Source organism: Juglans microcarpa x Juglans regia, chromosome 1D, assembly GCF_004785595.1.
Source record: "Juglans microcarpa x Juglans regia isolate MS1-56 chromosome 1D, Jm3101_v1.0, whole genome shotgun sequence".
Classification (NCBI taxonomy): Eukaryota; Viridiplantae; Streptophyta; class Magnoliopsida; order Fagales; family Juglandaceae; genus Juglans; species Juglans microcarpa x Juglans regia.
Window position 1 is genome coordinate 37,153,584 of NC_054594.1, and position 72,089 is coordinate 37,225,672.

At 34.6% G+C, this 72,089-nt stretch overlaps 4 protein-coding genes and 1 long non-coding RNA gene across 6 annotated transcripts; 1 reads left to right on the forward strand and 4 right to left on the reverse strand.

The window, feature by feature from the left end:
• Positions 1 to 9,143: 9,143 nt before the first annotated feature.
• On the reverse strand, positions 9,144 to 10,833 carry LOC121252363 (protein LIGHT-DEPENDENT SHORT HYPOCOTYLS 4-like). Its single transcript, XM_041151961.1, has one exon. The coding sequence runs from the start codon at positions 9,957 to 9,959 to the stop codon at positions 9,378 to 9,380; it is 582 nt and encodes a 193-aa protein (XP_041007895.1). The 5' UTR covers positions 9,960 to 10,833; the 3' UTR covers positions 9,144 to 9,377.
• A 9,635-nt stretch (positions 10,834 to 20,468) lies between these two features.
• Positions 20,469 to 27,589, reverse strand: LOC121252332 (putative E3 ubiquitin-protein ligase XBAT35). Of its 2 annotated transcripts, XM_041151944.1 has the most exons (11): positions 27,126 to 27,589; positions 26,851 to 26,965; positions 26,504 to 26,584; positions 26,283 to 26,371; positions 26,106 to 26,197; positions 25,804 to 25,885; positions 24,681 to 24,783; positions 24,508 to 24,582; positions 24,119 to 24,204; positions 21,106 to 21,810; positions 20,469 to 20,777 (listed from the first exon to the last, which is right to left on the reverse strand). In XM_041151944.1, exons 1-10 carry the CDS (start codon positions 27,225 to 27,227, stop codon positions 21,139 to 21,141), a joined length of 1,497 nt encoding a protein of 498 aa, XP_041007878.1. In that variant the 5' UTR covers positions 27,228 to 27,589; the 3' UTR covers positions 20,469 to 20,777; positions 21,106 to 21,138. The 2 variants fall into 2 exon arrangements, with proteins under 2 accessions (XP_041007878.1, XP_041007885.1); XM_041151951.1 differs by lacking the exon at positions 24,508 to 24,582.
• A 1,502-nt stretch (positions 27,590 to 29,091) lies between these two features.
• LOC121252396 lies at positions 29,092 to 40,388 on the forward strand. Its single transcript, XR_005938213.1, has 3 exons — positions 29,092 to 29,260; positions 35,229 to 35,239; positions 40,377 to 40,388. It is a non-coding gene; the product is annotated as an uncharacterized LOC121252396 (long non-coding RNA).
• Positions 29,273 to 35,583, reverse strand: LOC121252289 (PH, RCC1 and FYVE domains-containing protein 1-like). The gene is made up of 7 exons (XM_041151876.1): positions 35,447 to 35,583; positions 35,226 to 35,312; positions 35,032 to 35,136; positions 31,998 to 34,067; positions 31,720 to 31,866; positions 30,116 to 30,576; positions 29,273 to 29,671 (listed from the first exon to the last, which is right to left on the reverse strand). The coding sequence occupies exons 4-7, from the start codon at positions 33,906 to 33,908 to the stop codon at positions 29,464 to 29,466; spliced, it is 2,727 nt and encodes a 908-aa protein (XP_041007810.1). The 5' UTR covers positions 33,909 to 34,067; positions 35,032 to 35,136; positions 35,226 to 35,312; positions 35,447 to 35,583; the 3' UTR covers positions 29,273 to 29,463.
• An 18,187-nt stretch (positions 40,389 to 58,575) lies between the features above and the next one.
• Positions 58,576 to 62,832, reverse strand: LOC121239561 (protein tas-like). Its single transcript, XM_041136829.1, has 8 exons — positions 62,450 to 62,832; positions 62,247 to 62,342; positions 62,084 to 62,167; positions 61,685 to 61,845; positions 61,146 to 61,263; positions 60,639 to 60,774; positions 59,515 to 59,693; positions 58,576 to 58,910 (listed from the first exon to the last, which is right to left on the reverse strand). Exons 1-8 carry the CDS (start codon positions 62,678 to 62,680, stop codon positions 58,671 to 58,673), a joined length of 1,245 nt encoding a protein of 414 aa, XP_040992763.1. The 5' UTR covers positions 62,681 to 62,832; the 3' UTR covers positions 58,576 to 58,670.
• Between the last annotated feature and the right edge of the window lie 9,257 nt (positions 62,833 to 72,089).

Genomic DNA, 72,089 nt, shown 5'->3' on the forward strand with positions numbered 1-72,089 from the left:
CGAGCTAAGAACTAGGAACAGTGAGGGTATTATTTTCCTTTGATCAAATAATTTTATTTTTATTTTTCTCTGAAATAAATATATAAGTATCCACTGCTTGCAAAAGGGAGAGCTGAATTTTATTTTTTATTTTTTTTAAAAAAAGGCAAACGTGCTCCGAATACTTGAAAAGGTAAAAGTTAAAACTATTGTTTTTAGACCTCAAAAATTAAATCAATCGCTCTCTCTCTCTATCTATATATATATATGTACATAAGTATATATATTTATTAGGATATATAAACTCTATGTTCAGTGTAAATAAGGGAAAAACAAAAGAACAAGTGTGAACGTGCGATGCAGTTTTCTAGAAATAGGTGAGGATTGATCATATATCCATGGTATTTGTGGAAGAGTAATGTTCAATGGACAATGGATTGAGATGCATGGATGCCAATTCTCTTTCTTGTAGGACCGGCATGATAAGCCTATCCGATCGAGATAGTGTGGTAATTTGATCATGTACTTGGTAGGGCTATCAACTCACTCTATAGTATATCGATGTGAAGGTTTTTTTCCTTTCTTATTTTTAGCTTTTTCCATCCCTCTGAGCAGCTAGCATGACATAGGAACAGTATATATATATATATATATATATATGCATTAGGAGGCCATGATAGCCTCAATAAACAGTGTCATATTATAATTTACTTAATAAATGCAATAAAAAAAAATTCTACTTAACAACTTTATAATACATACTTGCTGAGAGAAAAAAAAAAAATAAAAGAATTCTTATATTCGGTAGATGTGTGATTTAGGAATACTGAGTAAAATAACTCAATGATAAAATAATATTCAAGACTAATGTATTAATCCGACCCCATATTATCACAAAATTTAAAGTTTCTTTTAAGGTATAACTATCCTCTTACATAAATAGGGAATAATTTATCATCCTTTTTATTTCGAACTTTTTAAACATGACTAATTCTCTCATAACTTAATTACCAAGAATTAATGTTGTAAACCAAACCAAGATTTTAACCCTACACTAGATTATGTATTGCCCTACCATGCACATTTTCTTAGAAAAAAATGAAATCTAATTTTCTTTGGAGTTTAATAATTTGAAGCTCATAAATTAATCAAAAGCTTGGATTACATGATATTCCGTGATGATCATCTTCAATATTGCGATATATGATTCCATTGTTAGGATGATTGATTTTTAAACTGATCAATATCCATGGTTAATTCACAGAAGCCCAATGGGTTTTATCTCTATCTATCTAGCTAGCTAGCTAGGCGCAAACGCTGGTGTGCATGATGCTAGATTATGCATGCATGCATGACCTAAAATGGGGAAGCTCAAGGTAATCTTTTTAATGTAACACTATAAACTAATCACTATTTCATTGGAGGAAGTTAACATGCAATTTCAATATGCTAAATTACTTGGAAAATTAGATAATATTATAAGAAAATGATAACTTGCATTCCAATTGAGTAAACCTGCAAGGAGATCCCCAACAATATTAATATTTGTCACTTCCAATTTTTCTAAACAAGCTAATGTCTAGGGTAACATGCGATTATTACTGTGGGATTAGTGCTAAAAACTTAATTGGAATTATATGGTACGTACGCATGCGCCATCGATCGAGCTTATATATTTCTGTGTACGTACGTAGTACATGAAATTCATTGTTTATTGAAGATGATTAAATTCAGGTTTGGCACTCAAGAGTATCTCAACTATTCTCAAATACTCTTAATATTATTTTTTATTTTATTATTACTTTTCATCTATTTTTTACTACCATTCAATATGCTATTATTACTTTTTTATTATTTTTTCACTATTATTTACAAACATTCTCAAACACTTTTTAAATATTCTCATGACTACCCAAATGTAGCAAATCGACATTGGAACATAAAATGATCTATTCATTCCGGACATTGATCATATATAAACAACAAAACAAATTAAGTAACACAAATAGTTATAATCAGTACTACTCTTGTTGCTAAGAAGTATATGTTCAATGGGTGGCTCTACAGCCACTGCTGGGAGCTCCCATTAGTGTATTTTGAATTTTCTTTTTTGTTTTTTTTTTTATATATATTTTTTTAACACTTTTAAATATTTTTTTAAAAAAATAAATAATTTACAATATTGTTAAAAAAAATTTACTTAATCACTAAGTAAAAAAAAATAAAAAAAAAATAAAAAATCTCAACAGTAGCCCCAAGGAAAGAGCAGCATTTTCCATGTTCAATATCTTGTTTAGAATATGGAGTACTGGAAGCAAACTGCATGCTCCAAATTTTTAGAACACTGGAAAATGGCATGCATGATGTCGAAAGAAATTTCCAAAGCATTTATTCTATAATTAGCTAGCGTCATTATATAAACTCTTCCGAATTATCAAAAGGAACTAATATCTTTATTTTATGGTTTTCTTTTGGCAGGAAGAATTAGCAGCTAGCTAGCTTGCCTGAGATGGTACTTCAAACCAAAATCATGTGAACTTTGTCTAATTAATGCATGGGAATCATGATAGTACTTAAAATCATTATTGATCACGACCCAGAAAAACATTACTGAAAGCTTTATATAATATGGTTTATAATAAAAGGAAACCATAAATTCAATCGTCTCTGGTACTGGACGCACTTGATCATGATCTCAATTCCCCGAAAACTCTTCAACAAACTTAAGAAATCTCCCTAATTAATTATAAACTAACTCGTTGTGTTTGAAAGCATGCATTTTAAATATACTAGCATAAGTACAATATTATTATGTATTAATTCATGATGCATTTGTTTGTTTTGATTCTATGGCTAGAGGGTCGTTGCTGCGTCAAGATCATAAAAATGAAAGTTGACACAGGTGGTCATGTAAGCGGAGCGACATTGGCACCGGCAAAACGCCTGGTAGTGGGAGGTGGTTGGAATCAGTTGGATTGCACTGTAGGGCTCAACAATCTTGATTGTTAGATAAGCTAGCTGCGATGAAAGCTGGGGGAAGAGTGCGATCTAGAAAATGCATCGATCGATCTAAGGATTTATTTTTTTGTTGATCAGTCAAAACATTTTTCATTGACTCCGTTTTTTCATCGGTCCTTACCAAACAAATCATGAAAGCCAGAAATTATGATTTTCCCACCAAAACAAACACAGCCTAAGCACATGTCGACCGTTTTAATTTACACTTGAATGCAGAACCCTAACGCCGACGCGGCCGAGCTGAATAAATCTATTTATAATTCGTTCGTCTCCTTTGGACCGTCGGTTAATCCCTTGTTATAATATCATTGCCCCAAACTGGCACTGAAAGGGACGTAGGAAAGTTGATTGGGGGAGCCAAAGCTATTGATATTCTTGATATTATTTTAATGGGAAATTAATGTAAAACAAATTAAGGGTCCGGAGTGATGGATCGATGGATCGAAATTTTTAGTCTATCATTTTTTTCAGATATAATAAACATCCATAGGAACTGGACCAGATCGGTAGCTATCAGTTCGGTTTAATCCACTAGGTCCGACCCAATTATTATTTTTATTTATTTTTCTTTTTTTTTAAATAAATTAATAAAAAAATTATTTAAATTACTAAATTAAGTGAATTATTTATGTAGATTATGTAACTATCTCATTAAAAAATAATTAATTATAAATATATTAATGATGTTAATTGCTAATTTGTTACTAACTTAGAGTATGTCAATGTATTATGATAGTTAATGCATAATGAGCTATATTAAATTTTTTACATTTTGTATATGAAATATAAATAATTGAATTATCCATAGGTCTCCGTCCATACATGTTTTATATTTACTTGTAGCTTAGGTATTTTACAAAAAAATTATCTAATAACTTTAATTAGATCATAGATGTAGATGTTAGTAATTAGTTAATAGTGAATTGGTGATAGGTTAGTTAATTGATATTACATTAGTTAATTACAATTTACAATAATATTTGTAATTACTTTATATTTACTTATAACTTAGGTATTTTACAAAAAATTATCTAATAACTTTAATTAGATCATAGATGTAGATTTTAGTAATTAGTTAATATCGAATTGGAGATAGGTTAATTGATAATATACATTAGTTAATTAATAGAATATTAATTTGCAATTACATATTTAAAATTTTATATTGTTAATAGTGATAGGTTAGATGAAAATTACATAATTAATTATACAACTATTATATAAAATAATATATATAATATATTTAAAAATTAAAAATATATATTTTCCTATTCGGTCGGTCTGGGAAAATGCCACCTCGAGACTAGACCAAAAATCAAAAAAATAGAATTTCTTGGATCGAGATTGACTTGACCCAACTTTGGTCCAGTCCCGTCCGGACTGAACTTGTCGGTTTCTCTGGTCCGGACCAACCGGTTTACAATCCTAGTAATGAAATAAAATGAAAATTATGTGAATAATAATAAAATAATTTGTGCATAGTAATGCAATGGCTTGAGTGAATATGTTTTATTAGATTTTGAAAAATGAGAGGAAAAAAATTGAACTAAAAATATTATAAAATAAAATATTGTTAGAATATATTTTTTTTTTAAATTTGAAAAAATTGTATTATATTTTGTGTTTTATTTGGAAGTTCAAGAAAGTTGTAATAATTAGATAAAAAAATTGGAGATTTGATATTAAAAAATATTTTTATTTGAATGATGTTTAAAAATGAAATTATGAGAAATTTTATAATAAGACGGGATCATCTCACTTTAAAAACCAGAGACCCTTGCCCTTCAGTATTCGCGGTCCGGATGATTTTGCAAACATACCAAGGTATAATAAGTTTAGGTTCTATGATTTACAAAAGCGCTAGAAATAAATAAAGAAATCCATGTCTTTCACAGGTGGTCAGAAGTTGCTGGACTTTGGTATGATGGAAATATTCATAAAAGTAAGCTTACAAAATAATGTGCCTTACTATATATGAAATATCATAACTTAAAAAACACCTTTTACTGTATCACATTTGAATCTAATCACATTAATTTATAAATTTTACTTTTGTGATAAGCTCTCTTTGTGAATCTAACACTTATCTTAGTCCAAGTATACAGTAATTTAAAACAAACAGGGACAATCAGAGAGTTATGTAACCTAGATGGAATTGAAGAAGATCCATTAATTGAAAGGATGCAGACAATAAGCTGGCACCATATCCTCAGAGATATACCAACAAATTAATATCTCGACTGGCCTCATGCTTGGTGATTACCTGAGTAAGGTTGTATGGATCAGCCTACATGAGTTTCTTCCACCTAGTACTAGATAATTAATCACTGCTGATCTTACTGGCCAAACATTCATTGTCAACCGCTTGCTTGGATTCGCATGAAATCATGGTTTTTTTTTTACTAATTAATATATAAAAATATATAGCCAAAAGATTATACAAGCATTGCATAGTAACCTGATGGTTCCAGCCAACTACAAGAAGCACCAAGACCACCTAAAACCAGCATCAAAACAACAGCATTGGTACTAGACGATATTATCTCGAAGGACAGCAACATGGCAAACCCCAAAAAAACGAGGTTTAACAATTATCAACATATACATATCCCCATTAAAGCCGCGACATATCAATTCATCTTATATTTTGCCTGTTTAATATTATAAAACATCATAATATTGCCTTCTGATTGACGACCCTCTAAACACTATGCGGCATTAGGAAACAAAATTACCAAGTATAGCCTATAGGATCTGATCAAGACATGACTTGTTATACAAGTTGAACTCCCTTTACATACATAGAATATTCCTCATTGTGTCGCATTGATATAGCATAAGTTCAAACATCAAGCAACATTATTATTAGCGGGGATCGAATTACACTTTCTGTGGTATATATGCGCGCTACTGCTTACACAGTAGACTTCATTTATACTTATTATCATGTTTTCGGCACTCCCTAAATATATGCAGGTTTAAACATAATCAATGAGATCTCAATATGTAGGAAATTCAGGTAATATAGGCTGAAGTGCCTTCGGAGATTCAAGCTGGGGGAAAAACCACATTGACAACTGCAGGAATATCTACTCAAACATCCTAGCTTACAACCAAAGATCATTCAAAAGAGGAGGGGTGGAGAAGGATAATAGAAAGAAAGGCTCTAAAATCCCAACAAGAAGGACATGCAGAATAACTTAATTCCTCTCTGATGATACTACAGAAGTACTTTGGAAGGAAAGATAGAAGAGATTTGAGTTATTATGGAAAATAAAGGTGAAGGTTAAAACAACTGCATGCTTCGGCATGACATGATTTGCCTCTAGTGGCTAATCACTTGCATATGTATAAATCATGATATGAGACTGTCAAATTCCTTAAAAAACAAATCAAATATTAGGGCACATTAGGCAACACAACTATTCTCAAGTATTTTAAGATATTTCCTTGATCCCAAACATCACTCAAACACAAATATTTTTTAATTTCAAATTTTCAAATTTTTCATCTTATCTAATTTAATTTAATCAAATTATTACAACTTTTCCAAACTTCCAAATAAAACACAAAAAATAATACAACTTTTTCAAATCTCAAAATAAAAATAATATTCAAATCATTTTTTAACTGTATAATATTTTTATTCAACTTTTTCTCTCTTATTTTTCAAAATCCAATAAAATATCTTAACTCAAACCATTTCACTACTATTTATAGAAACACTGAGATATTCTAAATATCCAAACGGTCTCCATGGAATAACTGGAAATGCAAGTTTATCTAAATAAACCAACTCTATGGAGTAGTTGACTAGGAGTGAAGTCAAAATTAGAATTAGGCCAGCCTCATCAAGTTATCATATTTCAATCATATAATATAAGAAAGTGGAACACTCTTCTTAAAGAAAGCTAATGCATGCGCTCAAGCAAGTCAATTTTGATATTTAGCTTGTATGATCTATTTGGCCCCTATATATATATATAGTTAGCTACCTTAGTGTTCTATAATTCCACCACCGCATACAATAGTCAAGATAATAGATCCGTTGTAATCAGAAAATTAGCAACATGATCAATTTCAAACAAGAAAGAAATTAAGCATATTAATACCCATTTCAACATGAATAAATTATTCTTGTTCTAACTAAAAGTCGAGGTACGACATGCAATGAATTCATGATGGCAAGAAAAGATGAAACCTAAAACAAAAGATGATGAAGTAGCATGTTCACAATCCAGCAGGATCACCATCAGCACGCGATTCTTGTTAAATCAAACGACTTAATTAGCTCATTATAAATAAGATCAATCTCCAAAACGTACGAATTAAACAATGCATTTACACACGTCATGTTTTCTAAATCACAAGGCAATTTAATTGATAAGCATTTATAACATTCAATATTAAACATGAGAACCCACTAGCTATACCATTCATAGTTTCTTAAAATCCAAGAATCTTTAATAATTTAGTACTCATAATAATGGTTGTATGTTGACCTAATTATACAACAAAAAAGGACAAGAAAAGGTAATTCCATCAACACATTTCAAATATATCCGGACGTTTAATGAAAACCATATTTCAAAGATTATGGCGCGCGCTGCCCGCTGAGATAAAGATTAACATATTAGAGATGGCAAAGAAAAGTAAGTCCTGTATGCAAAGAAACAAAAACTCCTAGTATTATAAAGGGAAAAATCTGATTGTAAGCGATTTTGTGCACTAATACGCGCACCAATTCAATATAATTGGTCAAAAAGTAGATTTTATTGAAAACAATGCTAATTTGAATTTAAGGCAACAACATTAGTATGCAGATTGGTACGTAAACTTGCTTGTACATATCAAAACTCATTATAAAGACACTGCTTTCATAATTCTTTTTCTTTTCAGATATGTTAATTTCTTATAGATGGGTCCCTTGATTCGACTGAAAGAAGATCTTGACGTAATCCGATATAATATAAGATCACCTGTATGAATGGTGGGAAAGTAGTACTGCTGGTTACTATAGCAATATCTAAAAGTATTCATATCACCATGAACTCAAAGTACATGCACAATTATTTAACTCATTTAGAAGAGTAGGGTTTCTTATTGATGGAGCTAATTGATCGAAATTCATGAAGACATCAGATCATCAGTTAATCGTGGCAAACAAAAATAACATTCAGCATCATGATCAGCTAACCATAGAGCCAATATATGGTTCATGTTCAACTATGTAGTAAATTGTGCCCCCAAGTCACCAAGAGAAATATATTTTTATTTTCAAAAATTAAAAAAAAAAAAAAAAAACTGAAAAGGGCACCTAGCTAGCTGTTGAATTACAGAATACAGATACCAATTTCGGACTTCGGACTTACCCCATGAATATTAGCCCCGGACTTGCCACCTATGGACGCGCTTGTTGGTTTAATTGTTGGTGGAATTCGCCTTCTGTGCGAGATCTAGAAGACCTCCAACGGCAAATCACTATATATTGGGGTCCATATATTTACTTGAAAAAAAAAAATCTCCTCTTCATTTAAAACTGACATGACACAATGCAGAAATGGGTATTGATTTGCATGATAAATTATCAGACAAAGACTATTTTATGACAAAGACCCATTCTTTAGTGTTAATGAGACGTACGTGAAGACTAGGAGCTGATCTAACTCTCTACTATAAGCAGTCTAGCTCTTTGCAGTTAAAGTAGCTTCTGAAAATCCATCCCATTAACATAAGACAGTACCTGTTACACGACTCATGTTTGAGCTGTTAAGAGCTTTGTTCTATTTTTTTACTCAAAATCCATAGAAAAGTGCGGGTTATAGGAGAGGCAAAAGGAGAAAGCAAACTGCCCCACATATATATGAAATCAAAAAAGAAAAAAAACCTAGTGCTAGACAAATCTGACACATGATCTTTGCAAAGTTATATCCACCTTTTTCAATAGCTGAATGAATGAATTTCCAATACCTATTAAAATACTAAAAATGCATAACAAAAAGAACTTAAAAGAAACACTCGAAAAAAAAAGCATAAACAATATCTGCAAATCTATTATTACTTGTCATAGACGACACATTTATGACAAATTGGATATTAAACTACACCTATTACATGCTTGACTTCTACTGCTACCGCGATTACTGCTGTTGCTGCTGTTTGAATTACGGAACCAAAGAAGACCCAACAGTTCAATACCCACCATTAAGCATAGTTTCTGAAACGACATAAAGAAACTCGAACTACATAGAGACGATCATGTAATGAAAGATTAGAAATACTTATTGAAGGCTAGAGCAAAGTAAGAGCTAGCGCTCGAACTCTACCATGAGATCATGCGATTTCCCACCCAATATGGTCCCATGCAGAATGATTTGATCTTACTGACTCGTATTCGGAGGCGGTGGCAATGCAGCTGGCGGCTGCGGCGGGCGCTTGCGCTTCTTCTTCTCGTAGCTAACCCCCCTTGCCTTGGATTGCGAATCACGAACCTCACGTAGATAGAGCCTCACCGCTCGAGCTCCGAATGGGTTCGCCTCGGGCTTTCCCCCGTGCTCTTCAAAGGCCGCCCGGAGGCGACCGATGAGGGCGTCAAGGGACCCCCAGGCTTGGCGTAGTGGGCAAGGGCACGGCGCAGGTGGGTTTGGGTGCCCAAAGAAGGGACAGAGCTGAGTGTGGACCTTGGTCTTGCCGAACTGGTCCAAGTACCTGAGGAATTCAAGCACATGAGCACCGCTGCAGCGAGAGAGAGATAGCGGAGGGCGGTGGTTCCGGAGGTACTGGCCGAAGGTATTCCAGTCCCGGCGCTTCTGGTTCTCATAGCGGCTTAGAGTGGAGGATGACGAAGATGGTGGTACGGGGTTAGCTAAGGTAGTTGGGTTTGTGATGATGGTATTTGTGCTGAAGTCGATACTCGGGCCGTCATCTGTGTTTGATGTGTCAAATTCGTGAAGTGAATCCATGTCGAAGTTTTTCTATTTTCTTTGATCTTGAAGTGAAGTGCGATTCGGTTTTGTTTTTTCTAATTAAAGTTCTGGTTCAAGGGTTTTTGTGGCTTGTGAGAGTAGGTTTCTAGGCCCAAACAGGTACTAATTGGGAAAGAACTAAAAATGGAAAGAGTAAGATAAAGCATAAGGAGACGATGGAGTTTTTTTTTTTTTTATAAGGAGATGATGGAGTTGATGAGATGATGTGCGTTAATGAGTGCTCAAGATCTAAGATCTGGGATAATATTGAAACTAAACAAGTTTTGGGGATCACCGTTGTCGAAGAAACGGAACATCGAAAACAACTTTGATCACTAGTAAATTTCAGCTGGAGTACTAGATTTCAATCCTGTTGTGGGAGAGGGAAAGAGAGACAGGAGGCCAGCACAGAGAGAGAGAGAGAGAGAGAGAGATTTCGGTGTAGGGGAAGATCATGATGACGGGATTGATATATAGGGAGGAGAAAATAAAAGTAGGGCTACATGACCCTGGTTTTTTAATGTTTTAATTTCCTTTTATGTATTTTTTAATCTTTGTTTGCCTTGAGGTTCTTTGAATCTTTTCTTTGATCAATCCTAGAAACCTTGAAAGGCTTATGATCGTTGGTTGGGTGCCTTTTCTTTAACTTGGTTTCTGAAAAATTGTTTAGAAGAAACTGGCAGAGGATTTTCTCCCTTTCTATTTGATATTATTTTATTTCCGAGAAAAGGGTAGCGAATTCCTCCTTGGCCTACCAAGTGAAAGAAGGTGGATAGGGGATTAGTGGTAATTCATAATTGGGTATTGGAAGGAAGTTCTTTAGGGTTTTTTTCTGGGAATTGAAAGAGTCTGACAGTGAGGTGGAGAGAGAGAGAGTTGATAGATGGGGACAAGACAAAGTTATTGGTTTACAATATAGGAGGGAATAACATGATTCTGTTTCTTCACTCTTTTGTTGATTGACAACACCTTTTTGCCAAAGACCACTTTACCCTCCACTGATTTTCATTCTGGACCAACTTTCATTTAATATTTTCCTACCTTAAAGGCTTAAACCATGGCCGTCTCATGCTCGAAACAGTATATTCACTGGACATTACCACCACAGAGACACGGTGGCTCTGATGTTAAAAAGGAGAGAAGAAGCCAGTGTCAATTATTAGCATCTCTAGTTACTGAAGAATCACTTGTACGTAACAGTTCTCAAAGAAAAATAAATTGCAATATGAGGAGGTAGCGACACTACTCCATATAAAAGAATTGCTACTCATGTTTTGTATCAATTTGTTATAACTAGGTTTGCTCATGATGGTACTAATGTTGATTTGTGAAGATCCTGGCTATGTATATCGCAAGATAAAGAGTATTGCTAGTAGATATAATATCAGAATAATCAAATTTTGCATATTTCATTTGAAAAAAATAAGATTTATTATTAAAAAAATAATTTTAAAAAATGATATTTACAGTTATAGAGTGTGCTTCCTGTGCACTCATTTTGAAAAAATAGATAAATATAGAATCTAAAAAAAATATTTATAAATATAGAATTCAAAAAAATTATTTTTTTAAATAATAAACCTTGCCTTTTTTTTTAAGTATGTAAAATTTGCACGTTTTAAAATTGTATCTAATATTAATAGCAGATTTTATTTCTCTAAAATATATTAATTACTTGTGTGGCATCACATGCATGTACATGCATGACTCATATATATATATATATATATATATATATATATATATATATATTCTGATTATGAAAGACTCGTTAATTTGCTTTTTTTGGAAACCTTTTTGTTGGAATATGGGACGTGTGACCAGTAGTACCATATCATCTATGTGAAGATTAGCCAGCGATAGTGTAACGTAATTAAGTTTTTACTGCTAAAAAACAGTCTTTTGGCGTAATTAGTCGAGATTTTCCATAATATATCAATTATGCTTTCGAATATTGAGTTGAGATAAGAAATCTCTAGTAGTATTGAAATAATTTATGAATAATAGTAAAATAGTTTAAGTTATAATATTTTATAAAATTTGGAAAAAGAATGAGAAAAAATTGGATAAAAATATTATGAAATTAAAATAATTGTCAGAATATTATTTTTTAATATTATTTTTATTTTTAAATTTAAAAATATTGAAATTTTTTTTATATTTTACTTAAAAATTTGAAAAAATTATAATAATTAAGTAAGGATTAGATACAAAAGTTGAAAAGTTAAAAATTTGAAATTGAAACGTATTTGTATTTAATCTGTATTTAGATGTTGAAATGAAATGAGATGAAATGAGATAAGATAAGATGAATAGAGATCATCTCAACAACCAAACAGGACCTAATTCTTACCGGCCGTCATCGATGGGAAACGGTTGCTAGAGGCAGGAACTGGCTGGAACCAGTGAAGAACTGGTCGACCGATAGTAGAAATTTGGTAAAACCGACGTCGGCTGATTCGGTCTCGATTTGAACCAATGTCAAACCGCTAAATCGACCGATAGCATATATATATATATATATATATATATATTCAGGGGCGGAACTAGAAAACCTGTTTTGAGGGGGCCAAGTTAAAAAATAATAATTTTAGGGAGGACTAATTTTTATATAGTCTACTTTATAAAAACACATTTTAAAACTTAATTTTCATCAAATTTTAAAAATCTTGGGGGGCTTCTTAATAGTTCCGTCTCTATATATATTATATATACATATATATATATATATATATATATCTCAACGCCGTTTAACTTAAGTGAGTTAAATGGCGTCGTTTTACACTTTAGATTTAGATAAAAAAAAAAAATGAAACGGTGCTGTTTGGTTTAATACATCAAACAACGTTGTTTGGATTTAGAGTTTATGACCCCCTCCCCTTCTCATCCTTCTCCCAATTCTCTCTTTCTCAGTTTCTCTTTCGGACTCACTCTCTCCTCTCTTAGAAGCTGGCCGCCGCACATCCTCTCTCCTCTTTCATGCCACCGTTGAGATCCACCTCGCTCCGATGTTATCTCTGTAGCTCGCGTCCGATCTCTCTCTCTCTCTCTTGGCGAATCTCTATGTCTGTGACTCCGAAGTCCGTATATCTATGTCGATATTATTTTTATTTTTAGAGTTTTTTATTATGAAATTTTGATAATTTAAATCAATGAATATGTAGTATATTTTTAAAAATTTTCATATTTGTTGCTTCCGATACCAATCGAGGATCATGATTGAGTTTTGGACTTCTAGACTTATAATTTTACATTTGTATTTGGGAAATCGGTGAACCGATCAAAATCATGCCAAAACTGACTCCCCCGATTTTCTCTCCCTGGTCAGTTTCGGTCGGCACTACCCCTTCAAAAACCAAAACCAAATCAATAGTGTCGGTTTTCAGTCCTATGCCCTAGCACTAATAAAACGCATAACACGGAGAACGAGTTGGCCCACCCTTTTTTCCACTTCTCTATTTTGGATTTTATTTTAAGGGAAGATGTGGACATGACACTTAGGATATATAAGTGGTACGTAACAAAATAAAGGAGACATTATATATGACTTTAGTCTACAAAGTGATAGTTTTGCAAATTTTGAGCAAGGTAACATAATAATAATTTGAAGCTTTACTGTTCATAATCTCTACATTACTATACACACAACATTTTATTTATTTATTTATTTAATTTTTTAATTTTATTTTTCTTAAACTAATTAAACTCTTCTACTCATCATCTATATAATAGACACTTAGTCAAAAAAAAAAAAAAATATATAATATGTAGTGTATGGAGTATGGAAATGATAAATATAATTTTCATTAATTTGATACCTCCTCAATCAACCTAGAACACAGGTGACATGGTGGTAATTCTCAAGAAACTTATCATGTATGCATTCTCATTGAGATTCTCACAATCGGCATCCTATTAAGGTCATGTCTGTCTGGTACTATATTTGTTTTCGAAGAATTTTAAATATTTTATTTTCAAACATCACTTAAATATAAAAAATATAAATTTTTAATCTAATCATCATAAATTTTTTTAACTTTTAAATAAAATATAAAAAATAATACTTTTAAATTTCAAAATAAATATAATATTAAAATAGAATAATCAAACAATTTTTTAAGTTTATAAAATTTGTATTTAATTTTGTTCTCTCGTGTCTCAAAATCCAATAAAATTTGTTAAGTCAAACAATTTTATTATTATTTACAAATAAATTGATATATTCTAAATATTTAAACGGACTTGAGCGTACACATATACGTACGTAGTAACGTCTTGAGCGTCCAACGACTCATAAAAAAGTTTAATCAAGATGACATTCTCTTCTGATCGTTGGAAGAGAATGGCATTATTCTCAAGTGTTTGCGAGCGTGGTTAATAGATTAGAAGGCCAATTAAATTTTCAAGATCAAACATTTGTAAAAGCAAATTGATAAAATTAGATACAAGGAATTATTTTCCCAAAACAAAAAATCATATAGGAATGAAGTAAGAGGGGAATTAATTAGTGGATCAATGAATACATAAGAGGTAGACCAAAAAAAAAAAAAAAAAAAAGGTAGACAAACAAGGTGTAGACGATGCATAAAGTATAAATAGAAAGTCTCAGACGTCAATCAAATGATATACACACGATTTATGTCAGGTAGGATCCACGATATATATGGAGTATAAAAATCGATGTAAAATAATTAAAGAAAAATGATATAGCCACCGATGAATCCTACAGACAAAAATTACCGAAATGTGTGTGTTTTTTTCCTTTTTCAATATTTGTGTATGTATATTTTTTAATATTGTGTTTGTTTATTTTTTTATTTAAAAAATACACAAAAAATACTGTAAAAAATTAAAAAAGAAAAGAAAAGAAAAGAAAAATAATTTAACACTATCGGTACAAAAGCTTATAAGTAGTTTTTGTCGGTTGACGTAGCAGACTCCATAATTAAAACACGACTTGTTTTGCGTTGGAAAATAATGCTTCTGGCAGCACTCCATTTTAATTTCTTGTTCCACTACGTACAAGAACTTATTCGTATGACAAAAGTTGAAAGTGATTTCTGTGAGAAACTGCGTCAGTATACAGTCAACTTCTTCGTATGTTACCAAATAACAAATAAAATTATGGAGAAAAAAAAAATTGAAAAAAGCTTCTTTAATTCCACCGGCATTAAAACTATCACGTTTCGACAGTGAAAATATTTGGAAAATGTATATTTGAATATTTGATTTCACGATATAATTTGTGTTAAAATATTTTATTTAATTTTAAAAAATAAGAGAAAAAAATTTAAATAAAAATATTATAAAGTTAAATATAATTTTTTATATTTAAATGTTCATAAAAGTTATATTGATTTTAGTGTTTTTTTATGAGATTTATAAAAGTTATATTGATTTTAGTGTTTAAGTAATTATTATTAGGTAACAATTAAATGAAAAAGTTAAAAATTTAAAATTAAAATAAAATTTTAAAAATTTTGAGAATTCTCATAATGTCTGAACATGCCCTTAGAGAAACTATTAGATAGTCTCAACATATGAACGACGCGATGCTTATTACATCATATTATGATATGCATGTAATTAAATTTGCGTATATAAATATCAATTTTAATGTCCAATTTGAAGGTGTAAGTACTACATTATTAGAAAAAATGATAGACTATATTTTGTTGAGTCTAGTAGATGTGAGTACTAATATGATTGGGTTTAGATGCTGATGTGATCTCAGATAATCACTTAAGTTGATCTATGAATAATATTTTGTGAGTCCTATTGAGATGTATTTGAATGTAAATAGATTGAGATATGTATTTAAATATATGAAGTATATTTAGATGGGTTTAACATTTTTATGAAAAGTTAAAAAAATAGTAGATACTATCAATTATTAGTTTGAAATGAGTTGAAATCACTTTAACCACCAAACATAACTATATGATCAGCGATTAATTCTTTAATTTGGGACGTTTCTGTACTACATAAAAGGGAGATATACCTCTTATATTCTTAACTTCTTTAAAAATGTTCCTAACAAAAACAGAGTTTTCAAATAATGCATATTAAAATAATTTCATGATTATTAATAGGAAAAAGGCAATATGTATAGTACTAGATTCGTGATTATTTATGTGACTTTTTTGTTTTGGTGCTATATTATATATATACTACAAGCTAACAAAATGCAATTCCATGTAAAGTACTTCCCAACAGACACAAACTCAACGATTAATTTGTTCTAAAACTAGTCTACCTGATTCAATATGCCTAAAGCGTGATTATTGTTTGTAAATATCGATCCGAACCCTGTAATTATCCCATTCTTTATTTGAAAGTAAATAATAATTTATATATTCGTAAATTATTTAAGTCTTATACATTCATTTTAAAAAAAGTTGATAAATTTAGAATTTATATAAAAAAAATTAATCTTTTAATAATAGACTCTATTCTTTTAAAGACAGTGAAGGATCTTATTGTATATCTTGTGATTGTATATAGTATTAAACTCTCAATTTTAAAGAAATATTAAACTCATTGATAATGAATAGTTTTTTTTTTATTTTGAAGTTTACCAACCCCTAAGGCGCTAAACCAACGAAAAATAGCCCGATTTCACAATTGCTTTTAATAAAGAAAATTACAAAAGAAGAAGAAAAAGACACGGATTACACATTCACATTAATCAAATTGCGAGGCCAATATTCTCTCCTCTTTGAGACCCAAAAAGAACATACATAATTAAAATATGGAATTTCTTTGATTACACGCTACCTATTAGCCCTAATCATTGGTAGTGTTCGATTATGGTACGAAAATGGTCCTTTAACCAAAGGGATTAACATCGATTTTACTGCAAGATATGAAGAAGACAAGATACGGGTAGCGGATAAAGAGGCAAACCCTACCCGCATATCTTTTGTTTCTTTTAACCTTTTCTTTTACTCTTTGATGGAAAAAGCATTGTATGGGCATATCATAGATGTCGCAAATCTATTCAGTTTGATATTTTTAGAATGTGTAAATCACGCATAATTTCTTTAAAAAAAAGTTGTTAAATATATATAAAATTCACATAAATAAATTATTTTTTAATTAATAATAGATCTCTTTTTTTTCTTAAAAAAAAGTATGTAAGATTTATACACTCTAAGAATATATCTAGCACTACTCGAAATTTGATTATTTTGGTCTGTGGGCATATGTATATAAAGCGGTGAACTAAAAGTGACATTAATTAAGCACGTAACAGGAGTGGCGCAAGCTGTTGTTTTGCTCGCTGAATGGAACCAGTCTCTGATCAGTAAAAACACTCAACTAGCTAGCAGAATTCGATAATATCATAAAATTAGTTGCCAGTTATCATTGACCTGATCCGTAAAATGCTGATCTGATATCTCAACTTCATGCTGCTCCTAACTGTGAGGACAATTCTTATAAAAAAGCTGTGGGTACAATATATATTTAGTAGATTAATGTACCTTCCTTGCTGTAAAACTGCAAAAAAGTTAAAAGACAACAGTACTTACAGTCTAATTTGCTTGCACCCAAAAAGCTTTTCCTTTCTTTTTGGGCTTGCATTGATCAACAAGCTGCTTGCATGGTAAAATGCAAGTACTGCATCAATAATCTCGTTAATTCTAAAGAATAGTACCGAAGCATAAATGGATATGCAAGAAGGTCTTACACTAGTAATTCATTTATGCCGGACATAATATTTTATTCTGCAGGTTAGTTTATAGGAAAGGAAGATAAGAAAATCATTTAAAATATAGAGAAAATGACTCTAATGTTCAATTTAAAATTATCAAAATTCAAGAATGTCATAATCAACCCACAAACCGGATTGTAATAACTATAAATCAACAATATCAGAATTTTATCAAAAATAACAAAATTCCAATAACCACACCAAAAATAAATACGTAATTAAAAAAGTAATATGCTAAAAATCTGGCTCAAATCTAGTTCAGAATTATTTCCTAAACGATAAATAAAATATTATCATAAAATGCAAAAAATAACTGAAAAATAGGGATTCGGAGGGGAAAACAGTAGATTTTGGACTAAAAAAAGATGCACTTCGAGCGTAGCTCGGGGGTGGCCTAGACGTGTGCGTCAAAAAGAGCTTTTCGAATTAGGGTCATATGCACGATTCTTATACCTGTAGCTAAAGTTATGACCAAAATATCGAAATGTGTCCAAAATTGCCCCAATCAAGAAAGATCATGGTTTCCTACCATCTTTGTACTGATTTGGCATCTTAAGGTATTTCAACGCCATTAACATGTAATCTGAAAACTCAATATCATCTGACTCGGATTTTTTATCATTCATTTGAGTCGTCGTCATCGTTGTTGTTGTTTTTTTTTTTTCCCCAACTCCAGTCCAAAATTTGGATAATCAGATTCCGATTACGGTTTCTAGCCCAGGTCAAACTATCAATTAATTTTTTCTTTGAAATGAAATTTCCATTTTTAATCAGTCAAATTTCACGAATAAAATTGATATTTAACGATAAAAAAGATCATTTAGGAACTTTATATTATATTGTGTGTGAACAAGGATGGGCTTGCCTCATTACTACAAATATTTTATGCCAATTAGTTTTTCCTGTGAAACAAACGGAAACCAACTCCGTAAATTAATCTTAAGAAGCAATATTGAACATCCATAAATTATTTGGTACTGAGGAAGAGAGAAAGAAGAGGAAGACATGATAACACGCTGGCATGCAGCAGCTAGGCGCCAACAACACGTACAGTGTATTGGCAACACATAGTTAAGTGTAAAAGCCGGTAAATGTACGTAGGGCAAAAAGAAAAGGGCAATGTTTCCATTGGTTGAATCTCTTCAGGAGTCAGACCAAATTCATTTTTGGACAACTCCAACATTCGAAATCATGAGTAATGACTATCTTCCTGCCTAATTTGTGGTTGACAAAGAAAAAAGGCCAGCCAGGTAATAGCTCCTCCCTCCCTATGAGGGCTATGTCGTTCCTGTGAACTCAAAAAGTTTGGCACCAATAAATAGTGCATGCATGGGGTCCTCCTGCAATGGCCAATGGCCACCCTTCCTAGCCAGCCTGCCCTCTCTACTGCAATATTCTTTCTAAACGCTTTAATCATATTAGTGGCTGCTAACTAGTTCGTGCAGCTGGCTTCACCACTCAATATTAATAATAAAAAACATATTAATCTAATCTACGTACATACCTTTTCAGTCAATAATGGATCGCACTTCCCTTTGAGTAACGTACCTATCCGCCACACCCATTTGCCCGATAGTACGAGGATGACATTCAAAAGAGCAGCAGCTAACTCTTGCTGAAAGATTTTCATGGAAAGTGAAAGTTTGTGGTTTTAAGATTTAGGGTACCCTACCCTACAACTTACTGGCATGAACTTGGAAGTTTTGTTTTCAATTCTCTGTATCATTTTACTGTGTTGCCTTAAAGATGCACCTGCAGTTTATCTAAGTTTCCTATGAGTCAAATCAAAGTTGTATTCAGTTTTCTTTCTTTTATCCCCCCACTTACCCCCTCCCCCCCTCGTTTCCATATCTATCTTCTATTTCCATGATCTTTTTTAACTCCATGGGAATAGATCTAATATCCTCTCTGTTCAAAGTTCAAACGCCCCTGAAAAGTACGGTTTATCTATCATGGTTTGTTTTGGTCCTGAGCTATGAGCTAAAGTTTTTTTTGTACATGGCCATTTATTGTGCTCATTATAATTTACCAATGAAGGCAATAAAGGCAAATCAGGTGAGCGCGCTCAGACTATTTAATGTCTGAGATCTGTATAGCTCTATGATGTGAAACAATTTCGATTTTCAAATTATCCTCATAAAGCCCTCCCTAAGTTTAGATATGACTTGAAAGAAATCCTTGGCAAAAGAAGAATATCTCTTTTCACCTGGCTCCCCGTTTCAAAATTTTTTATAGATTCAACACTGCTTATCACTATCTCACGTTGTCCTCTAATCAAATGGTGTTTTTTTTTTCTTTGCAAAAAATAAAAATGCGGTGAAGGATCATGGATGCACAGCAAGCTCAAAACCGGAGTCATGATCATATTCAGAGCTGATGCACATGCATTGTGTTGTTGAGTCAAAGGGACTTGCGAAGATATGTAACGGTTTGGTGGGTTAAGCTTAACAGAAAAGTAGAACGATTTGGTGGGGATGCTGAAACAGTGAAACAACATTAATCGGCATTGATGTAGCATTCACGAATTAATTGCTTATTAAAAGGGGAATTTGGGTTACGGTTGGTTCATTTTACAAGGTCTGCAAATGTGCTTTGAAATATGTGTTTAATTAAAAGTGCTAACAACTTGTAAAGTGGGCGTGGCCATGGAGAAAGCAACTCAGGGACCCCCCTAACTAGGACATAGACCCGTCGTGTTCGTGCTTATCCTGGTAGCTGTCATTGTCTTTGTTGTTATTGTTAATGCAGCAACGGGCAAAAAAGATTGATACTGGACGGTAACGCAAATAATATATGCAACAGTTTTTTTTACACCAATCTCAATCTTCCTGGTTTCAATTGGCCCATACACAAGTATATTGTATAGAACTATTGACTTATAACTTAAAACGGCTTGCTTTTAGGTACCCCAATCATGCTCTGATCTCTCCTGGCTCCAATAATAACTGTAAATTGTCCACACACATACTACAAAGTACTAGAAGTAGAGTGTTTCGTAGGCAGCCTCGCTCTTGTGCTTCTCATTCAGGAGGCATAACATCCAGATAGACAGTGCCGATTTCTCCCGACAACTTTCTCTAATTGCAAACTTCTTTTCACATCTGCATAGTTAAACAGTTGATAAATTACTTTTCCCGTTAGGTTCAGGATACCACCTAGAAGTTCACTGACTACCTACTACCTTATCCCTGAGGTTATGAGATATCACTGGCCTCGCAGACCTAGAGGTCATAGCACCTTCCTTCATTGGCGATTTAGATCAAAGTTCATGTAGCTTACCATAACTGCAACAGAGGCAAGTGATATTTCAGAGACCACGGTGCAAGGCAATAATATAGTCAGAAACCCTCAGGTGAGGTCCCCAAATATTTAGGAACTGTTCCTCATAGAAACACACAAAATTCGTTGTAGTGTCCAAAACCCACTGACCATTTAGAGCTTCTCCAGATTCTGCCTCAACGGTCAAACAGCATACAGCCTTACAACCTGGTCAATCTTGGCACGACAAACAGGGCAACCCCACTTCTTGGTTTTTACCTCGTTCAAACAAGACATGCATCCAACCATGTGGCCACATGGAATGCATGCCCCCTCAACTGGAGCATCCAAACATATCACACATGATGATGCACCTCCATCATCTTTCTTTTCACCTGTTGTCGCAGGTACATCCTCGGCTATTTGGGACGACAAGTCAACACGAGTGGAATCAATTGATGGGTATTGAATAGGACCGTCTTCCACAATCTCATCAGCCATTGATGGAGCTGATGGGACCAAACCTGGGTCAGGATTTTTTTGAGTTGAAGTAATGTAGTTGTTCTGGGTTTGCTGACTTGAATTGTCATCTGGGCCATTTTCATCCACTGGCCACTCGGAACTAGTATTTGGAGCAGGTGCTATTGCTACATCCAAACCACTCTGACTGCTCATGTTCATAGAGTTATTCCAACTAGTGGATGAGCTTGCTTCAGAGCTTGGATGGGCGTCGAGAAAAGATGGTCTCTCAGCAGACTGAATTGAGGCACTGATAGCCATTGCCATTGCCATTTCCAAATCTTCAGCAGCTGGTGGTGCAGTGGCTGGAACAACTGGGGCCTGATTATTATGCAAAAATGCAGGAGGATGCATTGCCTGCAATGTCCCACACAATTATTCATTATTAAAGGTGAAAAAAATGTCCAAAGCATTCAAGCATCCTTATAAATATCTACTAAACAAAAGTCTCCATACAATTATTTTTATCAGTAAAAGTCTCCATACAATTTTCAACACGTTCCACATATCTTAGCAGAAATATTCCGAGTAAAATGCTGAAGTTCCTAACCACATGAAAATTATTAAAATAGTCAGATATAATACTAATTCAATCAGGGAACACACTGTAGTATTTTGAGAGGCTCGGCCAACTGAGGATATATATTAGCAAGCAACCAATCTACATGCACGTGCACAAAATGCACACACATAAATGTCACATGCTAAAATATTTTGGCCAAATTCTGTCTGCAGGGTAAACAAGTCCAGCCAAGCTGAACTTTGAGCTGTTTGACCAAGTAATGTCATACTAATTATTTATATTCTGCATGTGCCAGAGAACCAAATAATGGAAGCAAGGTCAACATGTCAGCTCTTAACAGTGTATGAAAGTTCCAAGCAAAGCAAATTATACTAGGGAATTGGTAAGGCTTCATATACATGAGGTGCCACGAAAGGCTAGTTAAAAAAGAAGTAAGCCACTTCTGAGCTGAAATTGAATTAAAGCAGGAGAAAAAGTAGCTGAAGGCAGATGATAGGGAATTAATGCCCTTTTATTCCCATTGAATGGCTTCTCTTTTAAAACAACAAGATTAAAGTCCTTTGATATCTTACGCAAGGAAAGCTAAATAATAGTGAGAAAGTTGGTTTTCTCCTCCAAAGATTCAATATGCAACTTCGAACAGTCAAACCTCTTATTCTTTATACGCGCATGTATCTTACGTTGTGAAACATTTTCACAATTGTCGTACCATTATGCCACCATCATTGTGTATGATCTTTACTGGCCAACAACTCACTTTTAGGTATAAACCAAATCATTGTGTTGAACCCAATAGCAAAGCCAACTTAAAGCACAGAAAGGGTAAGTCTATTTCCTATTAGGTTATTATCTTAAGGCTTGGTTTGGATAATGAGTTGAGATGAGATGAATTAAATTTGTTTGTGAATAGTAGTGAGATATTTGAGTTGAGATGAAATGAGTTAGAAATGGTTCAAGTTAAAATGTTTTATGGGGTTTTGGGAATGGAGAGAGAAAAAGTTGAATAAAAATATTATAAAGTTAAAACATTTTTAGAATATAATATTTTAATATAATTCTTGTTTTGGGATTTGAAAAAGTTGAATTGTTTTTTGTGTTTTGTTTGGAGGTTTGGGAAAGTTGTTATAATTAAGTAATGATTAGATGAAAAAGTTGAAAATTTGAAATTGATAAGTGCTTGTGTTTGTGGTGTTTGAATATTAAGATGAGATATGATGAGATAAGACGAGACGAGATGATATGAAAGCATCTCTCTATCCAAACCAGACCTTATGTCTTATGTCATTTAGGCTAACTGCATGTAATGGTAGTCATGCAGAACAGCACACACACATAAAAATATGTAATATATGGCCTCAGTAAGGAATATTTCAATCATTTATCACAACCTCCGCGCCCTTACCCCTGCTTATGATCATTAATGTCTCAAGTAACATATAGAATTATGATCTAGTGCAACTTATCTGGAGGAAAAGCATCAATCTTACAGGCTCTGGAAAAGGTGCTTCCACATTTATGCTTAAGGTAAGCAAATCATTTAAGCTATTCCAATACGATTACAAGAAGTTGTAATACTTGTTTAAAAAATATTCAAGATTGCCTCATACACTCGTGAAAGGCTACGTTTGGATGCTGAGGTAATCTCAGATGATCTGAGTTGATCTATGAATAGTAGTGTTTTGTGGGTCTCATTGAGGTGTTTGAGGCCTCGTTTATTTTTATAACTCCTATCATCTTATCTCATCTCATCATTACAACTTTTTCAAATTTCCATACAAAATAAAATAAATAATTCAACTTTTTCAAATTTCAAAACAAAAATTATATTAAACAAATATATTCTAACGATATTTTATTCAACTTTTAACTTTTATCTCAACTCATCTCATCTTACTTGCGAAAACAAACGAGGCCTGAATGTAAATAGGTTGAGATATGTGTTTGAGTGTATGAAGTTGGTTGAGATGAATTTAACTTTTTAACGAGAAATTGAAAAAGTAGTGGGTCCCATTAATAATTGGTTTGAGATGAATTGAGTTGATTTCAACAACCAAACGCATCCTAAGTCTCACGTAAGAGTTCTGCTCTTGCCTTACACATCAGATGGAAGAATAACATTCATAAGAGAAGGGTGCATGGTACCTGTGGAATTCCCTTGCATGCATCAACAAACCATCGAAGTTGTTGTTTGTCACTTTCACTAGCAGGTGCAAGCTTAATGCGTGTTTCTGCAATGGAAGCATCCTAATATCAACATAGATATTGGCAAAGCAAACTCACAAGCATAACATAAATAAATAAATAAGATTTGATTTTTACCAAGATTGTATCAGGCAAGACTACTATGGATTTGAGGCTGGAGAACGGAATTGGAATAATAATTTCCCAACTTCTACTAAACTATAGAGGATAAATAGTCTTATGTTATGTGCTTCTTGAATTCTCTAATTGTTAATATTCTTATCGCAACTATTTATTCAATTTTATTATTTCAGTATAGGTTTGAACAATTTAACATTCACTATACTTACGCCTAAGTTTTCGAGGGCTACACCTCGCCTCTCGGGAGGTGTAAACACATCGTCTCCGCCTCCTGCCTCTCGACACTATGCATGAACATAAAATTAAATTATGATAAAGATACTATTATATGAGACATAAAATCAAAGCTCCCCAAAGGCAACTTTCAGAAATGAGAAATTACTGGTGGAGGTATCATGTACTATCACTGAAGGATCAGACTGGAGTAGATTTGATTCTTCCAAATTGGCTTTCCATAATGAGATAACTGCACGTGGCTGGGCAACCTGTTCATTCATCAAATGCACTATATAAGGCTATCGAAAAAAGGGACCCATTAATTAAAGACAGAAGCAAAACATAATAACGAGAGACACATTATTGTATCAATCAGTGCAAACAGGCACTAGATATATCGCTTCACAATAGGCTAAATCCAAAGATTGTACAATAAGATAGTGAAGATATTAGCAAGACTCAAATTGGGTATCTTTTTCATAACCCAAAATTGCTTCAAAGTACCCACAATAAAAACTGAAAAAAAGGAACAGGGAAAATGGTGCTTCACAAACTTCTGAGAACACATAGCTTCAAGTGGCTATTGATACAAAACCAGACTAATTGCAACTATAGAGAGATATTGAAATAGCAAAACAGAGGAAGTGAACCAGAGTTGGATGCATGTGAGACACTGGAGGGATAGCTACTGCGCAAAACTAAAAGACAAGCGAAGATATGATCTGCTCAGGAGAAACCCATAAAATGGAGAAATTTTGCAATATAAATTTAATTGCACTAGTGGAAGAACGAGAGGTAATAGCATATTTGACAGCAAGGTTTGCTTGCTCCAAGGATCATCTTACAAGAATAAGTTATCTGGTTTCATTTTTTCAAAATTCTAATCCCAGGAAATTGGGGTGAAATAAAAATAATAATAATTTGATCATGAAAACCTTTGTATCGAGCTTGACAATTAATTTGTAGTCTTGAAACAAAGACTGAGCCCAACAGGTAACATTAACTGTGATGAGAAAATAGAGGACCAACTCAACTTACAAGAGAAAAGTATGATCTAAAAGTGACAATTGTTTTTTTTTTTTTTTTTTATTGGCACGGGGTGTCCAAGAACGGCATCCCGACTAATCCCAGGGGTAAAAAAGAGACAATTATATTTTAGGAGTTTTGAAGCATTAAGTTGAGTTAATTTAGCTTAAGAAATTATTTAGAAGCATCCGTCATAATTGTGCCTAAATTAATCATATGTCAATCAAATTCTTGGGCAGAATGGTTTACAAAATTTATTATACCTGTAAACTCGGGTATATTGCAAGCTCCAACTTAAAAGGCTTCATAGGATTACGTGAACCACAGGGTAAAACGACAACCCAACTGCAAGAAATACAATAATAACAGGCATGAGGGACTAACAGTTGTGAGAACACTATCCTATAAATAGTCCAGAAAACAAGGGGTAAAGAAAAAACTGCATCAATGCAAGCCTATGGCAAGTCCAACCATAAAATTAAAGAGGGTTTGGGGGGCGGGGCATAAAAAATGAATGGGTAAAAATAAAAAAGAATAAATGTACAAGAAATCCCATGAAACCCACACTTTTCTTGAGACTAATTGAGGTGCCAATACTTCAAGAAAACCTGGCCCATAAAGCTCCCGCAGCCAACCAGAGAATAAGCAAATATGACCCTACAGAGAAATGGAAAAATATATGCTTTGGGATTAAAAGAAGGAAAGGAAAATTCTTTCCAACACTAAATTTCTTATAATATACCTCAATGGCACGAACTACGTTACTGTGCCCCTTGGCCCTAGCAACATCAAGAGGAGTTTGGCAATCATCATTCATTAACAGCGCATTTGCTGAAAGTTTTGCAGAAATGATCTATTAGTGTACCAAAAATGGGAGGAAGCACCATATTTGCTGGTCTACCCTAAGATTTAAATACAATTTCAATAGCAAATCTTTGCTGATATGATGAAAGTACAGCCCACCTCCATGCAAAAGTAGTAACTTCACAGTATTTTCAAGGCCTCTTTTAGCTGCATGGTGTAAAGGAGTTCCAGCATGGCGACCTACAACACGTTAAAAAATTGATGGATGAAGTGAACCCAAGATGACTCAGCACACACTCACATGCATGGATCTGCAATTATATGATATCTATAATTAATAAAAGCACGCATGGGCTATTAAGCACTAAAGATGAGTTTTTCTATGATACCTTAAGCACGAATTTCTTCATTCAACGAATGTAGCAAGCGTAAGTAATAAAATTGTATCAATTTGTTAGGAAAGACAGCACAGATCATAAAATATTAAAAAGTAAAAATCTCAATACCAGGTCGATAAGCATTGATATTGGCGCCGAGCTCTATCAAAGTTTTTGCAACGTTATAAAGGTCCGGATTCAAGCATGCTACAATCAAAGGGGTTTTCCCCTCTCTGTCAATCCACTGCACCATAAAACACCAGAATCAACACCAATCCCAACAATCACTCTCACCAATTAGACATATTTTCAAAAACCACCATCCGCTGAACTACCAAAGAAAAAGGGTAAACCAAGGTAACTATGAGAACTATGATCAAATTGTTTTGTTTTCACGGAATTACCTCGAGGCCTGCACCTTCTCTGCAAAGGGCTTTGATGCCCTCCGCGTTCCCATAATTGACTTGCTGGTAGAGCAGCTCTTCCTTGGATTGCTGTTGTCCCATTTTGAAACCAAGAGCGTGAGATCCCACGGGTTTTGAAGGAAAAAGTAAATATATTTTCCAGGAAAGTCGTGAACTTCTTCCTGGAAAATAACTTCCTGGAAAATACACGGATCCAGAAGTATAGAGGAAAACTCGAGCCTTATGGATAATCAAGAGAGAAACCTCCAGGATCACAAAGGCGTTTCGACAATCGAAGGCTAATAATGGAATAGAGATGGATAATAATAATTAAATATATTTATTTTGATAATTAATAATCGGGTTCGCATTTCTTAGCAAAGAAGGATCTTTGGGAAGTCAAGAAGGAAATTTCCAAGTTCTTTCCCTGAGAAAATTACGTTAGCCATTGTGGTTGTGAATATAACTTATAATTTTGCGGCTTGTAAAGTTGGAGAAATATTTTAGTCATGAAATATTTTTTTATTAAAAAATTATTTATTATTCGGTAATTATATGTGTTTGTATAGATATTTTTCTCTATTGATAATTTTTTTTTTTTAAATTTAAATTATGTTCTGCACTGTCAGAGAAAGTACCTTCGATGCGTTTCGAAGAAAATGCATTAAACGTACTTTTTAATGTGAATCACTCAAATAATCTTTTTTTTTTTATTAAATTTTTTTTAGATTATTTAAGTATTTTTTAAAACACTTAATGCAATCCAAAATAAGTCTATATTATTTTGACATTAAATAACGCAGTGACACGTCAGATCTTGGTTGGCAGATCTACTGTATGTTATTGATCGGGACCACGCATGATATTATTAAAAAGTACTTAATCATTAAGCAAAAAAAAAATAATAAAATAAAAAATAAAAAAATCACAGCAGTAATAACAAGCGGCAGAAACCATTGGTAATAGTAATATTACTCTCCTCTTAATTCATTTAGATGCAATTTGGATAACAAGTTAAGATAAGATGAATTAAGATGAAAGTTAAAAATTAAATAAAATATTATTATAATATTATTTTTTAATATTATTATTATTTTAAAATTTGAAAAAGTTGAATTGTTTATAATATTTTATGTAAAAATTTAATAAAATTATAATAATAAAATGAAATAAAATAAGATGAGATGAAACGTTTTGACGGACATATTCTTTTAATTTTCTTCTTCAGTTTTTTCCCCTTTCTTCCTTTTTCAATAATGTCAATACTTGCATGAATTCTTTTTCTCATTCTTCCTTTTTCAATAATGTCAATACTTGCATGAATTCTTTTTCTCATTTTTTTTTTTCGCCATCCCTACGTTGGTGACAAAAATATGGGACTAGTAGTACTTTAGCATTGGCATACATAGTATTATCTACGGATACAAACAATTGATACCGATGAACATGAAAATGGCATGCAAAGCAAAATAGCTTGATGCTTAAACACCCTGAGAAATCCATCACCCCATCTTTAGCAGTCAAAATTCAAGATGTTCGTGATAATTAAATGATGATATTTTAATAAGAAGCCTCTATGGAAAGCCTGAAAGATCAGATTTTAAAATCTGAAAGATGGCTTAGCTGCATTGAACACTCAGGGAATGTTTTAGCAGTCAAAATTCAAGATGTTCGTGATAATTAAATGATGATATTTTAATAAGAAGCCTCTATGGAAAGCCTGAAAGATCAGATTTTAAAATCTGAAAGATGGCTTAGCTGCATTGAACACTCAGGGAATGTACAACTATTTTGGCAATGAGAGCTACTACTGATTTTGTAACGTTATCATCTGGCAAAATTATCAGCATAGTACACTTTCCAACACCAGAGAATGAAACATCACAAACAAGGCTTTGCAATGGCTTTGTGAAAAACCTGGAACGTTCATTTTCTGTACAACCGTGAAGGTTTAAGTGAAGAGTAATGCTAGAGAGAAGCCATTGTAACAGTGCACATTTTGCACTCACTGCATGGCTGCTTCTAGTTGATTATTCCCAACACTCACTTGAGGAGATATGTGGTCTAGATGATGTCACATCATATTTGCAAAATGGATGCTTTCAATAGTGGCTTCTATCTATATTTATTCTTAAGTGAAAGGTGCCAAAAATGGAATATTGGAAGAAAAATTAAGAACAAAACGAATGAAAGAATTACAAGTAAGCTGTACCATTCTTCTCAAATTAAGTCCTCCCTAAGTTGTTCAGAACACGAATATGTTTACACCTAATGGATACTTAATGCTGCTATTCTAAGGCAGTTCACCACATATATCACAGAAGATTTAGTTATAAATCTAATTAGTTTGGGAAGATTCTGATGCCTTATTATTTTCCTGATCAGCAGGTGCTGGAGTGCTAGATGATCCTTCATCATCAGCAGGTGCTGGAGTGCTAGATGATCCCGTTAAAGTAGGGCTTGCTGTTGGACTGTATCTCCTAACTACTCTATCTTTGTTTTTACTCCACCATTCCTCTGCCTGGTGCTCGTCAAACCTTCGTTTACTGAAAAAGGTTTGGATGCAGATGCATGAGCCATGAAGATTGAATTCATTAGATACATTATATTATCATCAACAATTTCTTCAGAGGATGGAAACACACAGACAAATATGACAATAGGTAACTCAAAGGAGATATATCTGCTTTGGACATATGTCAAACACCATCACTTTATACAAGTTTAGACAGAAGCATAATACATGCCAAACACGTCCATATGCAGTAAAAAAAATGTTGAAGATAATTTGTAGTTTTGGGTAATTTCTAGCTTACATGGTGGAGGCACACCTACATACATACTGTGATGGGCTTAAATGCAAGTAATGAAACACTTGAGAACCAAAATGCATAGATATATGTGAAAATGAGCTAGGCATGTGGGAGATCACACTGTACAAAAAGTGAATTATTTGATATTTTTGTTGGGTCAAGTATTTACTTGAGTACCTGAATCTCACTCGCTTAAAAATTTTAGTACCATCTCGAAGTAGAATGACTGTAACATAAACACCGGGTTCAAATTGTTCAATGATTTCTTTTTCTTCATTCCTCATTGTTGAAGATCCAGGCAATCTTGAGCCAGTTTCAGAGCTTGGCAGAGATAGAGCACCTCTTGAGTTAGAAACAGATGGTCTATTACTCCCCTGAAGAATATTTCTCCCATCCTCCATTACTCTTGCTATATCTGCATGGCCATGGGTCATTTTATCTCGCATCTTAGAAGACCCATTGAGGGAGGATGTTATATGAGATGCGTATTGTTGGTCAGACTCTAAGTCTTCAGGCAGAGACGAAGATATATCAGATGTTTCAGTTGTGTTTAGAAAAGCTTCAGCTTGAGAATGCATGGCTTTAAAGGTTTCACTGTCAGAAACCTCTGGAGGCACCTTTTCTATCACTTCCTTCAACTGAAATAAAAAAGTTCAGCACGAACAGTCTAATTAGCAATGATTAACTAATGATTAAACCAATATAATAAAAGGGGGAAATACAATTATCATTTCATTCATAGTTTTGTTTCCCCCAACAATGATTCAATTGCATGCTACTCAGATTTTGCAATATGAATGGAATGATCTAATCTAATCCTATTATTTATAAAGAAAAAAAAAATTTTTTTAGAAGTAACAAATACAATTTTATTAAAATGAATGAAATAGATGAAACCCATGTACATAGGACATATATAAAAGAAAACACCTAAATACATTCTATCTAAGAAGAGGAAAACGACAACAAAAAGTCATGAGCTGAAGCAGAGAACCAATGCAATAAAGAGTGCACAAAAAAATTCCGAATTTCCTCCAAAGTACACTCTTTATCATTAAAACACCACTTGTTCATTTTCAACTAAATACACCACATAAGACACACAAAGTAACCATCCACCAAGTGTATGGCCCAAGCTCAAGCACTATCTTTTTTTTTTTTTGATAAAAGCTCAAGCTCTATCAAATACTACATATGGGCTAGGTTATTGGGCATGATTTATTTGCACGATCAGTCTCTGTAGTTTCTCTGTAGCCTTTGGCATACATCCTGTCAACTAGTCTTGCGCCCCCTTTTGGTGCCTTCAATTAATTCTTACTCATTGATAGCTAGTGGGCAAAAAAGACGAGTGGCAAAGAAAAACACTGAACCTTTAATTTTATTAATCATATTTGTCATTAAACAAAAAGATTTTCCATTCACAGGTGTCAGAATATTTGAACCCTTTGAGTGATTCTGTCAATACTTTCTGCTGGAACATAATCATATTTGTTGCATGCTAAGATAATTTAGTTTTTCAGTCGAGAAATACAGCAGCCACTGCTGGCTGCCTGCATCAACCAGCTGTTCTTAAATATGAAATAGAAAAAAGCAGACAGGTCCCAAAAGCATGATTATTTGTTTCACTAAATTTTCCAATAGTATGCAATTTCCCATCATATAGGAAATCTATTCCTAATAACTTTGGTTCGCATTACATCTGGGCTACAACCTGGAGCATCCTTCGTATTTGAAAGACCCATCAGTTTGAATGAGGAATTTGTATTCAGCAATTAAAATACCTGTTCTGCAACAGACTTGACAAGTTCCCTTGCTACTCTATACTTGGAAGATTCCTCTTTAGCTAATGAAGCAGCTTGTCTAGCATTTCTATGTAAATTCTTGAGCTCCACATCTTGTGCATCGCACTTTTGCTTCAAATATCTAACCTGAAGTGAAGTAGAGGAGAAAAGGAATGAAATTATACCTGAGGGACAGCCTCACAATTTAAATCCCAAACCAATAAAGTAATAGGATGAAGAGAAGAATGTTATATTTACAAAAGGTACATAAATCTTACATCGTTTTGCAACTTCGAGACTTCTTGATTCAGTAGTTCATTTGTCTTCCTGAGACCATCAATAAGACTCCTAGAGAATGGGGGAGTGCCAGAGCGTGGAGGGCTTGGTTTCCTCGAGTATGGTGAAGCAGGTCTTGAGTTCATGTGGAGATGAGGTGGTGATGGCCTAACAGGCTTCAAAGCATTTTGAAGAGCACTGAACGAACTTGGAAATGCAATATCTTTCAGTTGTAACAGTGATGGAACCTGAGAAGCCCGCACAATAGAAGGAGAATCAGATCTAGTTCCAGGACTTCTGGACTTGATCTCATGGTATTTGACTGGTTCTGTAGTGGGAGACAGCAAAACCCTCGACGACCTTGCCTCTACCCAATCTAATCTTTCCCTGGAATCTACTGAACGGCGAGGGACTCTAGTTTTTCTATTTGTGTGAGAAGTGTAACCAACCTCAGCACTTTTAAGTTTTGCATAGCAAGCATCACATACACGATGGGGTTTGCCAGGAGTTGGAGCCAATGCTGCTTTCAATGCCTTTCTTGAACTACAAGCATGGCAATGCACCAGTCCACAATTATAACAATTGTGCCTCTTTCTGGTAAAACCAAATGCTTGCCGACAACCAGAGCAAACGGATTGGTCTGCTCCAGAGACCCATTTATGGATGCATATACTTGAAGTAAAGTTTGAGCCACAATATATATTCTTTACATGCCTATCTTTTAAGGCTTCAACTAGTGTTGGATATTTCCGGTCTTCTGTGTTCCCATGTCCCAATCTTCCATTGGCACCTCTCCCCCAAGTGTATACTTCACTTCTAGATGTAAGGACAGCAACATGATTTGCCCCACAAGATATTTCTTCAACAAATTCACCAACCAATTTATCTTGTACCAAGCAAGGTACCCTTCCATCAGAGGTTGGATTGCCGAGCTGACCATATGCAGTGTCACCCATGGTAAACACATGACCAGATGTAGTAAGGCCAACAGTCAGTGTATGTCCACAAGCAAGCTGGTGGAAGTTATAGTCAATAAGTGAAGAGACACAGGTGGGAAGAAGATAAGTGTCCTTGCTTCCATGGCCCAAACGGTGTTTGTCACCGTCACCCCAGGTGAACAACTTTTTAGACGAAACATTTGCACTAGTCTGGCCGATAACCTCTACAATGGCTGCAGTATGCCATACTCCACAAGCAATCTTAATAGTCTTCAGTCCACTCAATGATTGTACCTCCTTGGGATATGAAACACTCTCGCGGTCTCCATGTCCCAAAACTCCATATGTTCCATCACCAAATGTGAACAATTTTCCATTGGAAGTTGCTAATGCTGAATGCCATGTCCCACATGCAACAGATAAAACCTGAAGTCCTTCTAATGGACCAGTAACCCTTTTAGGTATCCAATGGCTAGCATCTGTTCCATGACCAAGAAGTCCAGCATTATGGGTACCATCACCCCAAGTATACAAATCACCAGATGTAGATACAGCACAAGTATGATACTCTCCACATGAAACAAAATCTACATTAGTAACTGCTAGGAACTCAACAAGATGGGGGCGGCTATAGTCTTTATCAATCCCATGACCAAGCCTACCTCCGGATTCCTCTCCCCAGGTAAAAACCTCACCTTGCCTTGTTACAAGAGCAACATGTCGCACACCACAAGCAATCTGGTGAACATCAAGAACAACATTAGACTCCAAGGGCTTAGGAGTAAGAACATCAGTTTTTGTGGAAATTTGACTCATAGAACCATCATGTGAAATCCCGTCACTCAATACTTCCCCCCATACGTAAATATCTCCCAATGATTCTATGTCATCTGGTCCAGATCCTCCACTAGAACTACTAGGATTGCTGGAAACACTAAAACGAAAACCATCTCCAGAACTTGTTCTTATTTGCATATTGGCACGCACTGAATCCACATCTGAGCTTTCCAAGCTCAATGGAGATTCACAAGAATTCGAAACACGAGATGCCCAACCTTGAGCAATACTTGAAGTGAAATCTAGTGTTGCACCAAAAGAACAGCCGTTCTGAATAAAGTCACCACTTTTATCTAGCTAAATAGGAAAAAAAAAAAAAAAAAAAACTAAATTAGATGTTCTGGAAAAACTTCACCAAAAACAAATGTTCAAAAGTAGTTCAACCAACAATGTGTTTTTACATTCTTCACATTTGTATCAAGATGGTTCCATAAAATGCATGTATAGTGCAAAATATGTCATAAAAACTCAATATGTCAATCAGCATCTAATATCAGTTAAGTTGGTCTGGAGTACAAGATTAAAGCCAATTTCAACCTAAGTTTTAAAAGAGCAATCTGTTATGATAAAACAAAGGAGAAAGCTCTCGTAAATAAAAATCTAAACCCCCACTGGTCAGTATAATGGTTGAAAAGCATGAATATTAGTAGCCATTGAAAAAATAGTATTTTATATTTTTTAATTGATTTATATGTATTTTCATGTTAGAAAAATATTACTTTAGTTTATTTGATGGATGCAATTCCATAAAATCTTGACGACGGTTACGAAAATTTTCCTCTTCTGGGGATATATAATCTAGGAGTTGGTTTAACATATCATTGAAATGTAACACAATGCAGTTTCTTGCCAACCAGAACATTGAACTGGAAAAACAACTCATAGAATTCTGGAAAATTACCAACCAGATTGCTTATTAACAGCTGATTCCAGGATATCATCATATCGCTTAAAATGAACATAAGCTTAAATATGAATCTGACCTCCCAACAAGGTAACAAATTAGTTTCAACCAGAATAATAATTATTTAATGTCCAAGATTATTAAAAGTGTTGGAACACAATTTTCAACTTTCAACCACAAGGTAAAGGAAATCTTACAAAGTATATATTGTAGTTAAAAAATAACTCCCTCATTGGTGGATTTGTGCTAAATGGTAACTCACATCCTACAAAGTACATAAAAAAAAAAAAAAAAAAAAAAAAAAAAAAAAAAAAAAAAAACTCCCCCATAGATGGATTTGTGTTAATGGGAACTCACATCCGAAAGATGACTCCTAGTCCTTCTACAATGCTGTTGTCCGGTAGAAATTAATGCCTTAAGGCCTGCAAACCATACCTCTGCCTCAACTTTGTCTTTGCAGATCTATAAATATGAAAAGTAAGGATCTGGAGATGAACTTTTCATCAAGCCGACATAAAACAAACCAAAATGATTAATTGATCTTTACTAACCAGATCAAGTGATCGTTCCCCGTTATTATATAGAAGGGAAAATGACAAGTAATCCTTTTCAGGGCGCAAATATCGTCTAAAAACAGCCTGTAAAAAGTTGCAAATAGAAGTTAGTTCATGCCAGCTTTGGGAAACAAAATTCATGACCTATTTCTAAAGAGATCGGTTCAGTGATATGACTATATCATCAATTAAATGTCAAATAGAAGTCTTTAACTCACAGTTCTCTGTCCAGGGATAATCCTCGAGACTGAAGATAATTTCAGATTCCTTTCTTCTCCATGCGAGTACCAGATCAGTGTTGTTTCATCCTGTTGATACAACAAAATGTAAATTCATTCATACACTATACTTGAGAGTTATGTCGTGACTATCCATACTGGAGAAGATGAAGCTGGTATATAGAGATCACAACACATCTCTCATTATGACAGTCCAAATTATTTGAGTCCACTTTGTTCTGCATACACATAGCAGCTAACAAACGTGACACATTACAAAGAGTTACAGCAGGCACAAATTCCACTAGAGTCATAATTGAGTCAACATCCTTCTTGCCAATGCATAACATACATACTCTCAGCCCCTCTTTAAAAGGGTCATCTCTCTGACAACAATCTGATCATTTCTACTTTTTTCCCCAACTGAAAGTAGCCTATATATGCATGGTGCATTATGTCTAGAATGAAGAATTTTAAAAACATGAAAACAGTATTTGCTCTCATAGAAATTAACTCACCGTAGAAATTCTGAATGGGCAGAACTTAGGCTTCCCTTTCCGACTATACTTTATTAACTGAGTACCTTTTTTCAAAGCAATGAGCGCCTTCAAAAGAGGTGAAAAAAATTAAAATAAATAAATGTTAAGAGCACTCAGACATGCCAAGCTTTATTAACTTGTAACTACCTGAAATCACGCGTGTTAACAGCTCTGCGTTAGTGAAACATAAAAAATGTTCAAAAGTATTACAAGTGATAATTGCAGTGACCACATAATAAGGCATACTATCAATAATTCCACCAGTTAATTAGTAGCATTCTATTGTTAGCTTTTGATAATCCCATACAGAAATGACAAATGTTAATTTCCATATGGTAGCTTTCCCATATTATTTTCCTGTAGCTTGTATGCGTTTTTGGTATGATTAAAAATCCAAGCAGGTTTTCCTACTTGCATGGTAAATCTCCCATTAATCATAATTCTAAGCTTTATCACAGCCAATGTCATATTACAATTAGGAAAGTAACAATTTTATTAATATTTTTGGCCTACATATATATGCAACACATAAAATCTAGGTTCTTATTCCTTTGACACGAACAATTCACTTTAGGAAATATCACTTCGGAGAAATGATATACACACTAATGACTTCTACAATAAAAAAAAAATGCATATTGATGAAGTGGTGGCACACCCTATGCACAAAATGAACGGAGGCTTAGTAGTGAGCTGAATTGAGATGAGTTGAATTCTTTATGAATAGTAGTGAGTTGAGATGGTGGAACAAGTTTTGTAGAGCCCACCTAATATAGAAGATGTGTTTGGATGTTAAAATGAATTTAGATGTGTTAAGTTGAAAAAAAGTTGTGGGTCCCACATGTAAAGAGGTTTTGAGTTGAGATGAGTTTAGTGATTTGAGAGTTGAGTGTTTGGATATTAGACTCAGTTTAAAATTAGACTAAACTGAGTTGATCCACGTTCCAAACGGGGACTTAATTTGCATTAGTAATAGTCTTCGCATCATGAAGTCTATCAAGATTTTGCAACAGTTATCAACAAAAGTTTATCTTAGTTCAAACAATTAACCTTAATATGTTTAATACGTTTTATACATATTACTTGTGTTTAACACCTTTATATGTATAATACTTATAATACGTATAATACTTATGTTTAATACGTACAATACGTATAATACTTATATTTAATACATTTTATATGCATAATGCGTATAATAGTACTTATGTTTAATAAATTTAATACTTATGTTTAATACTTGGACAATGCGAGGATGACTCTCATACATGCCCACCAAATATGCCCCCCTAGTGCAATTGCACATTTTTTTCCTTTTTCTTTCAAACATTTTTTAAACATCTTTAAACATTAAAAAAAAAACATAAATTCAATAGTAGTCACTTCCTTAACCATTAAGAAAAAATAATTAAAAATAAAATAAAATACACGAGGGGGCATATTTGGTGGGAAAATTTGGGTGTCATTGAATCATTTTCCTTAATACTTATGTTTAACACATTTTATACGTATAACACTTATGTTTTATACTTATGTTTAATACTTATATTTGATACATTTTATACGTATAATAAGTAGAATAGTTATGTTTTATACTTATGTTTAAAACTTATATTTAATATGTTTAATACTTATGTTTTATAAGTTTAATACATTTTAATACTTGTGTTTAATATGTTTTAATACTTGGCATGTCTCGAATCCTTGCCAACAAATTTAAATCTCTTCAAGGAAAAGGTTATTGAATCACCTTTATGCCCCATCTGCCTAAGGGAAGAAGAAACATTTTTTCATGCGTTGTGGAGTTGTGTCTCTATGATGGACGTGTGGAGTCAAGGGCCAAGAGTGATCAACAAAAGTTCTATCAGATTAGGGAGCTTCAAAGAGTTGGCTGAGAGGCTGATTTCAATATATGACCAGGAAGATATGGATTTTCTTGCAGTTACAGCCAGGAGTATATGGTACAGAAGAAATCAATTCATTTTTGAGGGATCTTTTGATCATCCTTCTGCTCTTGCTAACAAGGCTAGGGAACTGGTTGCTCAGTTTCAAGCTGTCCAGCTTGGTTCTAAAGCTACATCTAGAGTGTCAACAGCAGACAATATGAGTTGGGCTCCTTATCTGAGTCTAAGGGAAGAGCAGGGTTTGGTATTGTTGCTAGAGACCATGAGGGTCGGGTTCTTGCTACTAAGAAGTTTTCAAGGCCTAGCTTATTTGATCCTCTGTTGGCAGAGTCTCAGGGAGCCTTTTTTGCTGCTGGTTTGGCACTTGAAATGGGGCTGAGATCAGTTATCCTGGAAGGTGATTCAGGACAAGTTGTTCTTGGTCTTCAGCAGCAAAAGGATAGAAGTGATCAAGTTGGAATGATACTTAGTGATACCAAGGCTCAACTTTCAAATCTTGGTAATTGGAGAGTTGCTTTTGTTAAAAGATGTGGCAATGAATTTGCTCATAATCTTGCTAAGGGTTCTTTAGAGTTAGAACCAGACACTGTTGAGTTGATTATTCAACCAGATTGTATGCAGGTTTATGCTATTTCTTTAAGTTAATGAAGTTCATATTTTCCATTCAAAAAAAAAAATAATAATACTTGTATTCAATATGTTTAATACTTATATTTAATACTTTTGAACACTTGTGTTTAATACGTTTTGATACGTGTGTTTAATACGTTTTATACATATAATACATTTTAATATGTTTTATACATTTTAATATAGTGTTTAATATGTTTTATACGTATAATACATTTTAATACGTTTTAATATGTTTCATGAAGAATTCTACTCATTATTCTCACACCACACATAATTTTTTAATTTTTTCTCTTACCAAATTTGTGGTGTATGGATGATGAGTAGAATAATAAAATCAAAACAATTTAAAAAATTAAAAATTAAAAATAGATAAAAATAAGTGTGGTGTGTGAGAATGATGAGTAGCAAAACTCATGTTTAATACTTTTTAATATTGTGTTTAATACATTTTATACATATTGTGAGGGGAGGTGTTCCCAGTGATGGGCCTGACCGAACGAGACCAGCCCAGGCGGTATGGGTGGGCCTAAGGACAACCCGGTAAGAGAACAGGATGGCCCAAGCCGGGTCATGAAGGGCAAGGTCAACCCATGAAGCCTGCGAGGAAGTAGCAAGGCAACACGCGTGGGGAATGGGGACTAAGCTAGGAGTCCTGACACGTTTGCTGGCTGACAAGTTGCATGCACAGGGCCAGGGATAACTCAGGTCCCTAATCGCCAACGGTTGGACAAGACCTGGAAGGTGGGAGTGCCTGACCGAGACCACGCCGCATTTAATGAAGGATGGAGGCGGGCACACCACGGCAAGGACCTAGGGTTGTTAGCGGTTGCCACGATCAAGCATGGATGGCCTGTCACATGGCAGGGAGTTGGCAGAGGATGCGACCTGGGTACGGAGCGGCACCACCATGATCAGCCTGACAAGGGATCGCCCCTTCCAGGTATAAATATCTCCCCTTAGGGGGCAAAAACACATATATACATTAATTGAAACTCACATAAATGACATATTTAAAACCCAAACTAATTTAGGCATCAGAGGTATCTCCCACCGAGCCTTCATTTCCTCTGTGCGTAGGAATGGTCCAACCCAGAAGAGCGGAGTTGCTCGGGCTGTGAAATACGACATCAACACGAATAATACATTTTAATGCATTTTATATAACCTATTGTTTTTTAATACGTTTTATACATTTTGTAGGTATAATACTTATATTTAATACATATAATACTTATGTTTAATACTTTTATACATATAATAATACCAAATGAAAGGACATAATAATAACTATATTCATAATTACCATAATTAAAATCACTATTTAACCATTCAATTTCAGAAATTGCATTTTCATTTTTCATTTTCAATATCCTTTTATTTTGGCATATGTTGTAAAAAGTATGCAGGATCTATAAATTTGATCCTGGGTATACATTGGCGTTCATTTAAAAAACCCTCTGAGAACATATCTATACAAGTACACTGGAAAAATCCTCCTTATGAGTATGTTTTAATGCTAATAAAACCTACGACACAAAAGACCTAATAAGCTACAATGACAAGTTATATGAATGCATTGTTATTTAACAATACCATGATATATACATTAGGTTGAAGAAGATAACTACTCCCTCAATTTCATCTAAACTAAACAGAAAAATCAAAGGAAAAAAGAAAATTAAGGTCGAGTGAAGGGAAACTGACTTGCTCAATGTCTCGCTCATGTTTGCCATGACTAGCAAGATCTGCCATTCCATCTGAAAAGACAATAAGGAAAGCGCGGAGGACGAAGCTCAACCGAAAACTGCATCAGGCGGTAATGCGGCGGCGACTTGCGAGCCCCAGTCTTCATAGATGCATATGCTTTCTTCTTTTATGTTGGCCTCTCATCAAAATACTCACTACACTCAAAATCACGATTTGCAAAATGAAGAGCAATGAAAGGAAAAAACGAAATCACCACGAGAAACTCAAATCTCAAAGATCACGACGTCACTCTTTGTGTATTCTTGATCCGCAAAACATCGATGAGCCAGATAACAGACTTCATAGAACCTGAGTCATGTATGATATATCAGAAATTTGGTTTACGATTTCACAGTGTTTGAGCGAATTGGACATGCAAAAAGAACATGAACCCAAACCCAATGCAGAGAGAGAGAGAGAGAGAGAGAGAGAGAGAGAGAGGAGAGAGGCGAAATGAGAGGGAAGTAAGCGGTCATATTGTCGAGAGAGGTTTGCAGCTCGAAAAACAGTACTTGGGACGAGATATTGGCGCATATCTTTAACTGCTTCCACGCCAACTTACCCGTTTAAGTTTTTTTCATGGAAAATGCTACTCTTCTTAATTTTTTTTTTTGAAATAATTTTTAATAATATTATAAATTTTAAACAAAAAATATTTAAAAATATTAAAAAATACATCATGTAAAAAATAAGAAAAAAAAATACAAAATAAACTAACGAAAACCCCAACGAACGCTTCAACGGTGGCTCCAGTTCTGTAGAGCCACCCATATCCAAGAGTAATGGGAAGTATAACATCTACGATGAGAGTGTATATATAAGGTTACTCAGTGTTGAAACTCATACCAAAGTCTCGCTCCTTATTAGTGAAATTGGGAGAATTGATAAATAATACAATTACACAACTATTACAACTTCAACACAATTCCTCAGCAAATTATTTTTTTTTTTAAAGTTCAAATAAACTTAAAACTAATAATATTTTATTAAATAATTGTAAAATAATTATGTGAAAATTGTAAAATAATTGTGTTTATATATATTTGGAAAGGACCAGAATGCATAGGATAGGACCATTGGGTGGATCAGTTATTTTAGAAAAAAATAATACTTTTCATAAAAATTTGATCCTAATAAAAAATTTAATGCAAAGGAAAAAAAATCTAAATTCTAGCAAATATTTTTGGATAACAATAGTTAAGCGCACTATAGTAATTGCATGTTTGGACAGATCAAGAAAGAAAAACATTAGTTCAAAATTAACATAGACTGATACACATTCATCACATTGCTAGTTTTGGTAAACTTGTTTAGCACAAGTTTAAGAAAAACATAAGCTGAAAATGTGGATTTTTGTAATGGTAACAAAATGAAGCTTTCATTATGTTCATACCCTTATGTTCATACCCAGTTCCCTTGTTTCAATTAATATATAACATGTAAAAAAATATTTGATACAAGTTAACCACATTTATCTTCGTCTTGATCTAAAATTTTGTTTTATACATCATATTAGAAACAATTTTTCAGACAAAGTGATTGCATAGAAATTTAAATCTGGCACTAAGAAAAGTATTTTACCGTCATGGGTTACAAACCTTCATCAATTCGCCAACAATTGCGCAATTGTTGGTTATTTCTTGAACACGTTACACACAAGAAATTCACTATAGGTTAAGCTTACTGTCAGATTTGTCAAAAACAATTTATGTGCAGAATTAACTTTAAAGTTTTTAACTTTCTCTGTAATAAATTAAGTACTGCAAAAAAACTAAAATATTTCTAAAATACTTACATTAAGAACGCTGGACTTGTTGGGTTTAATAAAAGCAACTGTTTCAATTATCAATTGACATGCGCATTACGAAATTCCTTGTCATTTAGGAAATAAAAATTTACAATTTGACATATTTATTACAATTTTCAGAAACAAGAAAACTTATTATAACAACAATTTCAAAACACTCTGAAAATTCCTCCATTACAAAAAAAAAAAAAAAAAAAAAAAAAGAGAGATAAATAAAAAGATTTGAATAAAATAATTAGGGGATTTTTTTAATCAATTGTTTTTCAATGCTTGGCAGATGTAAAAAAAAATTTAAAACACGTCTTGTGATAATTTTGCATTGTTTCACAAAAAATATTTTAAATTATATTCTCTTTTTTTTTGGAAAGCTGGAAGAATGTCCTAAATGTTTTGAGTTTTATCATTACAATATAAATTTTGTTTTCTTCTAAATAGTGCAACAAATTTGCAAATTCAGAAACACTTTTGCCACAAAGAATTTACGAAAAAATATAAATAGTATAAGGGTGCGGCTACTAGAGTGGGCAAAGTGGGAAGACAAAGTAGCTTTTTCCTATAATTCAAATGAAAAATTTGCTTAAAACATGACATTAGATGGTGGGAAAATATTTCACATCTGGCGCTTATTGTTTGTAAGTATGTTATGTGCTTTGTATATTCGTGAATGGTTCTTTTTCCCACGACCAACTTTTATTATTTCAATTTATTCGGTTTTATTTTTGGGGTAGTTTTCCTATATTGTGTTTCATCTCTGTTTGCAGATACGATTTCTTCTAGATCTTTGTACATATATTGTATACTTATTTTGAAACCCCATTTTCAACCGTCATATCTTTGCTGTGGATTTATATATAACAAAACTTTCCTATCAAGCAAGTAATTACAATGACAACATATGATCAGTTGAAATTTCAGAGATATACTAGCAATTACCAAACTTTTTTTCTAATGTATTCCAAGGCACTTTCTTATTTTTTTAAAAAAATGTTGATTTAAAATATCTAAACCATTCCTTGCAAAAATTCATAATTATATTACTACAGTGAAATATAAAAAGTCTAAAACGATTCTTATGTTCCTAAGGAGGAGGAGATGAATAACAAAGATAAGAAAAAAATAAAGAAAAACATTATAAAGGTGGTTCGGATTTTTTTTTTTTTATACTTGTTTACAATAAGTATAAAAAGATTGTTCAGATATGTTTTTTACAAATATTTTGGAATGATACAAAAGAATTTAAACCATTTTTTTTTTTTTTTGAGTGGGGAAGGAGGATTTCGAACTCCAGAGTCCATACCTCCCTTTTAAAAGTTGGGGATTATGCCAATCAGGTCACATGTCTTTAGCCAAAACTTTATTCTAATATTTTACACAAACTTTTCTCGTTCATCCCAACCTGATATTTGAGGACACAAGAAAATTTTTACACTTTTTCGGTTTTGCTACAATAATATAATTATAATTTTTTTACAAAGAATGTGCGTCTACTCACTCCATATTTGACATGCCTTTCAGGATGTCTTTCCTTTCCTAACAAATCAACTTCAAATTAGCATGCATCTAAATGCACATGACATGGGAAGAATTTATTTTTAAAACCGAATAGTATACAAATCGAATTAGAAGGATAACTCTATTTTTAAAGAAAGAGAAAACCTTCTAATCGGTATATCTGAAGTAGGCTTGAGAACAGCCTCCAATATAATAAAGCCACGTAGCCCACCTATTATTGAAGGAATGGTCGTGCATCGCACCGAATTTCATCTCTCTCTCTCTCTCTCTTTGAAAACGTAGAAGCTGTTCTCTCCCTCATGCTCGTCTGTCTCTCTCGTAGAATGCATTGACGCAACTAAGCCCAAGAGTGGGCATCGGAGCTCATCTCTCTCTCTCAGAACCCATCGATGCAACTCTCCCTCTTTATTGCATATCTTCTTCTATATAGAAATATCTGCTACAGAATCAAAGTGACCTCATTTACTTTGACTTTGTATTTATGCTGCATACTTTATTATTATTATTATTAAACAGAAAAGAAAAATCCAAAACAAAGCCTTTTTTTTTCCTTATCTTCATTAACCAAAAACTACACTGGCAGTGCACATTTTTTTTCATTGTTCTCTCATTTCATTTGTCTTTCATGCAATGCAGTGTAAATTGTAATGAAAAACAGTATCCCCAACAACAACTATAATTGGGTAGATAGAAAAAGGGGCTGTAAAAGCAAACTATGGAGGATGACAATGGTGGTTGGTGGCTGACTGAGTCGGGTTGGTGCCTTGCTTTGGGTTGGTGGCTGCGTCGGGCTAGTGGCAGTGTCTGGTGGCAGCAATGTCTGGATGGGTGTGAGAACGTGTGGCTAGGTGAGGTGAAATGCTGAGGGAAAAAATGTTTAGGAATTTTTGGAAAAAATTCTGATGGAATGGTCCTCATATAAGGTTTTACTATATTAATAACGTGGCAATTTCTTATTTGAGGCCGGTTTCTCCACAAAAACGGTAGGTACTGCTTCAAAGCAGTTATGTTAAAGAAAACATTGACTCTTAACGGGAAAAAGTAAAAAACTAAATGCCTAAAAAAATGAGTCCCAAAAAGTTTAAAACCCAATAACATACAAACGGAACCAAATAAATAATACAAAGATGCCAACGATTCTTGTAGTACAAAAGCAGAAGAACATATATTAAGCTAGTAATAACAAAATATACAAATCCAACAATAATCAATATGTACAAAAAAAAAAAAAAAAAAATACCCACCACCCAAAAAATATAAATTCTAAACCCACCTGTTGGAAAAAACACCAACCAAAATTTACAACTCCAAAAAACAAAACTTAAAGATATACAAGCAACCTGAAACACATACATTCGGAAAATATAAATTTTGAGTACACATGCTCAAATAAATGCCAACCAAAATATACAAACTGGAAAAAAATAAAACTGAAAGATATAAAAAAGTCCAAAGCAGCTTGAACTCCAAAGGGAAAAATTGGGAGCAAACTATACAAACATGAAATAGAACTGAAAGGCATACAAACCTCAAACTATACAAATATGTTTTTCCAAAAGATAAATGAATAAAAATGTTCTCATAAGCATTTTTTTTTCTTTTTTTTTTTTTCTAAACACTTCCTTAAATGCCTTAAAGCTTATAAAAAGACCAAGTACGAATGACAAACTCAAAATATACAAATTGAACAGCATAAAAAATTATGATCAGCATGCAAAAAATATATAGTTTTCCTAAAAAAGGGGGAAAAACCCTGAACTTTTTGCAGGAACATATAAACAAATAAGATAAACAAAGGGGAAAAGCCCAACAAAATATCATAACATGAAAAATAGAATGGAAGACAGTTTTTTTTTTTCCACAGCCAAAGAAAAAAATAAAAATAAAAAAATCACTTCACCATTCTAAAAAAATAAATTACCAATCCATTTGGCAAAAAAATTAGCAAAAAGAAAATACAAACGGGGCGTGAAACTGAAAGTTATATACAAACCCCAAAGCAACTTAAATGGGTGTAAAATGGGGCGTGTAGTTGTGCTTGATGAATGGCACATTCCTCGCAATTCCGACAGCAACATCCCTCAAGAATTCTTGAAAGAATAATGTGTTGTTCTGTTTTGATATTTGATAATGATCGAAGGATGCAACTGTTGAAATTGCTATGAATGTGTCCTTCATCTCAAAACAGAAAAGCACATTATTTATTTAGCAACTCATTTTCAAAATTATTTCGAGGAGCTATATAATACTCTCTACTCAGCAAAAACAGTTTGCAAATATAAGATATAAATTGAGATCTTTTACAAGCAAAAGTGCCTCAAACCCCCCAAAAAGCCAAAAAGTAGGAAAACAGATCTTGGCACGAAACATAAAAGGGGGAAAAATAAGAAAAAAAATCCACCAAGAAAAGGCATGAAGAGAAACACAGAGGGGTAACCAAATTTCAAAAAACAAAGAGATGAATCAAAATTCTTAAAAAAAAAAAAGACAATATTAAATAAATAGAAATGACAAACCTAAACATTTCAAAAAAATAGAAAAAATAAAAATAAAGTATCTGTTTTTTTTTTTTTAAAGCTGGAAGTGAAAATCCAACAATATACAAACCGAATTAAACATATTAATAATAAAATCCAAAAATCAAAAAAACAAAATGAATAAAAAATTATATATATCAAAATTGAGAAAAAGAAGAGAAAAACTTCACATAGGTATGCCCATTTTTCTCTAAATAACGGAGTCCAATTAAAACATGCCACGTAGACCACACACCCAATTTATTGTGTGATGCGGTCTAGAGGAAAAATATATTTGTTCTTCCCTATGCTCTGCATCCCCCCCTCTCTCTCTGTGAAACAGTTTTTGCTGTTAACCATTGATTCGTCATTGGTCTCTTACTCCCACCATTGATTCGCCGTTAACCTTGTAGATTTTATTTCAATTTCTCACCAAGATATTCCTATACACTTATATTTGTTATTTTTGCACATACAGTTTTAATATCTGAAATTATTTAGGATTATGAAATTATTTTTGCAATATCTGAAGAATTAGATTTTGTGGGAAAGAAGAGAGAGGAGAAAAAAGAACAGGGTGCTTGGGAATAAAAACAGGGATTGAGAGACAGAGAGATTGTTGAAGTTTGTGGAATTTGTGCATTTGAAACAAAATGAAAAAATCTATTTGGAGAAAGAGAGGATATGCGAGAAATAGATGAAAACAAATATTAGAAACTAAAATGATACAAGTGATTTCGCCGTTCGCTGTTGGGAGCTTCTCCATCGGGACTGGAGGTCGTATGGCGTGCAATGGGAGTGTGTTTGGTTTTGATTTTGTCGAAGGGATTTTCTGTGATTCTGCTCTTTTGTCGTTTGCTATGGTGCGACCAAGTTTAAGTTTAGATGATGTGCTTACCTAAGGTGTCATTTCACTATTGGTCTCCGATAAATCCCTTCTATAAGAGATACCTACCCAAAGAGGAATTGGGAAAAGAAACTGAAAGAGATATACAAACCTTAAAGCATCATCAACTCCAAATAAAAAAGTGTAAATTCTCTACAAGAAACAAACCAACAAATTAGATTAGGCTTTGTTTGCTATATAAACTCATCTAAACTCATCATTATAATTTTTTCAAATCCCAATACAAAATATAATAAATAATTCAACTTTTTCAAATCCTAAAATAATAATAATATTAAAAAATAATATTATAACAATATTTTATCATCGCAACTCAACTTAACTCAACCCAGTTCAACATCCAATCGCAGCCTAACTAAAGGGAAAAAATGACAAACTCAAAATATATGAATGGAACAACACAAAAAATTATGATCATCATGCAAAAAATATAAGTTTTCCTAAAAAAGGGAAAACTCCTGAATTTTCTGCAAGGAATACAAAAACAAGCAAGAATAAGCAAAGGGAAAAAGTGCAACAAAATATCATAACATAAAAAACAGAATGGAAGACACGTTTTTTTTTTTTTTTTTTTCATGGCCAAAGCTTAAAAAAAAAACCGCTTCACTATTCTAAAAAAAATAAATTACCAATCTATTTGGCAAAAAAATTAGCAAAAAGAAAATACAAACAGGGCATGAAACTGAAAGCCATACACAAACCTCCCAGCAACTGAACTGGGCGTGAAATGGGGCATGTAGTTGTCCTTGATGAAGGGCACATTCCTCGTAATTCTGACAGCAACATCCCTTAGGAATTCCTGAAAGAATAATGCACTGTTCTATTTTGATATTTGATAATGGCCGAAGAATGCAACTGTCGAAATTGCAACCATGTGTCCACCATCTCAAAATAGAAAAGTGAATTATTTATTCAACAACTCATTTTCAAAATTATTTCGAGGAGCTATATAATATTCTCTGCTTAGCGAAGCCACAGTTTGCGAACATAACCTCCATTAACAGAACCTTTCTATCTTTATTATAAAATAAAATAACAAAAGCAAAACCTCAATATAATTTAATTCATTGCTAAACTGTCATAGATACAAAAACCATAAACTCATAATATAAGATGAACAACCAGAAACCATCTTAAACCACATGTTAAAAAAAAAAAATTATAATCCTTGTTCTGACATTTTTCAACCAAAAAGAAACAATTTTGAACGAAAAAGTAAAGAGGAAGAAGATAAAAATAATAGTTGAACCTCGCTAATTGATCTCTATGATGCTTAATGTATCAATTCAAAATAGAATTCCACGAATATGATATAAAAAAGATACTAACAACAAGATAGAAATCCACAAAAGTGAAAAAGGACCAGTTTTTGTATAAAATTCCGAACCAAAAAATTCTAACCTCAACATAATTTAATCCATATATTGTTGAACTGTCAGAGTTACAAAAACTATAAACTCATAATATAAAATGAACAAACAGAAGTAATCTTAAACTCATACGCATGAAAAAAAATTTAGAATGCTTGTTTTACCATTTCCAGAAAAACTGACAGGGATCAAAATGAAAGAAATAAAAAGAAAACAAATCCAGAAGAAATAAATATGCTTATTGTATCAATTCACTAACAAAATTTAAGAACAGATATAAAAGATACCAACAACAAGATATGAACCCAAAAAAAAGGAAAACTGGCCCTCTATAAAATAAGAAAAATATGTAATTATATTGTATCAATTCATGATTAAGGAATTCCAAGAACATGATATAAATGATACCAACAACAAGAGCCATTCAAGAAGGTATGGTTTTGTGTAAACAACTTAATTTCTTTAATGTAATCATTGAGAGTGATTCTAAATTGATGGTGGACTGGCTCATTCAGGATCGTTGTTTGATTTGGTATTTGTGAGATTTTTGGGATGATTTACTTAATGAGCTTTACGGGATTAATTACATAGTGGGTCATCAATTTCGTGAAGCAAACCAAGCGGCGGATTTTCTTGCAAGACAATGTGAGGAAGGGAGGTCCATTTGTTACGTAGGTGATGGGGATTTGCCAAGATTGTTGAGGGGAATTGTTCGGATTGATAAGACAGGACTATAAAGTTTTCGACCATAGATATTTAGTTTCCTATTATTGGTTGGTTTATTGATTTAGGCTATTTGGTTTATTGGTTGGTTTTGTAATATTGATATTCCTCCTCCTTAAGCAAGGGCTTTTAATAAATTGAGGGGATATTTCTCTGTTTTGTTTTTTTAAAAAAAGATACGAACTCGGGAAAAAAAACTGGTGTTTCTTTTTCATTCTATTATATGACCCTATACTTTAACAAAAAAAAAAAAAGGAAATAGAAGATAAGATGAACAACCAAAACCGGTCCTAAAGCCACATACCCAAAAAAAAAAAAAAAAAAGGTAGAATCCTTGAGAAGAAACAAATTCTACAAACTTTCCAACCAAAAAATTTTAACCTCAACATAATTTAACCCAAGAAGCCATCTTAAAACCATATGCATGAAAAAATAAGAAGAAAAAACCAGAAGAAATAAATCTGAGAGCATGCACAACAAACCTGGAAACGCCAAAAAAACAACAAAAACCATAAAATAAATCTAACATCATGATCTCGGATGCAAAGAATAGCAGTAAATAAAAAAATCCATTTAAAAATAAGACTACATTAAAAATTACAAGTAAACAACAACAAATAAAGAAATCTCAAAAGCAACGTTTAGATCCATAACCCATAGAAAAGAAAAAAACATGAACCATACGGACAAGAAGATGAAATCCAAGAATGCCAATGTCTTCATGCAAGGAACAAAACCTGAAAGTCTTATCAGGATCAACGCTATTTTGCCATGTGATTATCAGCATGAGTTGCCATTTTCTTCAAAAGCAACGAGAGAGACCACAAATTTAGTAAAAGTAGACTTTAAGAGGTGAAAAAGAAACAAACTGGAGAGAAACCACAAAAAAAAAAAAAAAAAAAAAAAAAAAAGAAAAGAAGGAGAAGAAGGAGGAGGAGGAGGAGGAGGTCAAAGCCATTTGTTTTTCTCAAAAAATTTGAAGAGAAGTAACGATAACATAAAAATATGCTCAAAAACCAAACCCCAGTCCAAAGTCCATGCAAAATACAAACCACGAAATCAAATCAATTAAATAAAAAAATAAAAAGAGAATAAACTTTTTAATTGAAGACATATACAAACTTCAAACCAGTATGATCTCCAGACCAAAAACTATTAAAAAAAAATTGGAAAAAATCGGAGAGAAACACACTGTTAGCACACAAGAAAAAAAAAAAGAGAAACACAAAGATTAAAGAAAATCCGAACTGTACAGATTTTGTTTAGAAACCAAACCGATCGATAAAGCAAATAAAAACATCCACAAAAAGCAGCCCACAATCCAAAATTCCTGCAAAAAAATAAATCAGGATCAATTAAAGAAAAAAAAACAGAGACAATAACACAATGACACACAAACCACAAAATGGAAAAAATCGAAGACAAACACACTGTTAGCACAGAAAAAGAAGAAGAGAAACATAAAGATTAAAGAAAATCCAACTGCACAAATTTTGTTCAGAAACCAAACGAAAAAAATAAAAAGACAATAACACAATGACTTGCAAACCAAAAAAATGAAATCCATACATTTTTTTTTTTTCAGAAAACAAACATGCAAAAAAAAAAATAGAAAACAAACATGCGAAAACAAAAACAAAAAATTACTATTTTATTCAAAAGCAACGAGAGAGAGATAGGAAAATACTAATTTTTTTTTGCTTAAAGGGTAGTTGAGCCGAAATCAGTGGTTGCTGGTGGTGGTGGTTCTCAGTGTTGGGGTTGCTTTGGTGGTGAGGCTCATGATGGTGTTACCGTAAAAAGTGCGATGGGGTTGGGCATGAGTTTTGATGGAAGAACCGAAAGGCCGAAACGGTGGCCAATCGGCTTCCTCGTCCTGGTCAAAAAACGAAATCCATACATTTAAAAAAAAAAAACAAATATGCAAAAAAAAAAAAAATAATAATAAATAAATCCATTTTCTTCAAAAGAAACAAGAGAGGGATGGGAAAAAACCAATTTTTTTGCTTAAGAGGTAGTTGAGCCGAAATTAGTGGCTAGTGGTGGTGGTGGTTCTCAGCGTTGGGGTTACGCTGGTGATGAGGCTCACGGTGGCGTTGTCGTGAAAAGTGCGACGGGGTTGGGTGTGAGTTTTGATGGAGGAACCGAAGGGCTGAAACAGTGGCCAATCGGCTTCCTGGTGTTGTTTACCATGCGACAGCTGTGCTTGGGTTGGCATAACGGTGGCGAGGGGCTGGCGTGTCTAAGGTGGTGATGGGGGGTTGCAGTGGTCGTACACAACATAGTGGAGCAAAACAAAACAAAAGGACAAACAATGATGGGGAGAGGGGAGGGTGAGAAGCCGACGGGGAGAGGGGGAGAGAGAGAGAGAGAGAGAGACAAAGATGAGAGAGACTTACCTCATCTCTCTCATCTGGAAGACGGCGCAGAGAGGCAACAACGGCGCGAGTTTGAGGGGAGATGTGGGGCAACGTTTTGGGTGTGGAGAGAGAGAGAGAGAGAGAGAGAGAGAGTCAGGAAGAGGGAAGAGAAAAAAAAATGAAGGAGCTGACACACAAACAGAATAAAAGAAAAAATCGCTGACACAAGTAAAATCAATCCATATTAAAAGACAATTATATCCCTAAACTATACGAAATTACATGCACTAATTTAATTAACAGAAGGCTAAAATTGGTAGGACAAAAAAAATCAACACACATTTGACGTTTCATCCTAGCTGACTCCACTTCTGGTTCATCTGATTCATTTGCACAAAAGATAAATAAATCCTACTTTTCACGACTCGTTAGCCCTTATTATAATAGAATAGATATATAAAACGGTGTTAAAATTTAATTTGTCAAGACGAACTTAGAATTGTGACACTTGTCCAGGAGATAATTTTTGGAGTTTCATTTCCCCACCAGTTTTTCTTTTTAGATTATTAAGAGCATTTCCATTCTGGCCTACATATATCCTCTATCCCTATAATTTAGGAAAAATTTTAAGGTTTTGAACAAAAATCCCTCCCTATCTCAATCCCCATTTTACGGTTAGGGTTTACAATTTGTACAATAATTCTCCATATTTGGAGAATGACTGTACATCCCATCGTCCCAAACCCCATTTAGTTTTCCCTTTGTCCCGTGTCTTCTTCTCTCTCGGTTGGCCCCTCCCTTGCAATGCAGTACCAACGATCGCAACCTCTCCATCGACAATTTTTGTAAGTGAAATTTGGTTTCTTCAAAATCGTATGTTTTTCTCTTCCAAAATTTTCTTCTATTTTTCTTTTCCTATCTCTCTCGTTCTCTGTTTCTCTCTTCTCATTTTTCTTCCTCCCAACACTATGATCAAGGTAGAATAGAAGATTGTTTGCCTATAACTCTCTCTTTACATCGGCGATCTCTTTACTGTTTGGTTGCCGAGAAAGTTTAGATGCTTTCACCAAGATTTTTTTTTAGCTTGTCACTCTCGTTTACAATTTTGATTTTGGGCTTTGTTTGAGGAAACTGTTTCTCATTTTTTTTGCGTGCTGAGCTTTGTTTGTGTATGTTTTTGGTTGTGTTGGCTGTTTGGCTGCCGAGAAAATGATGATGCTTTCACATGAATTTTTTTTTTTTAAGTTTGTTTCTCTCATTGTTGTCCAACCGTTTTTCTTGATCGATCCATTCATTAAGACTTGTGATTGTGGCTTTTTGAGGATTTGGTGCGTGGAATTTTTGGCTGTGTTGACTGTTTGGCTACCGAGAAATTGATTATGCTTTCACACGGATTTTTTTTTTAAAGTTTGTTTCTCTCATTGTTGTCCAACCGTTTTTCTTGATCGATCCATTCATTGAGGCTTGCGATTGTAGCTTTTTGAAGATTTGGTGCGTTGGGTTTTTGGCTGTGTATGTTTTTGGTTGTGTTGACTGTTTGGCTGCCGAAAAAGTGATGATACTTTTACACAAATTTTTTTTTTAGTTTATTTCTGTCATTGTTATCCAACCGTTTTTCTTGATTGATCCATTCATTGAGGCTTGCGATTGTGGCTTTTTGAGGATTTGGTGAGTTGGAAATCTAGTTTTGAGGTGAATTTGGTGGAGTTTGTGGTTATGAAATGGGCAAATAATTGTTTGTGATTATCTATTCATTAAGTTTGTCTGTATGTTTTTGGCTGTATTGGGTGAATTTATTGCATATCCGAATTGCTTTTTTGATATCCAAAAAATGCATAGTCAATTTCTTAAACCAATTCATTTTCATTGCTCTTTCCATGGGTAATTTGTTCTGTGTTGTTGAGTCCTTTGCAGCGTTTCCTATCTCTTGGGAGAGGGGGCAGTTATTAGGCTGTAATGATGGTATTATAGTGCGGGTTAATTCACAAGTGTTAATAAGGCCCCGTCAATATGGCGGGGTAATCCTCATCCAGATGGCCATATTGCTTTTTGTGGTAATTTCCACAAAAGGCAATCGGCGCTCGAATGGGGTTTTACGGCCATTCGATGTGAATGGCTCATTGCTTACGCATGTTATCAATATTTTCACTATTCTGAACCCCATTTATTTATACATTCTATATAAATGTACTGGATGAGAATGCTCTTATTTAGCATTATTGTGATTTGCATGCTGTTTAGTTATTGTTTTGTGTGAATATGTGAATTGGTTAGTTTTGTTACATTACTTTTTGTTGTGTCATTGTTTTGTGTTATGTTACGATAGAGAAGTAATGTGTAAATTAAACCCCATCGGATGTGATGATGACAAAGCCTGGTGGGATACAGGAAATTTATAGTCATTTCCTCAATGGCTAGGTAACCCGGACGGCCAACAAGTAGTGGCAACCGGTTGTTGCAGCCATGAGAGGGTGGCCAAATTTCGTAGATGTTACCATTCGGTTCCTAAGCCTGCGATGAAAAAACTCAAAACTTCATAGTTATGTGTCTAACATTTTAATGCATTTTTATAGATGGATTCACAAGACTCTGGACATATGTACTTCACCAACCTTCTAAATCAAGATCCTTAACTAGACTCCACTTAGGGTGGGCTAAGTGGAAACTCTCCTATGACTGTTGATGACTCTCCATCCCTACCCCATAAAGATCCTATCGGTGTTAGGAAATCAATCAGGGGTGCAAACTTCACCCTCGAAGAAGGCAAGTTACTTGTCTCCACATAGCTTAATTGTAGGATTGATGCTGTCTAGGGAACAGATGAAAAACACTCCCAACTTTGGGAAATTTTTTTTGAATACTTCCAGCAATTTAAAGAAACCACAAATGACCGGACCATAAAGTCTTTAATACATCGGTGGTTGGTTATTCAAAAGGCGACAAACAAATTTTGTGCGAAACTAGCCCAAGTTGAAGGGTTGAATCAAAGTGGCATGACCGAGTAAGACAAGGTAGAATATCTATACTCTTACTTGTTTTACAAATAGTTAATTTTTTTACACATTAGTTTAACATAAAGTTTTTTGTTTCTATATAAGTTTGACAAGGCTAATGTTATGTACCAATCGCTAGAAAAATGTTTCTTTTAGTTCGAGCATTGTTGGCACCTATTGAAGGACCAACCTAAATGGATTTGACGTTCCACAAAGGAGGATCCAAAGCAAAAGAAGACAATGTCCCCATCCCCGTCCCCAACTCGATGTTTGGGTGCTACGGTAGATTCAATTTTGGATCTCGAGGCGGATAATGTGATGGATAATGACGTGATTGAATTGGACCAACCAATGGAAAGGAAAACTGAGAAAGGAAAACAAAAGGCCGAAGGCACGTCAGTACAAGAGATTGTTGTACTCAGCAAGCTGAAGTTTATGTTTTTGGAGGAGTCACGTGCTCAGGAGAAAGAGTATTTTAGCCTCAACGCCGAAAAGATGGAGTATGACAAGGAAAAAAAGGTAAATAAAATCCGTCTCGAAGATGAAAGACTGAAGTTGGAGGTTGAGAAAATGGAAAATGACAAGAAAAAAGAATTAAATAAAATCCAACAAGAGGACAAAAGACTGAGGTTGGAGGTGGAGAAACTAGAGCTCGCAAAAAAGGAAGTGGATTAGCGTATTATGATGATGAACATGAGTGCCATGCCAAGACTGCAGTGGTTATATTTCTAGGAACTGTAGAGGGAAATCATTACAAAACGCAATGCTACAGCACATTTGGATTGATTAAATTTTTCTGTAAAAAGTTTATTTCTTTATTTTCTGTTTCAGACAATGATGGATGACAATATTATTGATATTAAGACATTTTAATTTTTATTTGGATTGTGTAAATTGATATTTTGAAACAATGAAATTGGCCATTACAATTTCATAAACTATTACTGATTACCTCAAATATAGTCACTACTAACATGAAGGAAATACAAATAGAAATTTAATTAACTCAAATATAGTTTACACTAACATGAAGGAAATACGAATTGAAATTTACTTAACTCAAATATAGTCACTATAACATGAAAGAAATACCAATCAATTATGTGACATGTCTACTTTTGGGAATATAATAGCAATTGATGTTCAATTAGATCTGCTTGGAGCTGATGATGTGCCGAGCTGTCTCTAATATGATGATGACGCTGGATGAAGTCCATAAGCTCAATTGTATGATTGCGTGACAATTCTGGGACTTTATCATCAAGTTGATTATACTCAATGTTCGGACCCTCACTATGATCACGTTCGTCTTCAATGATCATATTATGTAGAATAACATATGCTTTCATTATATTTGTTAGTTCCTTGACTTTGAACATTCAGGAAGGTCCACGAATGATTGCAAATCGTTATTGAAGTACCCCGAATGCACGCTCGACATATTTTCTTGCGGATTCTTATACTTTCACAAAATTTTTCTTCTTGTTCCCCTGTAATGATGGAATCGTTTTCACAAAAGTTCACTATTTGGGATAAATACCATCCTTAAGGAAATACCTCATCTGGTAGTGGTTGCCATTGATTGTGTAATTGACTGGAGGAGCACGCTCTTGGGCAAGTTTCGTGAAAATAAAAAATCTCTCTAACACACTAATGTCGTTATATGAACCGGGCATATAAAAAAATCCATGCTATATCTAGAGATCATATGAAGCAACTGCTTGTAAAATAATAGTTGGTTCACGAATGTGGTCGGAGTACATACATTTCCAGGCTGCGAGACAATTTTTTCACTTCCAATTGCATGTAGTTAATGCTTCCCAGCATTCCTGGGAATCCCCGTTGTTCACCAACCGCAAGCAATCGAGCAATATCATTGGCATTTAGAGTTTGTAAATATTTATCTGAAAAAACACTTACTATTGTCTCAGAGAATTTTTTAAGGCTCTCCATTGCGGTGCTTTCACCAATACGTATGTATTCATCCATAAAATCTCCAGTAACCCTATACGCCAGCTTTCTAAGTGTTGCGGTTATCTTTTACATAGAAGATAAACCGAGTCTTCCGACATTATCTCTTCTCTGGACGAAGTACGGCTCGTAAGACTCTACCTCATTTAGAATATGAAGAAATAGGGGATGACTCATCCGAAATCTCTTTCGAAATAGATTCGAGGGATATACTGAATTTTCTGTGAAATAGACGCTTGTGCCCTTGAATATGATCACGTCGAATAAACTTACGCCGTTAGTGATTGCCACGATTGTTCGTTGACTATCTATCAGTCTCTTCATTAAGAACAACATCCAACTCATCTTCAGATGATAAGTATGTGAGCAATTTGCAAAAGAAGGTACGAGCCATTTGATGAAGAGAGTAAGAGATCAGGGGAGATTGTTGAATTTTTGTTCTTTAGATCAAATGAGACTTGAGTTTGTAAGAATGTGAATGAAAGCATAATGCGTATTTATAGAGGAAAAAGTTACCGTTAAATATAGGACAAAAAATGTTACCGTTACAGAAATGACAAAAAATTATATCATCAATATGTGGCTAGGTATTACCATTAGAGAAACTGATAAAGAGTAGATATTAAAAAATATCATAACGTTAGAAAATGCATATATTAAAAAAAATTATTATTTTTATAATACAAATTTCAGTTTGAAAAATAATATTGTATCCGGTAGTCAAAATTGTATAAGTATTTAATAGAATGTGATATTTGAAAAGAAGATAATAAAGAAATAATAGAGAAATATTATTTAATAAAATAGAGATAAAGATGAAGAATGAGATGTATGAGGCTTTTAAAGATGAATAAAATTTAGGAAAAAATTTTAAAAAATGTAATTTTTAATTAAATTATAAAAAATTTTATGAAGAGCCCAGCATGAATGCGGTAAGAGACTCTTAGGACGGGATGCAGTGAACATCTAAAGTTTACATCCCTCGATAGAATACAGCCACGTCATGTTTTTCTTTGTTACAATAGACTCAAATACAACAGAATTCCATCTCAAGCCTTTGTCAAGCCCCTCTAAAACTGAATGCTCTCATATGCTCTCTCTCCTCAAGCTGAAACTGACGCTCTAAGAGTATTGGTAATGGACTAACTAAATATTAATATAAGTCTAAACTTTAATTAAATGTGAGAAAAAACCTCCATATTAGACTAGCCAATAGTCCAAAACTTAAGACTTGATGAATAGTAAATCTTAAGTCCTCTCCAAACATGACTAGCTATTATTCATAATGGAAAGTAATATTTAATTATTTCATCACTTCCCTCTCTCTTTGAATGGTAAAACATGCATGACATGTACATTATTTCTACTAATTGATATAGTAGACACATTATTTCTACAAAGTATGAAGATCTAAGAAATATATAAATTGTATTTGCAAAAAAAAATTAAAAAAATTATATTATATTATTATTTTAACTTTATAATAACTAGTCCAATGTGGACACACTTAGTCAAAAGTTGATATTATAGCCAAAAGTTAAGATTTTAGCCAAACTTTAGACTTGACAATGACTAGACCATTACCAATGCTCTAAGTCGCTCTGTCCTCAAGCGCTTTCTTCAGCCCAACTAGGAATATTCGCTCGACTCTACTCACCGACCCGACCCGAAAAAGTCACCATTCCGACCAAACCCAAAAAAGTAAACTTCTGAATAAATAATTTCGGACTGAACATATTAACCGAATTCCGAATACGAATATATTTCAAAAAATGGTGTTTTTTCCCAGTTCCGATTTTCCATGATAATTGACACTACCGTAATTTTAATTTGTGTAGGTCTAGGGCAAGTATAATATAATCGTGATGTGTCACTCTTCCATTAGAGGTGTAAAACTCTCCAAGACACCACATCCCTTTCGAAAATTCTCTCTTATTGAAAAAGAAGACAGACTTGGGTTCCCCATGGTCCTTCTCGTCTTAAACTAGGGGTGCCTCCTAGTTTTGCTCCAGTGGGGACATGGCCCATCCCAGCACTCCCGGGTCTGTCCCTGTTTCCAGGAACGATGATTTTGCAAAAAAAAAATTATGATGAAGTTCATGTTTTACAAATTACAATGGCTGATTTCTTGAGTTATTAAAAGAGAGATGAAAGAATAGAGTTTTATGATCGTGTAAACCAGCCAAAAAATACAGAACATTGAGGGTTATGATCAAGTAAATAAGAAAACGATACACTGACTCTCAAAGGATGGCAGGATCTTTGTATCTTTTAAAAATATTTTCAATATCTGCCATCACTTCTGGTGGCAAAGGCCGCTCAGTTATTAGAAAAGCATCAATGTCTTCCTTTAGCTGTTCGACAGAGGTTGCACCAATGATTGAGCTGGTCATGAATGGTCGATCTCGTGCAAAACCAAGAGCGAGCTGGACTGGAGTTAGTCCATGCTTCTTGGCCAACTCTAGATATTCTATCGTTGCTTCCTGTAATTGAGATGTGATATCAACACTAGCATTCAACTGGCTGTTACACTTAAGTATTACGATGGGTCTAAAGTTGAGAGTTATAAATAACAAGCAAAACCAGGGCAACAACTTCCAAAAACTACAGCTTCTAATTGAGCCGTTTGCTTTAAATCATTTTCAATTTTTAGAGATTAGAAACCTAATGTGATGCAATGCAACTGCATGTTATATGACATATTGAAGAGATATCACCAAATTAATTTGTTTACTTCACACTATTGAACAACATCATGAGCTTTTTTTTCTAATTGATGAGGAACTCTGGAGATCGTGTAAATGCAGCATTTTTTTATTAGGTTAAACCCCAGAACTCGTCTATTGTGTCCATATCACATGGATCGGGTAAATCATCAACTTTTCATTGAGGGGAAGTGGCCCCTATAATTCTTTTGCACCTAAGGTTCAGCCTTAGATTTGGGGGAGTATACTATCAAGATCAACGCCCTTAACATTTGAGCCAACTCTAGGAGATTCATGACTTATTTTTCAGATTAAAAAAGTACATTTGATTTCTACATGATATCTATCACTACCAAATGCCACGATAGAATGATTACCGTACCCTGGCAACAGATTTGTTATATCTTTCCATGTAGCTGGGGAAGAGATTCAGCCTTCCTTTTCGTGCAGGTTCAGAATTGCTATCTATATATTTACCGGTCAGTGATCCACCACCCAATGGAGAATAAGCCAGTAAACCAATATTGCAATTGTTTGGGTGGCACACTTCTACAAGATCAACTGCAAAGAATCAAGTGGACAGACAAATTCCACAGTAAGAGGCTGACATAACCAAGTCTGGAGAGAAATGAATTACATTTTACAAATGAACATATAAAATCTCCACTATACAATGAGCTATTTCCTCCTAAACCTTGCCTAAAGTTTCTAACTGGTTACCTATTTCTTAAGAGTGTGGTAAAGGTTATAGTCCCTTTCACTCAATAGTTTGAGCTAATATTAGTCCCTCTAATTATGTAACTGCAGACTTTAATGCCAGACTAATATTAGTCCCTTAATATAGATAACGCAATTGGATTAAAGTAAGATGAAGTAAAACTAGCATGAATTATTGGTTGATAAAACTTTGTTTTGTCAAATAAAAAAAAAAAAGACCTCGAGTGCTTCAGACATCATCAGCTGCCACATCGAGTAAATTCTTGGTAATGGCAACCATATTGACAAAAACCATTATCACCAAGAAATATTGGAGCCAACATGGTGAGATACCATAGGTTTAATTAACCAATTGTATACACTAACAAAAAACCTATTTACTTCCTAGAGTGGGCCAACTCATTTTTGGTATAATTATTGTCCCAATATGCACTAAGGTCCTACTGTTAGCAAATTATGGGGAAGAAAAAGGAAAAAACAGAATAAAGGACCTTTGTTGAATCTTTCAACCATTCATAGTCTTCACATGCAATTTTAAATTCCAAGAGACTGAAACAAGACCGACTACATGCTGGAAGCAAGATTTATCTATCCCTAAAAGAAAAAGGATATGGCTGCAGGAAAGTCAAGGATTTAATTTAATCTTGAAATAACTATTTAGATATATATATATATATATATATAAACTAATTGTAACATTTGAAACTTTAAAATGTTATGTTGAAAATAAATTACCATGTTGGCTTTTCTCTAATAACTATGTGAAGATAGTGCGATAAAAGAACCAACCTTCAAAACGACATCTAACTAGCAAACTGTAGCTGTTTTGGATACTGACAATCTTTGGCAGCCCTTCAACTCTCGCTGCATGAACAAACTCCATCACTCCATATGAAGTCTCATTGGAGACACCAATGTAGCGTACCTAAATAGGCTCAAAAGCACAGACAGCAAAATACTTATTCAAGAGTAACAGTGACACTCCAGTTATTTGAAAACAAACGATCCAATATTCCAATCGTTTACATTTCATTGCTTCTATAAGAGTGCACATCCAGCTACCCAATCAATAGGTATGTTCTATTCCCTGTAACGCTTATTTGCTTATCAGTACATTCATCAGAAGAAGTAAACTCTGAACACTCCAATAATAACATGCTATTATCAAATTGACCACACGATAGATCTGGAGAAATTGGTTGTTTGCACAGAGCTACCTAGCCTGTATATCAGGATATACTACATGAACAGCTATGAGAAGCCTGAGAGAAAAATTGAGTTCTTCATTTTTGTTACCTTTCCTTCCTCAATAAGTTCTTGGAAAGCCCTCAGTTGCTCCACAAATGGCACGCTTGACCTCCATTTTGCAGGATCATACGAAAACTCACCAAACAATGCCACATAGCGATCTGGCCTGGGTTGAAAAGAAAGCCATACTTTTCAGAAACCACACTAAAAACCATTTTTAGTGAAATTTCCCTTCTTAAAAGCAAAGAGCAGGCTTAATATGACTGCTCCCACATACACACTACACTGAAGGCACTGCAGTGTATTGTGAAGCTGTCATTTTCTCCAATTAATCTGATACAGGGAAGTAATCGGGAAATTTCACATTGATAGAAGGCTTCAAACTTGCTGAGAATGAACGCAAAAAAAAAAAAAAAAAAAAAAAAAAAAAGAGTAAATAAATAACAGGTTCTTCAATTCCCCTAGATCCTCTTATAACTTGCAGACATATTAAACAATATAGAGATCGCATGCATCACCAGAAAATCACAAATCAAGTCAAGAAAATAGTATTCGCGCCTCTGCTTTTGAAGGCAAACTTAACTTACCAATGAATTTGCAATAAATCAATGTAATCGGTGCCGAGGCGCTTAAGGCTTTTCTCTACACTTTCTTTAATATTTGCAGCGTCGACCCGTAAAATCTTGGCATTGTCTCGTATATAACTTGACCGGTCTGAATAACCGCATACTTTTGTGGCCAAAATAACCTATCCACGAAAGATAATAGCTAGTAACTAAAAATTGCAAAAGCTTCTCATTCTTGCTCTCATGGTTATTGCAACATCGATCCACAAAACAATATTATACATTAAAAAACACGAAGCCCGCCTCAAGTAATCAAGATAAAAAGTTAAGAATAACGGATATGATCAAAGAAAATTACAACCAAAAAAAGCAATTTACTCACAAATAAGAGATTGAGCATCCATAAAAAACTACTAATACCTTGTCACGAGGTTGAGACTTGAGCCAGCTACCAATAAAGAGATCAGTTTTTCCTTGTGTCTCCTTCCTCATTGGAATTGGGTACTGCAAACAAAAAACAATTGGAGTGTCCCCAAACAAAAAGTGCGTGGGCATGGGTTAAGAGTCTTGAGAAAGAACTCACAGCCTCGGCAGTGTCTAGAGCATTAATGCCACGCTCAAATGCATAACTTAACATTCCATGAGCTTCTTTCTCTGTGTTTTGCTCTCCGAATGTCATCTGAGATATTACATAGAATTGTAATACGGTAACAGTCACCTGATCTTGAATTAAGAACAAATCCTTCTAATAAATTAGACCAAAAAAACCAGAGAGAGAGTTTTTACGGTTCCAAAAGTAATTTCGCTAATCACGAGGTCGGAGTCCCCGAGCTTCTTATACTGCAAGGCGCTCTTCTCGCCAAGTTTGGCGCAAATGCGCGTCCTCAGGGAGCCCCTCATCCTGCTTGTCCTCATGAGCGTTGTAGTTCCAACATGGCTACGCCTGAGGCCGTAACTGGAGTATAGGAAAGCAGGAGCTGCAGAGAAGCAGGTGGAGGTGGCGTTCGACGAGGCCATCGTGTGGAAGAATGGCCTTATCGGAACGGAGCCGTCCGTTCGAATTCAATCTCTTAAAGACTCTGCGTGTGTGTCAGTGTGTGTGACAGCGTCAGCCCCGAATTTGAAACGTGACCGACCAATCGTGTGTGGTTAGGGGTTACAAATAGGGTAGCAATTTGTGACATCAACTAGCACTGTTCATACCGGCTGGATTTTTCCCCGTGCGGTCTAAAATCTGGAAAACCGGATTCCGGTTCCGGGTTCAGGCCCGGATCCAAAACCCGAATTGTAAAACCTGGACCAATACAGTTCGGGTCTTCAAAAAAAAAAAAAACAAGTATTGATAAATCCCTCCCTCCACTACTTCGATCCACTTCTCTCTCTCTAGTCTCTCGCTCTCTCTCTCGTTGCGCTGTGATAGATGCAGAAACCCTAGCCGTCGCCATCGCGTCGCCGCATCTCCTTCGCCGTTGTCGCATCTCTGTCGCCGTCGAGCTTTGCTCTAGGTCGTTATTTCGGTAAACCCCCCTTTCGCGACTACTTTGACTCACTTCTCTCTCACTCTCTCTCTAGTCTCTCGCTCTCTCTCTCGTTGCGCTGCAGCAGAAGCAGAAACCCTACGTCACTAGTCGCGGCCATCGTGACCCCGTCGCCTCATCTCCTTCGCCGTCGCCGCATCTATTTGCTGTTGAGATGGGTCGTGCGGCAGTAGATGGATGCTTTGACCATCTGTTTACTATGGCCGTGTGGATTTTGAAATGTTTGGAAACTTGTTTTTTTTTTTTAAATATGTATTGGGTATCGACTTGTTTATGGATTCATTGATTCTCTATTTTAATGAATCTGTTTGGTTGTTGAGAAAGTTTGAGAAAGTTGAAAGAAAAATGCCCAAATTTGTTTACTTCATCCTTTTCACTCTCTGTATGTACTGTTTGGTTGTTGGGAAAGTTGAAGCTCTCTGTATGTATTGTTTGGTTGTTGGGAAAGTTGAAGGAAAAAAATCCAAATTTGTTTACTTCGTCCTTTTCACTCTCTGTATATACTCATCCATGCTCTGTTTGAGTCCAAGAGAAATTTCCATAAACACCACAGTTTGAATCCAATGTATCTAGAATTCTTGATGGTCAAGACGATGTCTTTTGAGCTTAAAAGGCCTTGTTTGCATGAATAATTTATTTGCATGAATAACTAGGGGATGAAAAAAAAAAAATTCCCGGGTACAACTCGGAACTCGGATTTCTGGGTTTTAAAAATCCGGATCCACCCGGGTTTCAGCCCGGATCTTACCCGGAATAATCCGGTCGGATTTCGGCCCAGATTTGAAACCCAGGTTCCAGTCCAGGTATACCCGAATTTCGGGGTCGGAACCCGGATGAACACCCCTAACATCAACTGTGAATCCATACGAAATTATTGAGTTTGAGTTTAATTTTAATTGGTTGATGTCAAAACTGATTGACCGTTAAAATACGATTGGGTGGTCAATCTGCTTTACACGAAATCAATATGTTTTAACCCATTTAAATTTTATTTAAAAACAAAGATTTTATTATTATTAAGTTATAATATTGATATTTTCCAATATGCTTACGTTTTTATTATTTTTATAATTTTAGATCTATGCTCATATTTGTTATTGTATGGTTTGTAATTTAGGTTTTATTATATGTTAAAATTTGAAAAATATTGATATATATATATTTTTAAGATGTTGTGGCTACTAATAAATATAGATTTTAACTTTTATGTGAAATTACGTTAATCAGGTCAAATGAGTTATGCGTGTTAGTTCAACCTATTTACATAAATAGGTTTAAATGAGTCGTGTTGTGTTAATTTATTTTTAATTAATTATTATACGGGTCAAAACGGGTGACAAGTCACGACCTATTATCTAAGTAGGTTGGATTAGAGTTTGAAAGTTTGACACATTTAGCTTAACGGGTCGGGTTCGAGTTGACCTATATAATCGAATGTTCACGACTTAATACAAAACGTATACGATTCGAAAACACGATTTGCCATCCCTAATTGCAACCTACAAAAGGGGAAAGGCAGGCCCGTCTTCTAGCTTAATTAACATAATTTGGGCTTTTAAACGGGCCTTGTTCCCATCCTACTGGGCTTGCGTTTCAATTTTCTGTTTCGTGTACTTCTTGGGCCATGATTTGGATTGTTAAAATCATTTTTAAATAACGATTAGCAGTTTTGAAGCATTATCAAGTAGCTTTAAAAAAAATCAATGTTCTTGCGTAAGAAACCTCACTTAGCTTGCATTTCAATGGTTTATGGAGTCATGTTCTTAAGTATAACGAGACTGATCATCATTTTGATCAAAGTGGGCAACTTTTTTTCTTCAATTAGCCAAACTGGACCACGACTTGACTTTGAGTGGGATTGGAGAAACCGCACTGTTTCTTGACTCAACTTGACTTTACTTTAGGGGCCGTTCAGCAACCTTTACAAGGGGAAAGAGTGGCACAGTGTTGATTGCTAGCTTGGAAGTGCATTGTATAATTTATAAATTAAAATTTTGGAGGATAATGCAAATTTCGTAATAATAAAAATTCAGACTAAACTAGATGAAATTGAATGTGCCGTGAACCTTTCGCTCCCTTCGGTAATTCAATCATGTCCATCAACAACGCACAGATTTTTGCTTAGTTTTTTGTTGGACAGAATCACAAGTACTCCCACTGTATTATTATGTGAGAGTTTAGCATAGAGATTGATTTTTAGAGGAAATGATAGAACCCACACAATATGAAGCATTTCTTTAACATCATTTTTTTCTTTTTTTTGCTAATAGTGATATACAGTGTGAGTGATGAACAGTAAATAACCAGAAAATTTCCTTGATGGTGTTATAATCCGAACTCTAACAGCAGCTTCTTGCCAACATGATTCCTGAAATCTGACCATGCACATCAGGTTCCTATTTCCTTCAGGTAGTTGCCATTCTTCTGGCACACCTAATGGAGCAACTTATTCTTTTCCTTCACAATATTTTTTTTTTTTTGTCTTTTCCTATTAGCAAAGGCAAAGCACTAACATTAAGAAAATTGTACTTCCCAAAAGTACTTATCAATAATAAAACTGATAATAAATTTCTTTTTTTTTTAAAAGAAGGACAGAATCCCAATTTTAATAATAGCTCTCACTTATAGAGGAGGAAAATCGTGATAATAAATTAAACACCTGAGAGTTACAAATATTCATAAAAAATTAAAACCCCAGTAAAAAAAAACCATAAACATCCAACCACTTTACAATATACCCCAAAAAAATCATATAATCAAATAATGCAAACAAACAAAAATACCCTTATTAATAGAATTAAACAAGTCTAATATGAGGTGACCTAGCTTTTCTATGCACAAAATTCCTTTAAAGCGAGAAGGAATATCCACTGAGGACCACCATTGACAACTACTCCCTTTCGTTCCCATCATTGCCAGAAAATCTTCCGAAGCATTCCCCTCCTTGTATATATGAGATACTCGAACATGAAAGCACTTAACAATGTCCATGACTTCCTCCCAATAGTCCTCAAGGTACCGGTTTTCACAATTCTACTCCTTTAACCACTTAACCACTAACAAAGAATCTAACTCCACATCAAGATGCACAATACCCATGTTTTTTTTACCATTCCAAGGCCATGCAGCAAACCCGTCAGTTCAACATAGTTATTAGAACTTGTGCCAATAGCAGTCGAGAACGCCATAAGTAAGTTACCTTCTGAGTCTTGAAGAACACCTCTAGCACCTGCAAATCCAAGATTCCCTCTTGAGGCCCCATCTATGTTAAGCTTCAATCTGCCTGCTTGTGGACGTTGCCAACAAACAAGCCATGAAACTTTCCTTTTGGGAGGCTTGACAGGGATGTTGAAATTGTTAAGAATAGCTTCATCCCGAGGAGTAAATAACTTTCTTGTCTTTAACTTCTCCTTAACTCATGCCATCCAAAGCTTAACTTAAAGCCAAACCGTCGCCGATGATTGAAAAACCCCTTCCATCCTAGCATGACAACGCCTAAGCCACAATTTCCAGGTAATAATAGAAGGCAAGAAGCCTAGAATCTGCCCCATTTGTGAGCTCCTGGACGCCTTTATAAGTCAGACATCAACAATTTGATTCCATGTAGAACCTGACACATAGCCTAACCCAACCTAAGCTGTCGCACGTTGCCAAACTTCTCTTGCAATATCTCCTATTGCAAACACATGATTTAAATCCTCATACCCACCATTCAAACAACAATCACAATTTTATACTATCTGGATTCCAACAAATTTCAATTTGTCATCAACACTTAGTGCATTGTTAAACGCCTTCCACATGGTGATCGAAATATTTTTAGGAAAACAAGAATGCCAAACCCATTCAGCCCATTGGATTTTAGGAGCTTGAACTCTAATACATTGCCATGCACCTCTTAGACTTGAATTTCCCATTAGTATTCTCCTTCCACACAAGCACATCCGCACCATCCCAAGCCTTGCTCAAAATTTTCATGACCTTTTTAGCCTTTTCATCATCAAGGAGGCTAACTAGTAATTCAACATCCCAACCATTCTCCACCCTACACTCCTTCACTTGTAAGTTTGGATTGCCCACAACAGGGTAATCATCTCCAAGGGGACCATTATCTGCCCAGTTATCCAACCAAAAAGTCACATCTTCATCCCTAACTTTCCACTTTGTCAAATTAAGGTCATCCGGAATACATGAATGGACCATCCTCCAAAATCGAGTACCCTAACCATGTTCCAAAAGCGAAATATGGTGGTTTTTGACATATTTGGCTGGGAAAAATATGGACCATAAAGAATCTTCTATAATTACTTTCCAAGCAAATTTCATAAATAAGGATTTTTGAATATCATGAAAGTTTCTAAATCCCAACCCTCTTCCACTGTCGATAGACTAAGTTTATCCCAAGATCTCCAATGCTTCTTTGGCTTCCCATCTTTAACACCCAAAAGAAATTACTAAAGCTCCTACTAATACTCTTCACCACCGATAAGGGAACATAAACAATGGAAATCAAACGAATGGCAAGACACATTAGAACATGCTTCAACAATAATAACCAAGCACCATTCGATAGCAATTTATTTTTCCAACCATCAATCCTGGCCTTAATTTTCCCTATAATGTCTTCTAGATGCACTACTTTCAAATGACCAGAAATAATTGGCACTCCCAGATATTTAAAAGGCAAGGAACGTTCCGCAAATCCCAAAATTCCTAGCAAGGCTCAACGTCTAGCAATCCCAATATGCTTAGAGAAGGTTATAGAGGATTTAGCCTCACTCACCTTTTAACCCGACCACCTCTCATAAATACTAAGCGTATCTGAAATAGCTAGTACCGAGGCTTTACTACCATTAGCAAAAATTACTATATCATCAACATAGAGCAAATGTGAAATAATAGAGGTAGAGCGAGGATGTGTAAACGCACCAATTTTCTTTTGTTGAAACTGATTCCTGATCAACCTTAAAAGAATTTCTTCAACAATAATAAAAAGATAAGATGAGATAGGATCACCTTGCCGCAAACCACATCCACCTTGAAAGAATCCTTTCGGTACCCCATTCATAATCATAGAATACCAAGGTAGGGAAATACATTTCTTGATCAAACCGCAAAACTGCATCCAAAAACTAAAGGAAGCCAGGACCTGCAAGAGAAAATTCCAATTAACACTATTATAGGCCTTTGCCATATCAATCTTAAGAATAATATTCCCCCACGAACCAGTTTGTTGATACAATGCACTAGTTCCTGAGTTAGACAAATGTTGTAAAAAAATACTACGTTCTGGGATAAACGCACTTTGCTTCGGGGACACCATCCATAAGAGAAAAGGCGATAATCCAACTTTTGGACTTAGGGCCAAGTAAGTAGCCAAAAAAACCTGGGTAGGTCAGCACCCAAGAAACATGCCTGCACTAAATCCTTGCTAATGATGTGCCAACATGCTTGATAAAAACCAAAACCAAACCCATTAGGTCCTGGACTACTATCTGCAGGGATTGAGAAAACTACATCCTTAACATTTTGGATTGAAGGGAGCTGGATCAATCTATCATTATCCTTTTCCAGAATAACCTGTTGTACCAAGCTAGATAAATCCAGATACTCCACCTGGTTGTGAGCCAAAAATTGATGAAAATACTCCACTGTCCCATTATGTATTTCTTTCAGACTTTGTAACCATCCCCCATCCTGTAATTTCATCTCCCTAACCTTTGTTTTTTCTTTGAATTGAAAGCTTAAAAAAACTGAGTCGACACTTCTTCGTTATTCAGCCAAATTTGCTTAGCTTGCTGACGAAGTTGCATCTCTTCTCAATCCCGCCACATACCAATTCTGACTTTGCCACTAAATAATCATGCTCATCTTCTTCGTCATCCCCTTAATCTTTCCTCCAATATTTTCAACCGATCTTCTAACTGATTAATATGTTGGCATGTGTTATCAAAGACCTCCCGATTCCATAGTCGAAGAGTTAGTTTAAGTTTTTTGAGCTTCCTGGCCAACCTCGGCAAACCATGATCATCTATCCCATCCTCCCAAGCCTTAGAAACACAATCCAGAAAAGACTCATGCATAACCCACATTTGATGAAATTTAAAAGCCGGGAAACCATACGACAATGACTCAGGTTCCAATCTAATCAAGACTGGTGCATGATCTGATGTTGTGCGTGGTAAATAATGCATATAAGCCTCTGGGAACATCATGATAAAATCCGCACTAATCAAAGAACGATCTAACCAGGAACAAATCCTCGTCCTCCCCTATTGGCCATTACACCATGAAAACTAATTCCCTTCTAACCGTAAATCAGACAATCCAGCTGCATCAATAAAGCTATTAAATTCTTCCATTGTTGAGAAATGTTGTGGACGTCCTCCTCTTCTCTCAGAGTCATTCCTTATAATGTTAAAATCGCCCACAAGACGACAAAGAATTCCAAAGCTCCCTACGTTCAATCTGCATACACTTTGCGTAAACAAAAGAGATGCAAATATATTTATTATGGGTTGTCATGGTTATAGTAATAAATTGATTAGTAGCTTCCACCACCGAAACCTGCACCCCTTGATCCACATGATCCATAACTTTCCTCCAAACTCTTCTTTAGACAAACAACCTATCATATTCAATCTTTGTTGTAAACCACACAAATGACACGCAGACAAAAACAGCTCCGCCAGAGCAATGATCTCCAACTTTCCTAATCTCCGCTTAGAGATTCCAACACCCCTAAGATTCCAAAATAAAATGGGATTCATCATAAATTGAGCTTATCGGGCTTGCTTTTAGCCCGATGGAATTCCTTATCTTCATACCTCTTTTATTGACAACTATGTTTTCCGAGTCTGAAGAATGTGCCTTACATTTTCCCAAGTTCTCCAACCCCTCATTCACCTCAGAATCGGAGTGAATCCTCAAAGTTTTATCTCCAATATCTTCTTCTTCCATTTCAACTTCCTTCACGACAACAAGTTCATTTTCTTCCTAAACATTGCTAGCCGTGTCAAAGTTTTCTTGAACTAGAGGACTCTTCAAACCTACAACCCAATCTTGACTTACCCCAAAGGTTCCCACGAACCTCTGGGTTGCACCCTCCTTAGTCCTCACCTCAACTACTCCTGCCATTCCCACCTCCTCATGTTGTAATCTCAACTTAGCCAACATCGGCTCACAACTAATTTCCTTCTCTATACTTAATCCCCCTCCTTGAACACCTTCTTCCACTGCTTACATAGTCTGGTCTTCCTCACTTTGTTTATTTTCTCCAGTATCTTGTACCATCTCAGCAGTATCCTTAGGCAGGCCCTCTAGATTCTGATTCACAACATTATGATTACTAATATCTGCCCCATCGTTCACCCCATTATCTATTACTATTTGTTTATCTTTGTGGATCCAAACTTCTCGCGCCTTGCCTCCCTCTCCCTCAGGCTTCTCTCCTTTCTTTTCCTCCCATTTACAGGTGGTTACGTTATGACCTTGCATACAACAATGAATACAAATGGCAGGAAAGGTTTCATAAACCACTTCTTGAAGCCTGCTCGACTAATGGGGCATACCAATCCAAAAAGACTCCAACGGCAGCTTAGAAACATCTATCCTAATGCAAACTCGAGCACCATCTATTTGCATTGCACACCTTGTACTATTATCTTGGCGAATAAATTGACCAATCGATAGAGTGATATTACGTAGGAAAGACTCGTGATAATGATTCGGTGGCAGACCAGGCAACACAATCCATACCGGCACCATGGATGGCTCATGATTTTCATCAAAGTCAGGACTCCATTGAAACACACGATACGACACTCCTTCTACCTCGCAAGACTCTCTTGAAAATGCTTTAATGAAATTTGGTTCATTGAAGAACCTAACAAATACAGATCTAGGTTTGAGCATTGCCGAAATCACCGGCTGTGCCTCCACGCCCCATCGGTTCCAAATAAAGGCTCTTATAATGTCCAGCGATGGCCTTTGTCTTAGAAAATTCATGACCAGAGAAAAACTGAAAGGATATGTAGAGTGATCGACTTCCTCCTTCGTGAAAGCAACATACGAAACTCCTTCAAAAACTAACAACGGCCGCAGCGGAATCTCCACCTTAGGAAGAGGTTGAGGAGTCTGCGCCACCATGTCTGCGAAAGTCCGCTGCCTCCTTGGTGGCTCTGGGGGATCTTGAAGGACCCCGCCGATTCCATACTGCGTGCGTAGACCAAGTCCTAGCACAGCAAAAATAAATCTCTACCACGTCAGCAAGGCAAATAAATGTTTCTAATGAAGGCCTACAATTCCTAAGAGCACTGGCATTGGCCTAGCCAAATGCCAGTGACTCATCAAATCATAGCCAATTATGTCAAAATTGGTCTACATTGAACTAGCCAAAGCTTGAGCTTTGAGTTACAGTATTTCCATTTATCTTTTCAAATTTGGTTAGTCATTGTTACTCTTCCAAACATTATTTTATTGACTGAAATTGGCTCCCAACATGTCTTTCCTGTCTTATTTTTCAGCTCCCCCATTTCCATTTCTTTTCCTTTTCTCTCACGCCGAATCGCACCCTCTCTTTTCTCTCTCCCATTTTCATCTTCTCTTTGCACCCTCACTGAATCGCACCCTCTCATTTCTCTCTCCCATTTTCGTCTCGCTGAATTGCACCCTCTCATTTCTCCCTCCCATTTTCGTCTTCTCTCTGCACCCTCGCCTAATCGCACCATTTCCTTTCTCCCTCCCATTTTCTTTTCCTTTCTTTCCTTCCAATTCTCAGATTCCATTTACAGCGAACCCACATTTTTTCTTTCCCTCCCTCCCATTTTCTTTCCTTTCCATTTGTAGAATCCATTGAAGGCATCAACAACGCAGAGTATCTGGACTTC

Coding starts and splice junctions, on each gene's coding strand:
- LOC121252363 (XM_041151961.1), bottom strand. CDS start 9,959: ATGGATTCACTTCACGAATTTGACACATCAAACACAGATGACGGCCCG.
- LOC121239561 (XM_041136829.1), bottom strand. CDS start 62,680: ATGGCCTCGTCGAACGCCACCTCCACCTGCTTCTCTGCAGCTCCTGCT. Junction 62,168..62,246: donor CTCTAGACACTGCCGAGGCT/GTGAGTTCTTTC, acceptor TTTTGTTTGCAG/TACCCAATTCCAATGAGGAA. Junction 61,846..62,083: donor AGTCTCAACCTCGTGACAAG/GTATTAGTAGTT, acceptor TTTCGTGGATAG/GTTATTTTGGCCACAAAAGT.
- LOC121252289 (XM_041151876.1), bottom strand. CDS start 33,908: ATGCAAATAAGAACAAGTTCTGGAGATGGTTTTCGTTTTAGTGTTTCC. Junction 31,867..31,997: donor TCTCGAAGTTGCAAAACGAT/GTAAGATTTATG, acceptor ACTTCACTTCAG/GTTAGATATTTGAAGCAAAA. Junction 29,672..30,115: donor TTTAAGCGAGTGAGATTCAG/GTACTCAAGTAA, acceptor AACCTTTTTCAG/TAAACGAAGGTTTGACGAGC.
- LOC121252332 (XM_041151944.1), bottom strand. CDS start 27,227: ATGGGACAACAGCAATCCAAGGAAGAGCTGCTCTACCAGCAAGTCAAT. Junction 26,198..26,282: donor ACGTAGTTCGTGCCATTGAG/GTATATTATAAG, acceptor ATTTCTCTGTAG/GGTCATATTTGCTTATTCTC. Junction 24,583..24,680: donor AGTACATGATACCTCCACCA/GTAATTTCTCAT, acceptor GTTCATGCATAG/TGTCGAGAGGCAGGAGGCGG.